Here is a 72,089-nt window from a genome sequence, read left to right on the forward strand (position 1 = left end):
CTCCCCCTCCTCCTCTCCCTTCTCCCTCCCTTGTCCTCCTCCTCCTCTTCTCCTCCTCTTCCTCCCCCTCCTCCCCTTCTTCCTTCTCCTCCCCCTCCCTCTTCCTCTTCCTCCCCCCTCTCTTCCTTCTCCTCCCCCTCCTCCTCTCCCTCCTCCCTCCCTCGTGGTCAGCCTCCATGTTTCAGTTGAAATCCAAGAGCTGTGTCTGCGAGGAGCTGGGGAGCTGGGGTGGGTGGGGGGCGCTGGAGGGGTGGGTCCAGCTGTTGGATTTCTTGCTGACTAAAGGCAGAGGGTCGACTCTGCCACGACTTTCCTATGCTCAGGCTCCTTTGAATGATTCTCACGTAACTCACTTGTGAGCTATACCTTCAGAGGGGATCCGTGGGTGCAATGCACCTCCGCAGAGCCGCCTCTTCTACTACCACACACCTTCCCACGAATGCCATGATCATCAGCACAGTGAGGCAGACTGCTGCGGGGCTGTCAATGAGGCTCTCCCCGTCAGAACGCGAGCCACAAGAAGCCCTTCTCCGGAGCTCCTCCCTACCTTTCTTATTTTATCCCGAGTTCTGAAGTGTCCTCAGTATTAGTGAGGACGGACCACTAGGTGGACAGCAATCGGAAACGTTCATGATAATGATGTTTATACTTACAGTACGTACCTTTTATTTCTTATGTCTTATTTATATGTGCCTTCCTGTGTATATATGTGTATACACCTTACACGCTGTTCATGGATTCACATTTGCTCTTGCTGTTGTTACTCTTCTGGGGAGGGAAGGAGGAGGCAGGGGACTGACTCCCTAGGTTTATTCACTTCGTGGTAGCTAGAGGCTCAAGGCTGACGGCCATCCTCAGTGTCAGACACAGCCCAGGCGAGCCGACGGGCTGGGCTTTCAGGGTCAGGTTTAGGATCCAGGTCTCTTCTGTATGGTTTACCTGATTTCTTTTTTGGTGTGGTGAGAAGAAAGAATTTACTTTACTTCTGTGTATGCAAAGCTAGATTTGCCAGTATCATTTATTGAAGACATTGAGTTTTCTCCACAATGTGTTCTTGGCATCTTGTTAAAAAAATCAGTTGGCTCTTAAACATGAATTTCTGAGTTCTTTACTTGTCCTGTTGGTCTATGTGTCCCTTTTTATGTCAGCACCAACCATGCTGGTTTAGTACTGACAGTTTGTAGTGTGTTCTGAAAACACAGCCTGGCTTTTTAATTTTTTTTCTGTGTCTGTTTATGACTTTGTTCAAATAATGTGAGTCTTTTGTGATTCTACGTTTTAGTATTTTTTTTGTTTCAGTGGAAAAATTCATTGGAGTTTTGATGGAATTACATAAATTTTAGAATACTTTGCATAGTATGGTCATTTTAGCAGTATTGACCTTTAGGCTCTATACATAAGGTATCTTTCCATTTTCATATAATCTACTATGTCTTTCATCAATGTTTAAAGTTTCCATTGTACAGATCTTTGAGTTCTGCAGTTATGCTTATTTGTAAATATTTTTGGTAGCTATCATGAATGAAGTTGCTTTCTAAAATATGTCAACATGTTGATTTTGTGTCCTGCTAATTTACTGAATTTGTTTATAAGTTCTAACAATGTTTGGTAGCGTATTTAGACTTTTCTATGTATAAAACCATGCCATCAACAAATACGGATACATTCACATCATCATTTCTAATATGCTTGCCTTCTTATTTTTCTTGTTTCTTCTCTTTTTTTATTTCTTTTCCAGTATTATAAATGAGGCCCTGTTCACGGCACATAGCACCCGCACACCAAATGCAAACCCTGTGTTCAAACCTAGTACCACCACTACCTACAAAAAAGTAACTTTATAAAAAAAATAGAAAATAAGCACAAGTCATGAAGTGAATTTGATAGAAGCACAGTATTTGCACATAGGTAAATTTCATAGAGAAATACTGGTATATAATTAACATACACTGAAAGAGTAGGTTGGTGGAATGAGCACCCCCAAATTCTTCACATTGATGGTTGAATTCTAACGTGCTCTGGATTTCAGGTGAGGACTGCTCTCTACAGGGCTCAATGTAGGTTGATTGACTTGTGACAATTGTGCCACCTGGAGGGCAAGGTTGGTACTGGAGGAAGGCTGTGACAGGAGGGAGGTAGAAGACACAGAAAACTCTAGTTCCTATTTGATTTTACGGTGCAACTTAAAGCCGCCATAAGAAAGACTCCAATATTCCATCCTAAAAAAAAAAAAAAAAAAGAAAGAAAGGAAAGCAATCAACAAGTTAGTATTCCAAAGAAACATGTCTGGTTCCTACACTGTGATCAGATCCTGGCAGACATCCACGAGTGGACAGCATTAATCCAGTCAGCATTTATGCGTGGATTCCTTTGTTCTTTTCCTTTTGGAGATTCTGGGATTGGTCAATCTGAATCCAAGTGGTGAAAATTTGGATGAGAATGGCAGAGCAGTAAACAGCATGGCCTGACAGGTACTCTGAGGAACGTTGGCACAGAGACCTCTTTTAATTTTTTTCTGTTTGTTAATGTCTGTATGCACACACCACCCAGCTTGAAGGCACTGAAGTGAACCTGTGCATTATTTGCTTTGCTTTCTCTCCAATGCTACACCTGTGACTGCTCATCATCAGATTGACTCATGTGGGCCACCGGGGAAGCTGAACTGGCTCTTCCTGGGCTTTCCTGACAGGGTACCTGAGGGCTAACCCCAGATCTTGAGGATCAGACTCTGGTGTGGCCAGAGCCCTGGTTCAGCTGTGTTTATCAAGAGAAGGTCTCCATGGGAGCTTTGTGCTCTGCAACCTTCTCTTTGCACACTTCATTTTTGACGCCACTTGGGGTTATTAATGCATTGATTGCGTTTGCTCTAATCCGTCGTGTAAGACACCGTGTGTCGGATGGCAGGAAGTGGCTGTGCTCCACTGGTTTCTTTAGAGTAAATGAGAGAAGGAAACGGTGTAATCAGTCACTGGGACTTGCCAGACTTGCTGGCTTGGTGAGGACAGCAGGCTCTTGTGGGGGGGACGGGCTGCCTGTTGGGATTTGGGCCCGTGGATGGGCCGCTACTTCTATGGGGGCCTTTGCCTGCACTGTCGCCCTGCGGTCTGTCTGCGGAGGACAGCATTGTCCTCGAGTAGCTGTGTCCTCTCTCCGGTCCTGATGTGTGCAGATGGGAATCTGAGGGCAGTGGGAGGTCAAGGAAGGCACAGGGACGCTCATCTCATGGAGCTGCTTCGGGTCAGCTCAGCGCACACGCCCCAAGACTGGACTTGGCGCTGGACTTTGTGTGTGTGTGTGTGTGCGTGTGTGTGTGTGTGTGTGTGTCCTAATTATTATTTTTTATTTTTAAAAATGTTTATTTTCTCGTAAAGATGCTGCACAAAGAGGTACAGTTACATCAGTAATGAGTCCATTTCTTCCTTTTGATTGTTTTTAATTTGTTTTCTTCTGTTAGGTGCACCCAGGAAAAAGGATCCCTTCCTTAATGTCCCCTCTTGCACGGGGCCTTTCCCTAGAAGTCCCCTCCCAGCACCTGTGTAACCCAGATAATGGTGCACCTGGGGGCAGAGGGCCATCCCCCAGGCTCTGAGGTCATTGTCTCTTTCCCGCCCTCTCCCTACGTAGCCAATCTCCGTCATTAGTTCCGCCCCTTGCAGCCTTTCCCCCCCTCCTTCTTCCCGTTCCCTTCCCCTCCCCCCTGCAGCTCCTGTACACTTCATCTGGAGCAGGCCCGCAGTATGCTCTCCCCCAATTCATTCTTTTCTGCCTGCACCACACAACCATCTCCTTCCACCAAAACTGTCGTTGTGCACTGTTGTGGATGCTGTTGACCTGCCTGGGTTCACTTGCCACGAATGAACAGCCTGTATTGAAATCAGTTGCAAAGAGGATTAAACGCCCCACCAAATTCCAGGATTTCTGAATCCATGCTCCTGTTTATAAATCAAGGGTTAAATTCAGTCAGGAGGGTGATAATGTGTCTCCTCAGTAGTTAAGTCGATTAATTTGTGTAAACTTTTTTTATTCATTTAAACAAAATCTTTTTATTCATTTTAACAGAGGATGTGCTTTATTTAAACCTGTAGGATTAATTGTAGGGGAAAAGCAATGTTCCGTCCCACAGGGCCTGATCATAGACCTTCTGAATCACAAGCTTAAACAAGATGCAAAGAAAAATTGATAACGCCACATATTTCTTAAGTATAATGAGGATTTAAAAATATTGAGAAAGAAATTGAGGAGAAAAGACTCTTAGAAGAATAAAGACCCCAGGGCAGAAAGCTTGGTATTTCTGCTGTTATGACAGGCCTTTTGGTATTTAAGGAGCTCTAGACACTGGCCACACTGCTCAGAACTGTCTGCTGCGAATACAGTCATCACAGTCACTGTACATGGTGAAGATGGAGCCAGGTAACTTGAGGGGAGGGGTGCGGAGGGAGAGATGGAGAGACTCACACTGATCAAGAAGCATTGCACTCATCTCCTGGCATGTTTAACTGAAACTCTTTTGTACACCTACTTAAAGATGAAAACAATGGACTATCCAGTTCACACACACACATACACACACACACACACACACACACCCATGCCCATACATGCATGCATGCGCATTCACACAAGCACACATATATACATAATATACATATAAATATATACATTCATACACACACATATATACATATGCATACATATATACATACATACATATATACATGCATACATATATATATGTATGCTTGTGTGAATGTGCATGCATGCATGTATGGCATGCATGTATGGACATATATATGCATATATATGTATATATATATATACATAAAATTTTGTTGGTTCACATAAAAGCACAGCTTGGGCCTTTCCATTCTCATTTGGCTTCATTCTCATTTAATTAGCTACTTCCAGAGACAGGCTTTTGCCTCCATGTTAAAAGTATTGTTGATATTATACATTATAGCCCATGTTCATGATGTTCTCTTCAAGAGTCACGATATCTTCTGGTTGGTAGTGACTGAAATTATTCCCATCTACTTACAGTGGACTGGGATATGGAATTGGCTGATTGGTTAAGCCAACCAGAGTGTATTGGAGGAAGGCTATTCTTTTCTCCATTTTATGGAGGAGGAAATTGGAGTAGGGAGGGTTACAGCCTGCCAAGGTCACAGAGCTGGTGAGAGAAAGGCCTGGAATTTGGCACCTGATTTCAGAGCCTTCATTATTAACCACTTAACCATCTTAAACTTTCTGACTAAACTGACTTATGGTTTTTCCATGGTCTCTTTTTACTCATAAATGCTGCTTTCTTATAACGTCGGTCCACCTGTGGTCCTCATTTTTCTCCCACCATTTTGTATTTTGGTACCTGCTGCTAACTCCTTTATTTTTTTCACTTTCCTGTTTCTGATTCTTGCAGGAGAGAGTTGGTTGGCCCTCCTTGACATAACTTGAACAGATCCTTACCATTAGCCAGCCTTGTCTGCCCCTGATTGGACAACCTTCATCAGGAGAAGGCTGAGCCTCGGTGCACAGTCTCTCCTTCCTTTCCTCTCCTGCCATCCCATCCTCCCTCACCAACCACTCAACACATGGCTACTTAAACTTAGAAGCAGCGAGTAGCATGAATCTGTGTGCTGAGAAGCATGGAACCAGGGATATCCAATATGGGGACCTGAAGGAGGGAGAGAAGAAGCATCATTTGGCATGCTTTTCTAGACATGGCTGTGGTCTTGAAGATGAATAAGGAGAGTGAATTAAATGAGAACAAAAGGGTAGAGAGGAGGAGATAGGTTACCCAAGTAGGGCAATGAAGCTGAAAAATGTGTTTGCATCCTGTCCCGTGATTAATCGCTTCTTCATGCAGGAGAAACATATTGAAGAACTACACCATTCCTGAAATTACCCATGTAAGCCTAGGCTTCGGGAGCCATGGGCGTAGAAGTTTAGAAGGAGGGGGAGTCACTGTTTACAACCTCACGCTGACTCTGAAGATCTGCAAAAGAAGCTCAGCCCTTTAGAGCACAGTCTTTTATCTTCTCCAGGAGCTTAGGCTAGCCTGCCTCCCTGTCAGGGCAGGGTGGATCTGTGCTGGTCTGGCTCATTGGAGGAAGGGATGCACAGTGTAGATTCTACACGAGTGCCCCCTCTACATCAACCACTCCTCCCGTGCTGTAGCAGAAAGAAGAGCAAGACGGAGACAGACATTAGGCCAGGACAGAGGTTGACACCTGTGGAAGGAGAGAGGGAAGAAGGAGGAAAAAGCTCCAGACCAGAGATCCACCCCCAAGGCTGTGTTAGCCAGAGCCGTTGGCAGTGGGGCCCTGCAGGGATAGGCATGCCTAGGCTGGTACAGCCAAGGACACCATGACCTTTCAGAGAACTTAAGAGCGGATCCAAGGTGTAACACTGAAGGCTGTTCACTGACCTGATACCTGGGAGCAGATTCTCTTGTAAATGGACTGTTTATGGCTTTGGAGCCCAGTAATTATTTACCTGTTAGATGGTATGGGACGTTAAATAGTTAATATCATTTGTCACTTTTGAAGCTCTGTGTAATAATCGTTCTTATCTTTTATCTGCCGCATTGAACACATTGAGACAAAAGGGCATGCATTTATTCACATCTGAAATCTCATTGTCTAACAAATCATACAATAACTATGTACGATTCGGTCTCCATGCACGGAGGGGAGCCTGGATTTCACCCACAGTGATCTCATGATCCCAAGAAATATCCTGGAGCAACATCTGTAAGGAAAGGAACACAAGACACCCCCCCCCCCCCAACCCCCATCTGTGTTCTTTTGTTAGACTCTTCTGCCCTCTGCTGGTGGCTTCTAATATTTTCTACTTGAGTCATTACAAATGCCAAGAAGAGATCCTTTGATTTAGGTCACCTGAGTGGGAGCTAAATTACTTCATGTAACACTCATGATTTGTGTAATTCCTTTCCACTTGAGATTATTTTCAAGGCTATGTGGTGTACACATGCAGGTATACGTAGGTGAGTGACAGTCGCTCTTGATCTGTGTAATTCATGAATGCCCTAGATTATTCAAGGGCGCATGTGTGTGCACAGTTCATTGAGAACCTGTTTCCACGGTTGAGAACTCACTCCTGTGATAATGGCCTTCAGCCATTGCTAAGGGCACAGCTCTTATCTCTAACCACCTCTTCAGCGTCCACCTCTCCATACTGTTGCTCAGAGGATTAAATTTTTCATATATATATATGTATTACATATTTCTCACTATATAAAATATATTTCTGTATATATAGAGATATATTTCTAATAAGTATTTTAATATATATTATACATTGTATGTTATATAACATGTATATTAGAAATAAATTTATACCAGCATAACCTCATTATGGGTCTATGACTCTGCCACATGGTTGCAGAAAGACTCTAAAAGATAAAATTTTTATCCCAATATGTTCAGATGAAGAAATAGAATCTAAAAAGATGTTGACAGTCTCCTGGATAGAGAACAAGAAATGGGGGCAAATGTAAAAGTTGAGAGCCAACACTTTTGGAGTTTGAGCCACCACATTTGATTGGGGTCTTCAACTTTGCATTATTCACGACTTTTTAGGATCCATTGTGCACAGGAAAGCCTGAGTATTTTGTAGTGTTGGTTCAGTTAATTCAGTGGATGTAGAATGGAGCCCACATCTCTTCTTTTCTAACAGATTCCCAAGCGCTATTGTTGCTTCTGGCTTTCTGGACCATTCTTCAGTTGCAAGACTCCAGTGGCTTTGCACACGTAGCGTAGCAGTTGGAAATTTCCCTAAGTCAGAGAATGGATGTGGCAGTTAGTCGTCAGCCAAAGTCTTTGTGTTTCCTGTGGGGGAATAGAAAAAAATCTCTGCCTCCTTCTGAATCTAAACTTGTTTTAATTTAACGACTGCTCTCGCCTATCTCTGAGACTTTTTTTCTTTTATCTTTCACCTTCCTATGGATAAAAGACATTAGCTCCAGGAGAGGAAGTGCTGCTCTTTTAAGTCAGAGTATTTTGGAGGAAACATTGCCAAAGTGAGAACATATTGAATTGCTGAAGATCTGGATATTTCAAGATTTAGAAAATTGTCTCCCATGTTTGTTCACTTGCTTTCTTCCATTCTTCTCTATCTTTTTAAAAATTTCTTTATAACAAAAACAAAAATGACTTGAGATCCCTGAGACTGTGTGATGTGTGCTGTCTTTTTAATTTCTGTCTCTGTTTGTGAAGCACATGGATACAGGGTCTTTGTGCCGAAGACAGCCGCTAGCGGGAAAGATGCCAGACGGTCAGTCCTTCAACGTATCCCACCCAAACCTCAAAGGCAGAGAGATTATTTTGGAAGCAACTCTGGCCATCTCCCCATTGCCGCTTGCGGCGTCCACTCTTCCACTATTTCAGGACTGCAAATTGAGTCCTCAGATCAGCAAAACGGGGAGGAGACGATGCTTGGGCAAGAGACTGAACGAGCATTTTATGACCCTCAGGTCAGTGCCCCCCAGCTTGCCCGCTCAGCCGCTTGTGGTACATGGCTTGCAGTCAATGAGATCATCCCACCGCTGAGCCCAGCATTACTTGAAGCTCAGCTCATCATTCTCCGGGAAAAACAGGAAAGTGCTGGAGGAGAGGAGGGCCGTGGGGTCAGAAGTGACAGCGGATGTTTAGCCCAATTCTCAACACTCTTTCTGACATTTGAATTTTCTAGCTGGGAAGTTAAGAAACCGTCTCCATGGCTTGTGGAAGGGATTTCTCCCTGAATTCACATGTTAAATGGAATACAGGTATAAATTATAATAAATGTACTTAACATATTGATATGCAATAATCTCTCGCTATCTATCGTGTGTGTGTGTGTGTGTGTGTGTGTGTGTGTGTGTGTGTGTGTGTGTGTGTGTGTGTGTGTGTGTGTGTGTGTGTGCTGGTCTGGGGGCTGGAAGTCAGAGCTGGGGCGCTGTCCCTCAGCTTTTCTGCCCCAGGCTGCACAGGATTCTTGCTCCACCACTTGAGCCACAGCTCCACTTCCAGCTTTTTTTGGGGTAGTTCATTGGAAATATGAATTTCGCGAACTTTCCTTCCTGGCTTGGCTTCACACTGCAATCCTCACATCTGAGCCTCCTGAGTAGCTAAGAGTATAGGCACGAGCCACCATGTACCTGCATGTATAGTTTTAATAATGGGTTTAATTAAGCTTGCATTCTGGTTGAGCCAAAGTCGAGAGAGGGGGCAACTGCATCATCCCAGTTCACATCAACATGGCAGCTACTTAAAATAACCAGACAGGCTGCGTGAGCACTCCAAAAGGCACTGAGAATTTTCCAACTAATGACTAACAAAAGGGGCTGGGAAGGTGGCTCAGTGGTAGAGCACTTGCCTTGCATGCATGAGGCCCTGGGCTCGATTCCTCAGCACCACATAAGCAAAACGAAAAAAGCTGGAAGTGGCGCTGTGGCTTAAGTGGTAGAGCGCTAGCCTTGAGCTGAAGAGCTGAGGGACAGCGCCCAGGCCCAGAGTTCAGGCCCCATGACCGGACACCCACCCCCAAAAAAAGACTAATAAAACTATTTTAACTCTACATTAACAAATATCATAGGATATAGTATCATATATAATATACTGCTACCAATAACATAATTATTGTTCAAAAACTGATAAAACCCTAACAATACAGATGTATTCGGAAAAGAAAAATAGAAATCATTTTCTATGCCACTACTTTTATGTAACTAAAGGTAGCTTTGGGTTGTTGTTTCTTCCAGTCTTTTCACTGTAGACCTCACACTTTGTAGTTTTACTTATACCAACTGCCATTTTATCTTCTGATTTGTTTCACTTCATCTATAGTGTTAACATAGTTAATAGGCTACAGATGATTTGCTTGGACAAACCTCACTTAAAATTTCCAGCCTTCCCTGACATCTCTGTGCACTTCCGTGTGAAGCCAGTTTTTGGTAATCTCTACAAAGTCAAGGTAGCAAAACCTCCACCCTCCATATCTGCTTAAGTTCATCATTCTCCAAGCCCACCCACCTAAGGGACGGCTGCTACCGTGGCTGCTACAAGAATCACTTGAATTCACTGCTCAGTTATTTTCAAGAGATCATTTTTATAATGTGAATTCTCCATTTTATAATGTGAATTTTTATAATGTGAATTTTTCCTGAATGATCTTTCTGACACTTAGGATGTGTTAGCTTTGAATGAGGTCATCTTTGCTAGAGTGCTGGATACCGAATAACTGATGTCATTTGATTAGATTCTATCCTTCAGTATGACCTAGTAAACCTACAGCAGGCACTTGATGACAGATGCTTTATAAATGAAGCAGGCAGACACCCAGTATGAAAACCTATTTCATGTCTAGAAATTTTCCCAGCGCAGATAGGTAGGTATCAGTAAGGCAGTGATTCCTCGTGGGAAGGTAGGAATCTGTTGAGTAAAAGTTCTGAGCTAGATCACTTCCTGTCCTATGACATTTTGCAGGGCTTACATCTTCTTTCAGCCTAATCCCTGCTAACCTCAAACTAGAATGCAAGGGGCATCTCAATGTACAAGACACTATGTTGAAAATGAACTTTACAACTTTGGGGGGGATGGAGAGTTAGGAAACTGGGGAGGAAAGGGATGGTAGGGGAAAAACAAAGGAGGGGGTAACAATGCTCAATAGGAAATGTATTCATTACCTTACTCATGTAACTATAACCTCTCTGTACAGTATTGTTCCAATAAAAATATATATAAAATTTTTTGAAGTTATCATGAACAGAGAAAGGGTGGGAATCTCAAGAGGTCACTGTGAAAAAAATAACAGCACAGAAACCACTTGATGCCTCATCACACAAACTAAATGATTTTATCCATAAATAATTGATTTACTTACAATAAATAAGGGAGATAAGGGAGAGTCCCCCAGTTCAGATGCCACAGGACCACCAGATGGCACCATTGAGTCAATATAGTCCATTTTTCTGGACTAGGAGCAAAATGTGTTAATTCTTGAAGTCATGAAAACGGCTGCTTATCCAGGGTGATCTCAGAAAGACACTCGGTCAAGGCTGTGCGATCTGGCTTATATAATCAGCCACTTTGTACCCGCATTGTCTCATTTTTATTGCTTTCTTATATTTGAGAGCTGAGCAGCCTTGACTCCCTTGTTATTATTATTGTTATTTTTAATGAAACACAGCAAGTGAGGACTTTTCTTTGTAGTATAGAGACACGTTTCAGAGAGTTGTCAAGCTTTTCCCAGTGGTAGTGGGAAGATCCAGTTCTTTCTCTGGAGGGCATGTAAACCCAGCCAGTGTAGAAGGAAGGATTCTCCCTGAAAGTTGACTCCACAGTGCCCAGAGGAAGAACCCTCCTCCACCGCCAGAAACTCGAGGAACCTCCAAGGAGCAGACATAACGGTTCTCCTTCTTCAACTTCACACCCGTAACTAGGGACTATTTGAACTACCTCTATCTTCTCGGCCCCTGGCCCCAATTCTCCCTGTGTAACCCAGGGCCAATGTCTGCACCCCTGATGATGGCTGGAGAAATACTGAAGTGATGTCTTCCTGTGTCTGCTGTGTAATAAATCTTTCTCTGCCCTTTACCATGTCTCTTTGGCCTAGAGAGGTGTGTGGTCAGAGCTGACGCACACAGGCCCAGAATGATGCCTGGGGCCGAGAACTCAGGCTTCCTGTGCATCACTTACATTTAACAACTGCTATTGCTTCCTATTTCATTCAGTATTTTTTAAAAAATTTTATTAACAGCACTACAGAAAGCTAAGATTTCCATCCTCAAATCTATTTCCTCTCTTCATCCCCAGAGGTTACCATTACTTGGGTATCTGGCAGTCCATGTGGTTATTCTTTGATTGCTTATTTTATGATGGCTTTGTAGGTAATGCTAAGCCATTTGCACACTTCTTCCCCATGCTTTGGAAATGTAAAGACTAAGGCCGACAGAAATACCATCATATAGTTGCCACGTTCCCTTCTTCTCTCTCTTTGCCCAGACACCCATGTCTCCGTTAGCTGACCCTGTCTTTCTTCTACATCCTCATTTTGAAGGATGCTGGCATGGAGAGAAAGCAAGCTACGGAAGCTTCCAGGACCTGGGAATGGAGTCCCTGCTTGGCAGTAAGTGAGCTGGAGAACCTTGGGCAAATGACATCATTTGTCTCAGCTACATCATGTTGCCAATGTAAAATGTCTGATATAATTGCATTTCCATCAGGCTCATTAATTACATGTCATAGATGCTCATTGCAATCGGAGATTGCACATGTCTAGTGCTTGGCTCTGGAATTGGAGGCCCAAAGAAGAGTGCACATCTCCTTCTCGAGTGGAAAACAGCTGCATTGTATACAATTGCCATCCACAGTGATTAATATGATAATTAAAGTGTTTATAAACTACTGTCACAGTCCAGGAAAGGAAAAATGCTCATTTTGCCCTTGAGTGTCAAAGGGAACTTGGTTGTTTGTGTGATTTGCTTTTACTTCCTCTTTTAAAGTGACAATTTGGGAGATGAACTATACAAATATAATGGGGGAGAAGATGGGGGAATTAATCATTTTTGACAGTCGCTAAGTGTTGGCATTAAACCCACCCAGGCCTGCTTCCATTCCCACTTGTCTTATTCATATATTTTTCTTAATTCTTAGCAGTTATAATGTGCCTATATTAAGAGATAATCTGTTTTCCTAGTAACCTTTGTTGAAGATGCTGCCTTTCCTTTTCTGCATTGTATACTTTTGGCTTTTTTTTTAACATCAAAATCAGATAGTTGTGATTGTATGGTTTTATGTTTTGGTCTTTTCTTTTCAGTTGGTCTTTCTGTTTTGTGCTAGTAAAAGCTGTTTTTGTTCTTATGGCTCTGTAGCCTAATTTCAAGCCAATGTTTGTGATATCTCTGCCACTAGTCTTTTAAATCAGGATGGCTTTTGATATTTGCTTTTACCTCCATATGAATCTTTGGACTGAGTTTCTGTTTCTACAAAGAATGGCATTAGGAGTTGAGTGGGTATTGCATGAACTCTATAGATTGCTTTTGGTATATGGCCATTTTCATGACATTGATGCTGCCAGTCCTTGAGCACGGAACTGCTTCCCGTCTCCTGATGGCTTCTTCAGTGTCATTCTTTCAGGGCTTAACGTTTTTATTGTAGAAGTCTTTCACCTACTTAATTGTTTGTACCTAAGTATTTATTTTTCTTAAGGCTATTGTAAATGGTCATTCTTTAAATATTATACACGCACATGTGAAATGGGGCTGAATCCCTTTGGCACTCACTATTAATGTAAGCTAAAATAAAGAATGACTGGAATGCCAAACAGACCATGTCGCGGGGACGGGATGAGGGAGGGTGAATGAAGAGATTGGATGAATGTGACTGATGTGTAGAACCTGGGGCACATTTTGAAATTCTTCTTGGGAGGGGAGGAAGGGCTGATGGGGGTGAGATCCTTTGCAAGTGCCACAGAACAACTACCCTTGCACAATGAAAGGATAACATCAAACAAAGAGAGAATGATGTCTCTGCTTCCAGGTAAGGAAGCCAAGACAAAAACAAAACATTACAGGGCAAAGGGAAGACTGTATGGACAACAAACAGGTCCCCACATCCTCTCCTGGCTCTCCAAGAGTGGTCAGGACCCAGGGATGTGGAGAATGAAGTGTAGGAGGCCAGACAGAACCTCTACTCATTCCCTTCCCAGGCCAAAATGGCCCCATTTTATTGGCCATGTGAGGCCGTGTGAGATAGCACAGCCTCTTCCTCTTTAGGCCTTCAGCTTCCTTCCCAGGATTCCATAGCTCCCCGCCACCTTGTTGTTCTTGCCCATTCTTTCTTGGGTCTGCCTCGATGGATCTTCTCAGTTTCTTCAGAGATTGACATCTTGCAAGTCACACGTTCAGGATCTGTCCTTAATCGGTTGGTAGTTTTGCTCTGCTGTCTCATGGGCCCTGAAGCCTGTGTTCAGCTCCAGTGTGAAACTGTGATCCTATCTTCTGTGCCCAGCCCTCTGGCTCTCTCCGTTCCAAGTCCTTCGTCACAAAGTGTCCATCTCAGATCCGCCCACCTTTTATTCTTCCTAACGCGGATAGTCATTATACAACTGATGCGGCTATTTCCTTAGGATTGCTCTTCTTCTTCCACACTTTACGTTCTAGGAAGATGGGCTGGGCCATAACATAGTATTGCCATTGTCTAGTATGGAAACTGGACAACCTAAGTGCTTAAGAAGCCAATTCCTAGACATTCATCTTTGTTTAAAATCACCTTGGTGTTGAAAACCTTATGCACACGCGCCATGCCCCGTGTGCACGCAGACCCCGTGTGCACGCAGACCCCGTGTGCACGCAGACCCCGTGTGCACGCAGACCCCGTGTGCACGCAGACCCCGTGTGCACGCAGACCCCGTGTGCACGCAGACCCCGTGTGCACGGCCGCGCTGTGTGCATCAGACGCTGTGCCCCCGTGTTCTCTGAATGGTGACTCCCCTCGAAGCTCACACACCCTCGCTGACCTGCCCAGCAAATGCTTTGCAAAGCTCCTTCAACACCCCTCTGCTCGCATCAGTGCCGTTCTGCACAGCCTTCCTGTGCAACTATCTTATGTTGTTTTTGCTTCCCTAGCTTTCTACTTCCCTGTACCAAACTCACTACCTGGCTGCAGCCACCAGGTCTATAGCAACACTCCTGTGACCCTTCTCATTGAAAGGAACAGTTTCAATATTAGTATATAGATACTGATATTAAAAGTCAGAACTTAATTTCCTCCCAAAGCAGCATTTCACACACCACATGGACGTGTGCCAGATGCTCCAAGCACGGAGTTGTTCCTTCTTATGTTCTCCTTCTGTTACATAAGGACTGCCATTAGCTTATCCAATGGGATGTTATCTGTCCTTCACAAGGGACCATTAGAGAAATACCTGTGGCGAGTTTACAGAAGAGAAGGCTAGGATTACAGGCATGAGCCACCGGCGCTTGGTGCCTTGCCCTTTCTTACATAGCTCTTCTTCTTCAACACATGTGCCTTCGCCCCTCTGTCTAGGCCCTGTTCATGACAGCGCCCATCCTTTACCCCCAAGATGTCTTTAACCGTCTCCCCAAGAGGAGATGTCTTTGTGGCCATGGCCTGAGTACACTCCTCTCAAGCAAATCTAATCCAGGAAGAGATTTGCCATGACAAAGTTGGAATGTGCAATGTTTTCTTTCTGATGAAAAACTACACAAGAATAGAAACTCCTGCTTATCACTGTGCATTTCCCTATAAGCATTTGTTGAATTATTTACAAATCAATGGCATGTGTGACATTATCCTGCTAACTTGACCTAATTTAAAACTAGATGATTTTTGAAGGAACCTAATGGTTTTAGAGATAATATTAAATCTTCTTTTGCTTTACATTGGGGTGATTTTTCTAATGTAGAAAAGTAGAGTTGCTTAGGCCTCCCTCTCTTGTTTGCATCTTAAAGAAGCAGATTGGCTCCACTTTCCAAGAGCCATGCTGCTTCTCTCTGATGGTGGAGACAAGGCCAAGGAACAGCTTCTCCCCAGATCCCAACTCCTCTGCTCTTGGATCCATGCCCTATGCTCCATAAATCTTTTTAATTAGCCACTTGATAATCTCCACCTCTGTCCAAAAATACTATTTTGTTCTAGGGAGACAAGGACAATCACTTTTCTCCAAGAGATAAAGTTGGAGCCGCACTGCAAAATCAGATGGAAGTAGTAATTTATTTCAATTTATTGTGCACACTAAACTCTCTTTTCTTAACTGCAAAGAGCCTGCTGTTACCCATGGGCTCAGTGGGAGTCAGGGGATTTTTGCAATCCTTTGGATAGTTATTTAATCTCCCTTCTTCCTTCTAGTAGATGTACTTTTTCTATACTGGATGAAACGTTACCTAAACCTGGGGATTTACTAAATAGCTTTTCCTTGGTCAATTCCAATTACCACAGTGGTACACAGTTTCTTCATCTGAATGTGGGGATCAGGGAATAATTCTGTTTCTTGTATTTTTCATATGAGAAGTAGGCACTTATTTATTTTTAACCTATCATAATTTAAATCCAGTTCTTGCTGGATGGAAATTATTTAAAGTATTCTCTGTGAAGAGAGGGGTGAAGTTCCTCTTTAGACTCCCATTCTTTTATCCAAGAGGACTTCTCTCTCCCACCATCGACCCTACAATGTCAACCCTTCCTGTCTTTTGTGCCCCTGAGGTCACTACTTTTTAAAGGAGCAGGGAGGATTTCCTCATGGCGAACTTCATGGTGTTTTCACTTCACGGTGACTGCAGAGTTATTTGGCATTTTAGACAAAATATCTCCTTTGTTATTTCTCTTTTACCATAATTTTTAAATTCTAGTTTATGGTTTCTTTGGCAACGTAGGTGTTTTACAAATGTTACTGGCTCCTGTCACTGTATTTTCTTCTTCACTTTTGTGCTATTCCAAAGTCATGTTTCCACTGCCTGGTTTAGTTCTTTGCTTTTTTCTCTGTCTCGCATCTTCTATCTTCAAGCATGTTCTACCAGTATGTGGGAATCTTTGCTCAGGGAGGACGTTTTGTTCAGTGGAGAAGCCATCCTGGATCTTTCGCACAAAACCTTTTGACTTTCATCTTTTACCTTTCTAAGCCTGGGAAGAGTCGGCTTTCTCACCCAGTACAACTCTGGATTTTCTGGGTTTTGGCATTCTCTTACTGTTTTTTGCTTGCCAAGTAGCCAAATTCTTTCCAGAGCTAGTTTTAAAATTTAATGTTTGCCAGATACACCCAATAGCAACAAACACATACTAATAACATCTCCTTATGCCCTTCTCTTCAGCTCAGGAAGACTATGATTTGATCTCAGTTTGGACAATTTCTTCAAATTACTATAGAGCCTGCTTTACTAAACGCATTACTATAAAGCCTGGATCGCTCGCTAACCAACCAATCAAATCTCTTTGTTCTTTTGTTCTCTCTCTCAGTCTACTGCTAGGAGATAGGAATCTAAGCTGTTTACATTGCTTTGCTTTCGTTCTTAGTCTGTGTGTGTGTGTGTGTGTGTGTGTGTGTGTGTGTGTGTGTGTGTGTGTGTGTGTGTGTGTGTTTCAGCAGCACCCTACTTTAGAAGCAGCCCAGGCTTAGTATCCAGTGTTGACGTGAACTCTTCCCGAGAGGGCTAAGGACACACACCGGCTGGGAGGTCTTCTTTTGAAACCCCATGCTGCTCTTTCCTTTTTTTTTTTATTTTTAACTTCAGAAATGCCCTTGGGTTCCTTGTATGATGGAGTGGAGCAGGGCTTGAAGGAGCATGTGAAGAGGTCAGAGACAGCAAACGTGGCAGATTCGCTCACTCCATGGTGTAGCACAGGCCTGCAACTCACCCTCCCCTTCCTGTGGGACCAGGAGGAAGCATATTAAATGTGTGTGGTGGATGTAGAAGATTGTCTCAACAACAGTCCCTACGTGTCATCCTTTCTCTACTTTCCTGATAACAACATAATGTCATTATACTAATAATCAAACTAATAATAATGAATGAGCTGATAAACTAATAAATAATAATAAACACTAATAAACTAATGATCATCAAACTAATCAAATAATATTACTTAACCTCAGAAACAAAAGCTAAGCCATGGGCCTTCATGGATGACTCCCCTTTATATCTCCATAATGTTCACCTTTTTCTAACCTGACAATCACTGCCTCAGTTTAGTAATGGAAGCTGTGGAAGCTGTTATAGTCACTACTTGATCTGCCTCCACCTCTTAAGACTGCCTACAGCTCCTTAAAATGCTAGAATTATTTTAATAAAGTGAAAATAAGATCCACTTACTCCAGGAATTTAAATATTTCTATTACTTTCTGTAGTAGTTTTTCGTCTATCTATCTATCTATCTAGCTATCATAAATCTATCCATGCATCTGACATCTACTCTGAGTGATCAATCCTTACCCATTCAGACCTTTTTGCTTCTTTTCTTTATTCATTCTGCTCCAGTAACAAGCATGTTTCATAATCACTTATTTAAATCTTTGAAGATAAGTATAGATTTACATGTAATTGTAAAACAATAATTTCCCAACCAATTTAAGTCCTCAAATCCATCATGCATTTTTCTTGATTGACCCTTGGTCATAATTTGATCCTTGTTTAATGAGAATTCTTCCATCGGTGGGAAGCCTTCTTCCCTCATCTCTCTGTATCACTGTTTTTGTTGTTCTCTTTCTCTGCCATGCATGCGTCTTCTTTTTTTATTGTGAAAATACTGTACAGAGGGGTTACAATTACATGAGCAAGGTAATGAGTACATTTCTTAGCAAACATTGTTGCCTCCTCCTTTGTTTCCCCTTCCTATCCCTTCCCATCTCCTCACCCCTCCTCCCTTCCCACCCCCACCTCCCCAGGCAAAATTGTAAAGTTCATTTTTCGACATAACGACTTGTACATCTCATTGTTGCAATGGGTCCACCTGTATCCCTATTTAAACAATTTGTTTTTCCCTTTCCCCTCCACAAATTATACCAATATCAAATACAGTGAAAGCAGGTTATGCCGTGGGGGAGGGACATACAAAGCAACAAAGAAATATCTTATAAATATGTTAGAAACAATAGCAAGAAAGAAAAAACATTTGAGTCCTTATCTTGCCATAGTGATCAAAACAGCTTGGTACTGGCACCAAAACAGACCTCAGGACCAATGGAATAGAATTGAAAACCCAGAAATGAATCCACAGACCTATAGCCATCTAATCTTGATAAGGGAGCTAAAAAAAATAGAATGGAAGAAAGACAGCCTCTTCAATAAATGGTACTGGCAAAACTGGTTAATCACTTGTAGAAAACTAAAACTAGATCCTTATCTATCACCCTGCACTAGAATCAACTCCAAATGGATCCAAGACCTTGGATTCAAAGCAGACACTGAAAACATTACAGGATGTGCATGCATTTTGATATAGGTCTTGACATAGGTCTCAGCTCTTGTTTTTTTGGAATGCATTCAGCAAAGACTAGTTGTCTGCTTTGTAGAATCCACAGAGGCAAAGCATGTAGTGTCTGGATTCTAATTGTTTATTGTCCAGTAATAAGTTAATTCATCAGGTCTAGAGTATTCAAACCAAGCATTTCAAAGAAGGTACTGGCTCATAACAAGCTCCTGGAAGTTAAGCTCTAAGCTCATGGAAAATCCTAGCCTAGTAAGAGAGTATTTGACTACACTGGAGTCTTGGGCTATTCTCTACAAGTCCTGGTAACACCCTTTATGGTAGGGGCCTTAGAACAAGATCTAGTTTGATTGCAACATGGACTGGAGTTAAGTAAATAGGGCAGCCAGTCATTTCCCTATGACTAGTCATTTGAAAAACCTGGACACAAAGGCTCCAGTGAGCTTCCCCAGCCAGTATACTCCTCAGATGTTAGAAGACAAATGGATGGTTAAGCCTGTTTCTCCTGAGCTCCATCCCATGCTCTATTGCTGATTGTAATTGCTATATTTCTGACCAAATATATATGAGGATGACACTGAGAAATTTTGAGTTCTGGGACTCATAGCAAATCAACGTTTTAAGATGGCCTTGGGATGGGGGCAGGGAGGTATGGCTCCATTAGTTGAACACTAGCCAATGAGCGAAAGTATCAGATTCCATGTTAGAGTCCTGATATTGGACCTAAAAAAAGGAAGGAAAGGAAAGAAAAGAAAGGAGTAGAAAAGAATGGTCTTCAGGACCAGTATGGTAGTGGATATTTAAGGTTTCGAAACTAATTAGCAATGTAAGTTCAGAAAGACATAAGTTTAATAATATATGTGAGGATAACAGTAAATATATGTGATGATATAATAATAATAATCCAAATATCATGTGGAGCTATAAAAGGATAACATATGTGTAGAGTATTATGTTAAAATATGACATCATGATTTCTTAGCCACCTCTCTACTGAGGAACATTTCAGCCTTTTCTAATTATTTTCATCTCTGTAAATAACATCATACTGAGTCTACTGTAATTTCTATATTTAGAAAAAATTTAGCTTTCATTTAAATGAGAAGAGAAGATGAAAGAGGGAGATAGTCAAAATGCTTTATGTACATATATGAAAAGAATAAAGAAAGCTGTTAAAATTGGCTTGGGAAGAGAACAGGCAGAATAAGCAAGAGTGATTTGGGGGTAAGTCTGACCAAGCAACATCAGAAGCATATCTGGACATGCTAAAATGAATCCCCCTGGTACTAATCAATGCTAATAAAAATGTGAGAGGAAAAGGACATGTTTCAGAGATGAAATGTTTGTGTTAAGAAGATTAAACATTTCAAACTCTCTTGCTGGATATTAAGAGTTTGCATTCTAAACAACCACTAACAGTTGTTACTTTTAAGGTTTTGGCCACTTTCTTAGACCCTTAGGGCAGGGGAAATAAAATGGTCTTTTGGATCAAATGTTCTGAGTAACAGATCATGCTAATGTGGTCATAAATGTTCCTGAGAACAAACTGAAAAACAAACTTTTGCTCCCCTTGTTTTTTTTTTAATTTTAATTTTAATTTTTTTGTGAACATACTGTACAGAGGGGTTACAATTACATGGGCAAGATAATGCGTACATTTCTTATCAAGCATTGCAGCCTCCTCCTTTGTTTACCCTTCACATCCCTTCCCAGCCTCCCCCCCCCCTCCCCTTGGTTTTGAAAATAGAAGATCCGTATTGGAAAAGACAGCATTTGGTATATTCTCTTATTTGTGTGTCTGCAAATAGGGAGAGAATTTACCCAGTAAATGCATTGTTATGAACAAAAATAACTTCTATTGGTAAATTTGCATTTATTAGAGAGGATTCAGGAAAAGGAAAGCACTTTTCTTTGCTTTTGGTTTCACAGGATTTATTTCATTAGGCTAAATTATGTTAATCACATTCATAGCTAATGTGATTGTCTTATCATTAGTGTTTGCACAGATCTGGGTCAATATGAAAATTATCCCAAATTACACTTTCATTATTGCATTTTCCTTTCCTATACTACCGTGTAATAAGAGAGGGGGGACTGACAAAACAAAAGTTATAACAACACACTAAACTTTCATCCTTTTATCTTTATCTTGGAACTTCCTTAATGTTTCAGCTTACGCTGCCTACTACCCTGGATTAATGCCGTGTAGACAGACATCCAACCCCAGCGAATGGGAGAAGCTTGAATATCCTGTGGTCACAGAATGATACCTTGGTTATATGAAGGCTTTTCAGGCTTCTTCTCCCGCCATCTTTTCACTGAGTCATGGAAGTCATCTGCTGGCAGGCCTAAGAAGAGGCTATGAGGATGAAGCCTTCCAGGATGCAGGATAGAAGCTGTGGCTACCAAATAAATACATAAACTAGTGGGAACCTCTACTTAACAAACTAACCACCTACTTTCCCCTTCAATGTCCCATCCTCTGGCCTTGTAGTAAATCTTAACCTCAGTATCCAGGTTCAGACTGCTGAAGGAGGTCATGCTGCTCTCCTGTCTCCTATAGCCAAGCCCTGAAAAGCTTGCCAGCCTGTGCTGAAGTGTGACTTGCACTGTTGACACCTTTGACAATTTCTAGGTGCTCAGCCCACTCAGATGTGTGTATGGATTTCTTTGCTTGTTCAACCATTCTATACATGATTTGACTAATTAGAGAGATAAATTTTGCATGATTTGCCTTTGTGTATCCAAAAGGATTTGCACATAAGAACAGTTAAAGGCGATGTTGGATGAATAAATGAGCAAAAATAAATACTCAGACAAATCAAAGTCATCCTATAAATGTGGATGAAAAAAGAATTCTGGTTTGAGGGGGATTCCTATCTGGGTAATTAAATGAATATATTTGTTGACTATCTAGACTATTCCAAGCATAGCTAAAGCCTGGTTCTTCTTCTAGTATGTGGTGTGATTCATGACCTATAACTTCTTTGAGTCCCAATTTCCTCATCTACAGAGAGTAGACATAAAAGTTTCTAACTACTAGGGGTTTATGAGCAATCAAGGAAAGATGTTACAAAAAACAAAATCTCTCACACCACAAGATTTTCATGATTGCTATTTTCATTCTTCCTGATCTATCTGATCAAAAATGGAAAAAAAAAATCAAAGAGCACAATCCCTGGCATGGGCTACAGAATGTGTGCTTCAATTTAAAGAAAACCAACTGGGTGCTGGTGGTTCATGCTCGTGATCCTAGCTACTTAGGAGACTGAGAGTCCCCATGAGACTCTTATCTCCAATAAACTAGTCAAAAAACAAAACAAAACAAAACTGCAAGTGGTGCTATGGCTCAAGTGGTAGAGCACTAGCTTTGAGCACAAAGAGGCCCAAGGACAGTGCTCAGGCCCAGAGTTCAAGCCCCAGGATTGATGAAGTAAAACAAAAAAGAAAACCAGAAGTATAGACAGACCGACAGAAGATAGATAAATAGCTTTCTCAAAATTACTCTCATCTGGAATGAAAGGACTGGTTATTGAATTGCTTTTTGCAGCTCAAGAATATACAATGGTACATTTTTTTTTCCTTGGTATTTGATCCAACATCCTTGCATTGGAAGGAGATTAATCCTTTTTTTTTTTTTTTCTCGTGTGGAAACAGAGGCCCAGAGAAATTAAATGGCTGCGACACGGTGGTCCAGCAGGAAGTGCCACAGCTGCAAAGCGCACCCTCTCTTTTGGCACCTGAAAGAGCCATTTCCCACTTCTGCAAACTCCATGTGGGGAGGGCTGCTGCCTCCCACATTCCAGCGGATACTTTCCCATCCGCTGCCTTCTACCTGTGATTCCTCCAGTGGGTGCCATTTCCAGAAGGCCTCTCCTTTTCCCGCTCCTGGCCTCCCACAGGCCAGGCCTGCTAAATATGTCATCAAGGTCGTGTGTCATAAATCCATCAGCCTTGCCCAGCTCTGTCATGTCGCTCCCGCAGCCCTGCGAGCGAAGCCCAGGTAGGTGCGGGTGAGCTGGAATGGGAAAACAAATGAGCCCGCTTTCAATGAGCTGGAACCTTCTGCCTGAGCTAATGTTTCAGTGGGTTTGTTTGCTTCCTGCAGCTGGCTAAGCAGTTTTGGTGACTGTGACAACAGTTTCCATGGATTTGTTTTTTTTTTACTCCTCATCAGACTTGACGTGCAGCTGTTCTATTCTGCAAAAGCTTTGTGATGAGCTTTACATGGAGTGTCCAGACCAGGGTTCTGAGAAGGAGCCGAAGATACCCTAAATAGCTGCACAAAGGAGGAATTCAACAAACACGGATCCCTGTGTGCATCTGGGGGGGACAGTAACCTATGCAGACCCCCAGAAAAATCTCTTCTAAGGCAGCAATGAACTGAATACACTTTTTTTCTTGAGAAAACTTGGGGAATTGAGCTTTAATTCCTCTTTGGCTAGGATGCTACTTAGATAAACACAGAGAATTTATCGGATGGACACTAGATTTCTACCTAAAACCAGATTTATCCCACCCTAAGAATCACTTGGGACAACTTGAAACATAAAATGTGGATTCTTTAGCTGAGCATAGGTTATTGAGTTATAATTACTGATGGGTAATCCTCTGACCCTATATTCCCAAGAAGTACTTGAGGTGCTATTTCCAATTAGACATATTTGGAAAAATCCAGGGTGTTCACATCCCCTGCCATCTAACAGCTAACAATGTATGGAAAAGCTCTGGGCTTATGTGGTCCATATTTCACTTATTTCAGGTTACCTAGAGAGTTTGCAAAATATTCAAATTCACAAGCTGTATTGAAGCCTGAATGCGCTGTGCTGATGCAGAATGTGAATTCTTGGGCACTTTTAGAACAGGCCTTCCAAGTGATTTTGATCCACATCAGAATCTGAGATTCACTAATAGAATTTCTTTCTACAACATACCACGTTTGGAGCTGTCATCAGTGTTATAAAGTAGTTGTAAGGTTACAGGAGATGAAGTATCTAGCATAGCTCCTATGGTGGGGAAGTCCTTGGTACAGGTTAGCTGCATGTGCAATAATGAGCAGAGCATGTTCCTGGGACAGGACTCCAGGCTTCCTCTTCTGGTTTACATAGTACTAGGATAAGGCAAAACACCTGGTCAATGTGTTCTTATTGATCAAAGCTGCTTTTCTGCTTCAAGCTTTGTATTCTCTGTTCTCCTTGCTTATATCTGTTTTGATACTGGAAGAATCCCACCAGAATGTGAATGCTATTCTTGTCACCATAAAATGTTACATTTGGCATGGATACAGCAGTGTCTGCAGATACTGGCAAGGCTGGTTATTATTAATCTCACTTCATGTAGGAAAAATAACAGAACCTGAGAGGAAAGGTGAGCTTGTATGAAGCTACTCCATCGGCTGATTACAGAACAGCTGGGACTAGCCCAGCTCTTCTTCACAACACAGCTTATGTCAGATTATGATTATAGGACCTTCACCATTATCAACCTTTCAGCTCTCCCCTGGTCTTTGGTCTCTGCAGGGATCCAACCTTTGCACTTTGACCTTATCAGCATCCTGAGACTGGCCCTACATCTCACTTAGGACCTTGGTCCAGGTGGTCAGACACACAGTCACAGTGGACAGTGTGACGGGACTGGCACAATTTCAGTGCAGTTTAATGTTTCTTGACATAGCCTTCTCTGAGACAATATTTCTATTTGGCATTTGACAATCATATTTAATTTGTCCTTCACATTTAACTTCATAGGCAAATTCCCATTCAATTACAATTAGCATTCAGATTAATTAAAATGCATTCATTACTTTCTGTAACCTACTCTTAATTAATTTTCTCACTAAGCTTTGAGGGAATACTTTCAACTCTACCCCTCTTATTTTTGTCTCAAGGTTTTGAAGGGAAGTTACCATCTCTGTTGTGCAGAGTGACATGCTGAAAATCAACCAGACAGTAAATATGCAAATTCATATCCTTTTAACACACAGAGACATGGAGACTGCAGGTGGCAAGTTTCGCTTGATTTTACCTCTTCCACTTCCCTTTGAACACATGCATGTGGTCCCCATGCTGTGCTATCTGGAGCAATCAGTGCCATTTTAAAGCCGATCTTTTCAATCAATGTTATTTTATCTCCCGTCCCACAGTACCCACTATTGTGATCTCTCATTCTGCATGTAGACTTACCTACAGCCAGGAGCAAAAGTACTAATTTTTGGTAAAAATCCTAAAGTCATTTGTATCTGCATGAACGCTGACCGTTCTTGGGATGCGGTTAGAATCTTGGATGATTTAGAGGAATGTTCTAAGGAATGCTCTAGTGCTGTGTCTTCATTTTGTGGTGGAAAACTCTGGCTTTGGAGGGCCCAGTAGATCTTCAGCGAAAGACGAGCCTGGCATAGTGATTCAGGGTCAGCAAGGGAACTGTTCTGCATAGCACAGATCACTGCACCGTCCAGTGCTGCATATCAGTCATCGGCACCTGCTGCCTGTGGGCAGCTCTTTCAAACTTGTATGTCTTCTTTTAAGTTCCAAACACTGGTCTCAAAAAAACGGAAATCACTACCTTACTTATGTAACTGTAACCCCTCTGTGCATCACCTTGACAATACAATTTTTTTTAAAAAATAATAAAAACAGATAAAAATCTTACTATGTCCTAATATGCTAAAATAAAATGTCATAGACGAGGAACTTGAGCAGCAGGTATTTATTTCTTGTGGATGTTAGGTCAGAGAAATTGAAGAACAAGGTATGATGGGATGTATAGGCAGTTGGGTACATTGTCATTATGAGAGCATATGGGTTTTTCTGCATGTCTATGTGGATAGAGGTGGGGAGATGTCTCTCATTCCCTAATCTTAGAGAAAACACAATCAACATCGAAGCCTTGCTCTGATAACTTAATCTAAACAAAATCATTTCCCAAAGACCCTCCCTTTGAATAGCAAAAGCGTTTTGACATATGAATTGTAGGTCCAGGAAACACTTGATTTATGATGTTGAATAAGAAATAGGAAGTTCCACTCTACTCACAATGTAGGAGAAATACAATTTATTCTGTAAATTAAAAAAAAATGTACATATGAAACAAAATAAAGCAGAAAACACCTGCTTTGTGTTCTCAGTGATGAACAAGAAAATGTGAACTTTGAAACATAATATTCAAAACTGCATGGAAAACTCCCACTGAATTCAACTAAAAGGTAGCTGAGAAACAGACTGGACTGAAATGGATCTGAGCAGAAGGGAGCTTGGAATGAAAAACTCAAGATCCAAATTTGCGTGATAATACTAATAATGCAGTATTAAAAATAATCATTAATAATTTTTTTGTCGGTTGTGGGGCTTGAACTCTGAGCCTGGGCGCTGTCCCGCAGCTCTTCAGCTCAAGGCGAGAGCTCTACCACTTGAGCCATAGCACACTTCCAGTTTTCTGAGTGGTTTATTGGAGATAAGAGTTTCATGGACTTTCCTGGCTGGCTTTGAACCATGATCCTCAGATCTCAGCCTCCTGAGTAGCGAAATTACAGGCATGAGCCACTGGCGCCTGTCTAATAATCATTTTTGGGTAACAAAAATGGCCCTAGGGAAATGGTTTAGGTCATGAAAATCTTGATGGAGAAGGCAATAGGGAAGATGAACAACCAAGCGGCTCGATAGCTTTCCTAAATTTGGTCTGATGTGTCTTTTCAACATTTAGCTCTTCTTGTGGATGTATGGTCAGTCAGGGAGGATGATCAAGCCTTGCTGGAGGTTGGTCTCCAACAACAAAAACTTCTTTGGCCTCAGTTGAGCCAGCTGGAAAGGCTGGAGAGGAAGTCTAAAGCAGTCTGTGGTGAGTAGATAAGGGTAAGACTCACTTTGGGGGAGTGGCTATCCAATGGTTCCAGTGCTGTTTGCTATTTTTTTCTTTTAATGAATTGGATGCCCACATCGAATATCAACATTCCTTTTTATATATTTGGATCTGCTTCTGGCTTCTCTACCATTGTACATGATACCTCACCATCCCCCCCTCTTTCTCATCTCTCTTCCTCTATCATTGCTTTTCTTTCTTGGCAGTAGTAGGGTTTGGACTCAGTGCCTCCAGTTTGCTATGCAAGTGTTTTATCACCTGAGCCATGACCCTAGCCCTTTTGGCTTCTAGATATTTTTCAGATCTGGCTTTCCATAGGCCCAGCCTGGGACCCCAATCCTCCAACCTGCACTGTCCACACAGTGGGGGCTATAGGCATGCACCTCTGTGCATTTCCAGTATGGTCATTAAAAATGCAGCCTTAAAGAATACAGTAATTGTGTTGAATCTGTAGATGAATTTTTGAAGGATAGTCTATCGAAATAATCATGGAACATTACTCCATTTCTTTGATTTCCCCCAAAACAATGTTATATAGTTCTGAGTTATAATACCTTGCATGACTTTCAGTATATGTATTCCTAAATGTCTTGCACAAGCATTTCATTTTACATGTCCTACTGGTAGCATCTTAATAGATAATTACATTTTGGGTAGCTGCATTGTATCTTGAAGTTTTTTGCTATAATTTATTGCTTAGTTCTAACAATTCTTTGGAGGTTTCCTTAACATTTCCTACATTAATCATTCATCATCTGCAAGCACCAAGGGATTTTTAAAAATCATTATGCGTTTAAATGTACTTATGCTATTGCAATGACTTACAGCTTTAGTGCAATGCTGAATAAAGATGGTGTAGTGAATATGATCTCTTATTCCCTCACCTTAGAAAGTTTCATCTCTAAATCTGATATTAGCTAAAGGTTTTTCACAAATACTTGTTCTTAGCTTAAATACATTCTATTCCAAATAGATGATGAAGGTTTTATAAACTTTGTAAGTGTTCACTAATTTTGTCAGCCATCATTGCTTACCCATGTGAGTAATGACATGGCATTTCTTTTTTCCTTTGTTATGCTGGTACAATGACTAATTTTCAGGCATTAGGTAAAAATTTGCATTATTCTAATAAACTGCTTAGACATAATGTATTACTATGGTGGTGAATTTGATTTGAAAAATTGAGTTAAATATTCTTATGGCTGTATTCATAAAGGATATTAATCTGAAGTTTTATTTCCTTGCAGTGTTTTTATTTGGCTTGTAGTTCAGGCCAAGTAGTCTATAAAGTGAATTGGAAAAAGTTACCACTGTCTATTTCTTGAGATGATTTGTGTAAAATTGCTTTTACTTCTCTTTAAAATTTATTAGGATTGAAAAATGAAATCACCTGGGAATGGATATTTTTGTGGGAAAGGTTTTGTTTATAAGTTCATGTTTCTAAAAAGAATTGATGTTCGGATTATTTTTGTTAGGTTTTGTTTCAGTTTGACAGGTTGTATTTTCCAGGCAATGGTGAAGTTCATCTCAGTCCTTGCAGTGAATTCTCTTAGTTTTATGTTGTCTTGACATCTACTTTGAATGTGACTGGGCTTTCTCACAGCAGAACTGGAGCTATGTCACCCCTGGCAAACTTTACAGTTCTCTACCTCTCTTCCAGTTCCTGCAGGTGAACCCTCCAGATCTCTGCCACGTGGAATGACTTCATGATGATGTGATCAGGTTACTAACTCTAATGCCCTGTAAATGCAATAGCAGCCACTTTCTGATCACGGCTAATGCCAGGGGGCTCACGCTTGTCGGCTCCAAATCCATCAGTTAGAACTCCCCATGGAAATCTTTCTTGGTGACACCCTGAACCCCAATAAAACTTTAGACACAGAAGACCTGTCTGAGTCTCTCTTTCTCCTCACCCGTTGATGGACTTGAGCACCCTCCTTGGCCTTCCCTTTCTGTTGACTCAGGGAGGCTTGCTGCCCTCATCTCTTTGGGATCTGTAAGTAACAATAACTCTGTCACTTCCTGGGTCTTGTTGTCCATCTTCCTCTGTGTCTCACCTGAGCAGCATACCTAGACTTACCTGTCCTTCTGATCAGGGCTGATATGGACAGTGCCTAACACAGAAGGAATAAACTGGACATAAGTCAAACAAGAGCTACAGAGCCCTTGTTGGTGTAAGTAAGTGTCCTTGTTAGGTATAAGGTTACCTAATTAAGTTATCTAGGATGATGTGGTACCTGGTGAAAGGAACACTGACAATGCCCCAAACCACCTACCCTGAGAACCTATCTGTAAAGTTCTAGAATGCATAGCTATTTGCCACATGGAGAGCTCAAGACCAAATTAGAGAAACATGTGATAGCAATAAATTTGTTCTTATGGTAACAACATAATACCATATGACTATTATATTTAACAACAAAATTTCAAACTAATATTATATTATGTAATATATTTACCTTCCATTGCTTTGGTGGAATAAATACTAAAGATCCATTAATTTTTCATAAATATCTTCATTGACCTTCATTGTTTCTCATATTTTAAGATCATTTTATTCTTTTCCTGGTTTCTTTTCTTTTTTTTAATTTCTTTTTGCAGTCCTGGGACTTGAACTCAGGGCTTGGTCACTGTTCCTGAGTTTCTTTTTTCTAACACTACCACTTCAGCCATAGCACTACTTCTAGCTTTTCTGTGTATGTGGTACTAAGGAATCAAACCCAGGGCTGCACGTATGCTAGGCAAGCGCTCTCCACTAAGCCACATTCCCAGCTATGAAAAATCTCATCTCTTTTTCCTACAGAGGTATTTAAAATTATGCAATATAAAAGATTGATATGCATGTGTTTAAGATGATAAAAATACCAGTATAATCTGTCAGTTCATAACTTAGAATTAACTTTAAATCACTTTGTACTCTAACTTCACATTATAGTAATAATGCTTAGGTTGGATTCACGAGGTAATTTCATTAAGGCTATTGTTTTAGACCACTAAAAATTAAGGAGTATTTTAAGGCTTAGAGTATCCACTAGTAGAAGTAAAGAAAAAAAATAGCTGTGTTCTTTTTAAATCACTTTAAAAGCCAACAAAAGGCAGAAGAAAATATAGATTCTATAAAACTCAGGAAAGTTTACCATAATCATTATAAAATGTTGGGAAAGAGTCATGTGAGGTTTTTATGCTCCCTGTATCTAATAATATTTTTCCATATTCTTAGCACCAAACATATATTGCATTAATAATTGGATAAAAGTGGAAGAAGTGCTGTTGAAAACACCTATAAAAAAACTCTGAATAAAAGAATTCTCATTTGAACAAATTCTACATTGTGATTAAATTCACTTTCCAGCTAAACAAAGCTTTTCCCTGAAATTATTTCACTTAATGAGGAGGAAAAAAATCTACATATCACCATCGCCTCTGAAGAATTCAGTGGAGGGTCCCTTTGGCATTTTTTCTGAATTTCCGTAGATTGCATTTTTATAGAATAAGCAATGTACCTAATGGATACTAAAGCCAGACCATATTCTGAACTGTTTAGGAAACCATAAATTTTGTCAGCATGAAAAGAAATCCTCTATTGCATATAACTGCTTCAACAATTTAAGAAATTATGTGCGTGTGTGTGTGTGTGTGTGTGTGTGTGTGTGTGTGTGTGTATGTGTGTATTCACAATTCAAACAAATACAGTTGGAATCAGCTCTAAATGAATAGTGATTTTCAGGCTAAGTTTGAAGGGCAACTTGTGAAAACTGTTTGTCATGAGAAGCAAAATGAACCCATGTCAGCAGTGTGACATGTCTTCTGTGGACTCCTCTTATGCTGTGCTTACAATTGTCGACTATTTTCAAGAATGTCTTAGTACTGACTCTTCTTTGCAAGGGGGAGGACTGCTGAAAATTTAGGTAGACCAGCATGGAAAGGATAGGACAGCCATTTTGGAAGAGGAGATTGTCCAGAAACAAAAGGGATGGCTTAAGGACAATACATCTAGCAAGTGTTGTTCTGGTTTCCCAGCCTTGTCTCTAAATCAAAGCTAGGAAAGAATGTGATGAAAAATAGATGTCGGACCTCCAGGCTTCCTAAGCCATTGGAGAGCAAAAGTTAAGACTGTTTGGATGACATAAACAGTGAAAGGAATGTGAAGAGCATGGATCTGCTCTTGTGGATGGCCTTTGCAACTCAGTAGACATTGCAATGTGAAACTTGACATTGCACCAATAGGTCAATGAGATGATTCTGAAAGAGCAGACCAGGTGGCCGAGGGTTTTCAGATGGGGTAAACTGCTTTTGCAATACAGGAGGTAGACTGTGGAAGGGAGCAGGGGAGACACTGTGGGAATATCCTCTAATAGCTGGAAAGCACTGGTAGGAAAACAAGGTTGAAAACTCCATCTTTTAGCTGAACATAAATGGCAAAAGCTACAGTCACCTCGCATTCCTTTAGAACGGAATCTCACACCATCCCTCTGCCCTACATCCAAGGTCTTTGAAAGGAGTTCATTTCTCTATGTTCAGCAAGAAAGGGGAGTACAAGATCTGATAAGCAATTGGATTTACCTCAATAAAGTTCAGCAATTGTGGGGAAAAGGCCATCTCCCCAGATCCCTGGCCTCCTGGGTCAGTCTGTAGTGAGAATCGTGGATGTCTGCACATTCTTCTTTTCTTGCTTATCCTTGGATTTTCTTTCTCTGTTCATTATCCTTCGTGGTTTTTTTGGCTTTTAGGGTCTGTGAAGCTTTGCAATCTTTTACTGACAAAGACATAAATACAGTGGAATTGTCCATTTCAAGGTTTTTGAAGATGGGAACTGAAACTATCCCTTTGTATTTATATTCAAGATTTGTCCTCTGATGATGGGACTCAAAAACTGTTTGACCAGGATTAGGTACTTGTTCATCCATAACAAGCTGGAGACTTCACTACAATTTTTGAGGGGAATAGAGGTGAGCTGAGTCAGTTCCCAGCTCAAACTTTCAAAAGCAGTGCTATGACAGACACTGGGATTCTTTTCCTTAAACATAGCTTCTAATTTAAGTTTGGCACAGGTGCTGACTCGCGGGCTTGGGTGGCTCATCATGTTTTGCAATTTGAGAAGGTCAAACAGTTCACAAAACCATACTTATGGCAACAGTAGTTGAATATCAACTACATAGTTGTGAGCACTTATTGACTTGATGTCTTAAATGGCATCTAATCTTCTGTGAATTGCTTCTTTAAAATGTTTCTCTGAAGTGAACTTTCTTGTCCTCTGTCTTTGTCTGGCATGGCTGCATCTGACAGGTGACAAGTCAGCAAGAATCCTTCTATACAATCTTCTCACAAGAGTGCTGTAAAACAAAAGACACTTCTATGTGTGTGAAGAAATGGTGTTGCTGTGAGTCCAGAAGCCACCTGTGACCATATATACCTTGCTACACAGAAAGCCAGTATATAGAATATGGAGTCTCTATGCCCCTCACAAGCAATGGACAAGTAGTAAAAAAAAGGGGGGAGCTTGATGTTTTTGCAGGTTGGGGATCACAAGTCTTTTCAAGCTCTGATTGGTGGAAGTTCTGTTCTTCTGTTCATTTGAGTATATTCTTGTGTTCATTTACTAAACCCCTTTCTAAGTTTAACTGTGTTGCTGTTTCTTGCAGCCACAAGTTCTCTTTGATATATCAGGTGCTTGCATTACTTCTGCATTTGTAATATCCGAGGTAGATATGAAGCAGCAGAGCGCGCAAGGGCTCTGGTTGCCAGGGCCATAGGGAAAGAGTACATCCCATGGCTACTTGAAAAGCCCAGCGCCTTTGTCGGCCAACAACATCTGCTTTTATGGATACCATTTTGTTATTTAGACAAAGATGCTAATAAAATTCCAGGGGCCAAACAAACTGGAGCCACATCTCAATAACTTGGAAGTGTACCCAGCAAGCCTTCGGCCAGCGTGGGGAGGTGCAGGGGATGTGGATGATGACCTTTGATGACCCTCCTGCTCCATAATGCCAGGGTCTCAAGTTGAGACTACTCACTCTAGATGAGGAGCATGTGCCTACACATCAGAAGATGTGCATGTATAGACGCCCATCTATTACAGTTGACTTGTCCATCAGGGTTCACACCGCATGAAAGACCATCTGAACTCAACCCAATGACGCCATCTGCCTTTCTTGATTTTCTCACAATGATCAGAGACTGTTCTTCTCGCTGTTTCAACCCTTCCTCCCCAGCCTTCCCTGACACATTACACTTTGCATCTTGCCTGAATTCTTCACCTGCCACCAGATATAAGCACTGAGGTGGATACCCAAGCTGACAGCTCAGTTACATATTTAGATGCTATTTACATGTAAACAAAAAGAGTTGAGCTGTATTCTCTCTTCACCCACCTACCTCTATTACCTTTTGTGCATACTGGATTCTAGACCCTCGCACTGAATTGCCTCCACCGGAGTCTCTCATGCTCTGTGTCTTTGCACATGCTGCTCTCCTCTCTTAGGAAGTACCCTCGGCATACTTCTTCATATTGACTGACACTCCATGTCTGATGAGATGATCTTTTTGACTTTTGAATGTAGTAAAACTCTCCTGTGTGATCTTCAAGGGAGTTGATAATATCTATTTTTGCTATATGAGTTCAAAATGTAAACTCTAATGTCTTCTTTTAAGTTGTTTTATTTTTTTAAAAAATTCAGGCAACCATGCGTGGAATGGCTCCTACCAAATACCAAAGCAGAATTTGCCTTCTCTCCTCTTTTTTTTTGTTGTTGATAGCTTAAAATCAAGTCTGGTGGATAAATTCACATAAATGAAATCTTCAAACACTGCAAATCAGCTATTTTTACTCTCCCATAGAGCAATCGCATCTGATGTACTACTGATATAAGGGAGAATCATAAAAGTCATCAATTGTATTTTGAAAAAAAAAACAACAGATGAACGTTTCCAATAGTGGGTCAGATCTCCTAACAGCCTCCCCAGAATTAAGCAAAATAACCCATCTGCAAATAGGGCTTGGTAACCATATCTACTCCTAAAGAGTCTCTAGGTTTTCTAGAAAGATTTTCAAAAGCAAACAAGAGAAAACAATCTCTTTCTGTGTAAAGACCTTTCCCAGGTGTTTTTCTCCATCTGGAAAACCAGTTAGAACTGTTCATGAGGACCGAAGACCAGATGCCAGGCTACCAGGATCCTGAGCAAATGTCTATTTCCTCCTGTGGAAGAACCCATGAGAGGGAAAATTTCTCTCTCTGTTTCCTCTCCAGACCAGCCTGCATTCCCTGAAAACATAAAACTCACTGCACTCATTTATTTACCTACATGTTTGTTGTTTTTTCTGATTGGACTGCCATTTTCTTGAAATAGGCATATTTGCATCTTAGGAATCAAAGAGAGTTCCAGGAAGACAACTGCTCAATTCTTGTTAAGTAAAGGTGAAAGGTTGAACACCAATTGACTAATGAAAATGTGGGTCTCAACTTGAGCCCTCGGGTCATGGAAAGTTGGATGGACCAACAAATTTCTTCTCCCTTTAGTGTTACTTTCTTGCATGAACCCTTACATTTTATTAGTGTTCCCTTTCTTCAATGAACCATTTAAAATATAAAACCCCTCCTTATGTGACTCTGAATTTGTTATTATTTGACATTAACCATACAGGTGACTGGGATATTTGACAAGAGAAACTAGAAATATAAAGGGTTTCAAAAGATTCCATGATGCCAAAAACAGAGTTTGCTACAGACTGTAACAATGAAGGCTCACTGATATAGTAACCAAAGGAAGGGGCTTGGACCAAGGGGCTGGGTGTGTTACAGTTAGTTTGTAATTGTGGCTTTCAGCAACATCAGGGAGATTTTTGCCCACATTTCTACCTAACGTTTACTGAATCAGAATCTTTGTGATGGGTACCGGGAATCAGCCTTAAGAGATGCTGCCACACTTGGGGTGGAATCCAAGTATACGCGAGTGTGTTAACCAAAATATGGTAGATTCAGGGGAAAACTCAAATGATGTCATTCCTCAGAAAGACCAACTCACAGTTGAGCAAAATAAACAGAAGAAATCACGTGCTTTAAAATGGGGGGAGGGTGAGCTCAAGGGGAGAGAGCAGATGAGTAATAAGAGGAATGGGGAATGCAGTTGCAAACTTCAATTCTAAAAAATTAAGAGAACTGAGGGAATGGGTGGGGTTGGAGCAGAATGATAACGATCAAGACTGATGATAGTCATATACTCCTCTGCTGAGTGGCAACTCCTTCATACAACTACTTGAAGATGAAATTAAATTAAAAAAACTAAAAAGAGATACTACCCAACTGATTTACATTCGCGGGCAGTTGGAAGAAACTTTAAAACTTTTACTCCTTCATTTGAATCCTCTCTATTGAATCTGCCAATGTTTCAAATTACTCATTTCAATATTAAAAGAATTGAGCTGTGCAATTAAGAATTTTAATCCCTATACATTTAAAGCCAGGCATTCATTTTCAGCTCATATATCTACCCCTTCCCCCACTTGGAACGTGACCTTTATTTTATTACAGATGAAATTTAGGAAGCATGGCTCATGTCTCTGATTTACTATAACATAGCTAAATTCATTTTGGAAGTGATTAGACTGTAGCTTCATATTAAATCCTTAATATATACACACAAGTGAGGCTATTGGTTCTCTTAAGCCACCCAAGTGAAAATACAGTTGGTGGAAATGAAATCTCCAGTCAAGTTTTTTTTCCCCACCTTTTGTGACTCAGTAGAGCTTTTTATCACCACCATTCACAATGCAGACACAGACAAGGGGAACTGACAAACAATTGAAGGCCAGGTCTCCGTTGAACTGGGTCATTTATTAGATAGCTGATGGTGATGATGGCAGCCGGAGAGGTTTCCTGTCTGCAGAGATTGGTTGTCTTGGCACAGTAGAGTTGCAACCCCAGGCTACCCAAAGTGAGTGGCCGATTCCAGGATACGCTTTGGCCCAAAGTTTATTTTTCCTTGTTCCATATCACTTGCCAACATGGTAAGCTGTGAAATTCAGTGGAGAAATTAGGAAGGCAAATAGCACATCCAAATGCCAGAACATCTCTTGGGGTCAATTTCAAATCCATAAAGTGGCTGTTAATATTTTCCGATATTGACTCAAAAATATGTTAGCAATCACTATCGTGTTTCTGAGCCATCTCAAAGATATAGAAGAATTCAGAAGCAAGACGTGGTATAGAGATATATACTTTCTTCTAGAACAATGGGGCGCAGATACTTAGTCTCAAGGAGACAGAAGGAAGGGAATAGTTATGCAAATCACAACTTCAATCTTACACTAGGACTTTTGGTTTAGTCCTTGAATTTATTCTTCATAAAACATTTCTAGAAAACTACTATGCCTCTTGTTTGGCAGAGAAGGAAACTGGTTTACTGGTCTTCAGAAACTAATCATAGTAAGAAATTTAGAAGATTACAAGGCTGTGGCTCACTACTGTATCACAAGACTCTGAAGAGGCACTCAACCAGAATTCTTGCTCAAATACAGTTAGTTGTTCTGTATATTTTTGTTTAACCTCAATAATAATCTTTATAATCAAGAAGGTTAACTATTGTCAGGAAAGAGGATAGAAGCTCTTTTCTATTATAATCTACTTAAATAATTCTACATCTATTTCTATTACTCCATGCTTATGCAATTCAGATGAGTGTTTTATGTGTCTGATTAGCATATCCCATTGCTTCTGTCTACAAAATTAGGAGTGAGGAGGTTAAATAAAGGTGCAAATTTGAGTCCTGTCTCCTGTTAGTTGTTTTATGCAGTTGCTTCTCAATGAGATTCACCATTGCTGGAACTCTGGCCCACGTGCCTGCAGAGAACACATTTTGGGTCAGGCCAACACTGGCTGTGGGACAGAGGGACGAAGATGAGGACAATAGTGTTGACTGAATTCTAAGCTCAGGTATGGAACAAGGCACAAAGGACATAGGTCTGGTTGAGGCTGTGAAAGAGCGGAGTCCCAGCAAGTGCTGTGTCCTCTGAGTCTCTTTTTCTGAGGCAATGATTGTCTGGACACACCTTTGGCCTTACCTTTCTTCACACCCACCACGCTGCTCCATCCATCACTCCCATTGATGAAGCCATACTGCTGTCTGCAAACAAGAAGAATTTGGCGCCACATTTCCCTTTATACCTGGGTGTGGATTTGGGCTTTAGACTCTTACCAAATAAAAACATGAAGAAGAAAAGGAGGAGGAAGAGTAGGAAGGGGAGGAGGCGGGGGAAGAAAAGGAGGAGAAGAAGGAAGTCTGGTGATGTCCTATTACCTTGGGAATATTTTGAAACAAATATTAAATTCAAACAAGTAACAGATTCCTTTCAGTGGCTAATTTCAGAAGGATTATGCTTAGTGATTTATGAGCCAGAGCTCCTAGTTAGCCATTTATGATATGATAATTTATTACAATTTATCTTTAGGCTATGTTATCACATATTCCTTTTTGGTGAAAAGAACTAAAATGCATTAGAAGCCTGGGACTATGTTTGGCATTGTGCTCAAGGCGTTGTATTAGAGAGATAGCCAGAAGTAGCCGCCATAGATAAAGTGTTCGAAACAATAGGAATTTATTTTCTCTGCATTCTGTGATCCAGGATTTCTTGTGAGTCTTCTCCTGGGCTCTCCAGACAGGCCTCTTCCCATTCTGTCATGCAGTCATGCAGACTCTTCTTCTGAAGACAATGGTTATGATGGTTTAGGGCTCACCTGCATGGCCTCACAGAACACGATTAGCTCTTCAGAGGCACTGTTTCCAAAATAGTCATATTTATAGATCTTGGGGACTGGGACTTCATCTCGTAAATGTTAAAGGAACAGGATTCATCCCATAACAAGTGTTGTATATGGATTCCTTTATACTATTTTGCATATTTATTTATACCTTAGGATAAGGGGTGAATGCCAAAAACTGTCCTTTTAAAAGTCACATCCATTCATTTCCTGAGGAGCATCTGGGTTGGTTCCATATCTTAGCTATGGTAAATAATACTGCAATAAACATGGTTGTGCTGGGAGTTTTAGTATGGTCTTGCTTGTGATCATTTGGGTAAATGCCCAAAAGTGGGATTGCTGGGTCATAGGGGAGCTCTATGTAGAGTCTTTGGAGGAACCTCCATACTGCTTTCCAAAGTAGTTGAACAAGTTTAAACTCCCACCAACAATGCAGTAAGGTTCCCTTCTGGCCACATCCCCTCCAGCATCTGTTGTTATTAGAGTTCTTGATTATAGCCATTCTAACTGGGGTGAGGTGGAATCTCAATGTTGTTTTGATTTGCATTTCTTTTATGGCTAGAGAGGTTGAACATTTCTTCATATGTCTATTGGTCATTATTTAAAAAAAAATAAAGTCACAGAGTTAGCAAAAGGTACAATCAGGACTTCGAGGAGGTTCTGAGAAACTGGAAAGCTCAGAATAGCCATTGTAGTGCCTTCTCTGCCCTCTGCTGTATCTCCCTGCTAGAGGGTCTCTGAAATGTGTTCACAGTGCCCTTCTGCACCAGCACCAGCTGGCTCACTGAAATGGGTGCTGATGCGTGATAATATCTGGCCCAAGTGCTGTTAACCCTGCTGGACACTGCACCTCTCCCTTAGGTCTCACTCTCTCACCGGCTTCACTAGTTGGGAGAAATGTCATGCAAGTGGAGGTTACAAATGGGTTGTGGTTGATTTCAGAGACTGGAATGTTTAAATGAGTCTGGTTGTGGATTGGCTCGTGCTTATTAATGGCTGGAATAACAGAACCACCCTCATCTGGGTGGTTATACACTTGAGCTTTACTTCTCAGCATTCTGCAGCCTGCAAAGTCTGAGGTTAAGGCTTACAGATGTGTGTCTTTATCCTCCTGCAGGCACTAATCCTAGAATCAGGGCTCCACTTTTATGGCTGTTCCTTCCCCCTGGCCTGGTTTCCACATACCATTGCATTACAATCGAGAGGAGTTTGCCCACATTCAGCTCATAGTAGCACATAAAGAAGGAACGTGTTTGAGTGTGGCCACAATTTTCCCCTTGGGTGTCCTTATCTCACATTATCACCAGTATGATTAGCACTCACTTCTTTCTCTTTATTGCATTCCGTGACTACGGTCACTTTACAGGATCTCTCTTCACATGCTTATCAGTGCACTGGCCATAGCAAGTGGACAGTTGGCTAGAAAACTGAGAAAGAGAGATTGCTAAGCTTCAAAGAGCTCATAATGGGTAGGTAGATTGCTAGTGAAAGAGGTCATTAAAAATGCAAAGAACAAGAAAAAGAAAGGAGAATTGGCTGCAAAACTTATGGAAGATGAAATTCCAAAACTGCCCTTTTAGTATTAAAAATGGTGTCTTTGACTACATGCTAGGCACATCTCACTCTGTGAACTATTGAAAGTATTCAGAAGTCATAAGCCTTGACTTGGGAGGGAGCTCTAATAGGCAAGACAGATGTGTTCACAATAGCCACACAACAACAAGCAACCAAACCATCATCAATGTTTACCTTGTTTCCTGTAGTTGAGTTTTATCTGGGTTCTGTTTCTGCAAGGAAAGCAGGCGTGAGTTCCATCAATGATCAGTTGTAACAACATGAATCTGACTGAGTGGTAAATGAATTGAAGAGGGAGGATGGGGATTGCACAGCTGCAATATGGACAGACTTGCAGGTATGCCACCAGCTAGAAAGCGGGAAACCATAGAAGAGAAAGAACAAGTCAACCATTAGCAAGTGCAGAGGTCCATACAAAGGCTTTGATACCAATTTATTAGGGAATGAGGGAGGGGCTCCTTGGCAGATTAAGAGATTTCGGCATTCTTCAGAGAGCAATGAGGGGGTTGTCTTTTGCCCTTTACAACTCAGTTGCCTTTTTTTTTTTTCCTGGAAAAAGTCTACATGATTGTGGAATAAAATCAATAACTCTCATTCACCACTCATGTTTTCATAGCAGAATTTGTTCTGCAGTGATTGACAAGTTTGGTATTCAAAAGGAAACAAAGACTTTCTGCAACTTATTAAAATTTGTCTTAACCATATAAACACACATCTATAGAATTAAACTGAAACAAAAAGCTAAAATACATATAACAATGATCATCACCATGACTGTATTGTGATATGTTAGAGGAATAGTTAAGTAAATTAAGATATGGCTATAGAAAGTATAGAATGCAATGCATTTATTTATAAAGTTTATGATGATAGCTGCAAAATCAGAAAGACTTATAACAAAACAGAACAAAATTTTCTTCAAGGATAAGACTCTGGGAAAATATAGAAAAAAAGGATTCTGGAGTGATTTTAAAATTATATATATTATACAATATATATATATATATATATATATATATATATATACATATATATTTTTGTTGTTGTTGTTGTTGGTCATGGGGCCTGAACTCTGGGCCTGGGCACTGTCCCTCAGATCTTCAGCTCAAGGCTAGTGCTCTACCACTTGAACCACAGCACCACTTCCAGCTTTTTCTGCTTCTGTGGTGCTGAGGTATCGAACCCAGAGCCTCATGAATGGGAGGCAAGCACTCTACCACCAAGCCGCCTTCTCAGCCCACAATATACATAGATAATATATAATTATACATATTCTAGCTTTTGGGTGGTTAACTGAGTCTCACACACTTTCCTGCTCAGGCTAACTTCAAACTGCAATCCTTAGATCACAGCCCCTTGGGTAGCTAGGATTACAGGTGTGAGCTACCAGCATCTGTTAATGCTTATGTTTTTAAAAGTAAAAATTATGTAAGGTATGCATGTCACATATTGATAGAATAAATGATCTATAAACTGTACCCTAAGCAGTCGCCAGTAATGAGCCAAAGAATTCCTTATGCATCTGAACACCTGAGTTCCAGTCCTTCAATCTGTGTTTGGCTAGTTTTCTCTCCAAATCCCTGCCTAAAAGAAAAAAAAAAAGGAAAGAATGAAAAGAATAGGAAAACCTCTTCAGGTCTGTAGCTCAATTCTTGCCTGGTACAAGGGTCACCTACTGACCTCCAGTAAGAGTGCTGTGGCTCATATCTTAGACATCTAGGCATTTCTGATGATTGCATTAAAGGCTTAGTTGAAAGATTTGCTCTTCTCACACATACTGTACAGTTTATCTTGGGATCATACTCATATTTTCCTCAGAGGCTTACCCATATTATGCATCATTGTATTTATTTATGTCATGTAGGGGTTTTGCTGAAGTTTCCATTGAGAAAGATGGGTCACAGCTATTTTCATAACAAGTGAATTATCTTTTTTTTCATTTTCTTAGATGGTTGAGTTTAATGTTAAACTAAAATTTAAATGTGGAAATGCTAGTATTAGAAAAACCAGAGATAGAAATAAAGACTACTTATACTTTGAGTTGGTTGTTTCTTGTTTTTAATTGTCAGATCATTTTAATAGCCTAAAGTATTTTAAAATACATTATAATTATATGATAATATAATATTCTAAATATGCACTAAAGGGTTTATATATCTTTAACAGTAAGTAGGAAATTGTACAAACATAATTCAGAAGTTGTCAGTGACTATGACAGAAAGTTCATAAAATAAATACAAATGATTAATGAGCATGAAAATATTTAAATATGACTAACCAAAAAATACAAATTAAGCAGAATGCTGTTTTTCCTATTCATGTATTGGAGATCAGAGTCTCACAGACTTCCTGCCCAGCCTGGCTTTGAAGTGCGATCCTCCTATCTCAGATCTCAGCCTCCTGAGTAACTAGGATTATAAGTGTGAGCCACCGACACCCAGGGTAAGTTTATCTAAAGGGGGAGCAGAGAAATGGTGGGACAAAGGGTGAACAAAAGGAGCAGTGACACTCACAAGACACGGTGCTGAAAATGAACTCTACACATTGTGGGGGTAGCAGGAGGGAAAAACTGGAGGAAAGCAAGGGAAGGGGTTTCACTGTTGGATTGTTTCTTGGTAAATACAATCGAATGAAACTACATTGAAGAAGATAGGGGCCTGTAGGAAAGGGACTTCTAAAGCAGTAGTGAAGGGATGATGAAGACCCGACTATAGAAGGAAATGTCATAGATAAGAAAAAATCCATTCCTCCCACCTGCCTCTCAAGCATCTCAGCACAGTGAGAAATAACTCATTAGCTTCAAGGGGCAGTTGTAATCTCAAGTCTGAAGGAGCTAGTTTGGCATTGTATAATTTATAATTGGTCCAAAAATTGTCAGGAATACACAGTGAATTCTTGAGAAGCATACCCAGTGATTTCTTTTGACATGTTCTTCCATCTTCTCATCCTCCTTGTCAAAAATGCTTTCGAGGAAAGAAAAACAAAATTTAAGGGACAGATGCCTCAAGGTTACAGATCAGGAGGTAATATCAAGACATCAGTTCCAACAGTGTGGTGTAGACAAGGAGACCTTCACCCACCTGCTCCTTTAGTCAAACTCTAGATGCTATAGAAATTCTACAGTCATTGCCATCTAGTGGACAGAGCAAAAGCTTTGGAAGAGGGACTCAAGTTCTGTAACGATTCATTCTCTTCATCTGGAAATTGTGATTGATTATATATATATATATATATATATATATATATATATATATATTTGAATATATATATATATATATATATATATATTTGAAAGGAAAGTGGTAGGCTTTCAATGCTATTCACTTAAATGAATTCCATGTATACATATTAAGTCACAGAGTTCCATATATTTCACAACCTTCACCTTACAGATGAGAAAACAGGTTTAAGGGGATGACACAAGTTACTTGATTTTACGTGGGAGAATGGCTGCCAGGTCTGGAGGACATTCCAACATGGAGAGCACACTGTTTACTCCAAGAGTCACACATGTGTGACTGTCACACATGAAGGGAGCATGGAGCTCATGTTCCAGAGCTGAGACTGGAGTTGGGCGCTGATGCTTTGCCAGCTGTGAGATGCAGACCTTGCATAATTCATTTGATTCCTGCCATCTTTGACATTCTTATCCCTAAGTGAATAGTGGGTCTGCACGTGCATGCATGTTAAGTACTTTATGAATGCTAAAGATGGTAGTTGGTAATAACTGGGATCATCTTGGTGCGTGCTCTGTACAAACACAAGTAAAAACACAACAGTGAAAGAGAGGGTGAATGAGGGAACTAACAGGAAAGGGTAGACTTTACATACAGTTTACCTTTTTGACTTTTTACTTCAGAGCCCCTTTTGAGAAACCTAGACACTTCATACATATTCATTGGGTGTTTTCTATCCTCGCCAACCCTAAAAAAGGTACTTTTCTGACCACTATTGAGAATCTAGGACTACTTTTTATATATTAAATACATACTAGGTACTAGGTGCCTTACGTATTTTGTTTCTTTAAAGAGATGTTTAGAAGATTTAAATATCCATCAGATATATTTCTTGCTTCTTCTCTATGGGCCACATCACTTTGAATAACAGTTTTTGACTAAACAAAAATGTACTTCAGATCCAAGGCTATGCAAATTACCTCTATAGACATTGATTTGGTTTATTTATTTGTTATCTCTCTGAGGCTTTCTGGAAGCAATTGTTTTAGTTCTTTGGTTATTGTTCTTTTATTTCTGTTTCACCAGAAGTAATTTTTCCCCATTGTTTCTGGTTCATGGGTAGTTGTGTACCTTGTAAAAATGGGAATTTACTTAAGCATGAGGGAATTTCATTGGTAGTTTATTTTTTAATTTCATGTTGCCATCTTTAGAGCTGTAGATTTATGATTGTGTCTAAACTTTTCTTCCTCATTGAGAGCTAAATCTCTTCTAAGTCACTTTCGCTTTGTTTCACTCATCAACAATCAGTCCTTTTCAAAGTACTTCAGTTCTCAGCAGATCAGTATTTGGCTGTATGTTGATTTTACTCATGTGGTACAGACTAGAGATACTCAATTTTATGCAACTGGGAGCCAAGTTTAGTGTGTGTGTGTGGGTGTGTGTGTGTGTGTGTGTGTGTGTGTGTGTGTGTGTGTGTGTGTGTGTGTGTAGCTGACACAAGGTCTGCCACCATTGACCTTTGAACTACGTGTACCCTAAAGGTAGAGCTTAAGCCAAACCAAGATAGAGATATAAAGGATTCTGGAGATCACTATCTTCCACCCTTCCATTCTTTGAAGGGGGGTGATAATGCATAAATCAAAGATTACACAAGGATAATAACAGGTGATGGTAGTGGTGATATTTACTGAATTCTTGGTATATCCCAAACAGCATATTCAGTTGTTAAAGTGATGACCTCTGAAGTCTCATCTTAACTCTCTGAGATGGGCAACAGTAACTTCATTTCACAGATTAAGAGGCAGATGCTTGAATAAAATAATTTACCCATGGTTATACTTCGTAAACAGCACTGGGGTTCCTAAGGACCTCACACATAGTGACAATGATCTTGCCAGCTGCTACCCCAAAACTTGGAGACTCAGATATGCTAATAACCCATTGAAGAACAAGAAGATCACTTGGAGCCAGAACACATTGGGATTTTTTTTTATAAACAACCTCATTCCTCATTCAAAACCACTCAACCTCTGAACTTTAGTTTCATCATCTACTGGCCAATGATCACAAATCACATTTAAACTTTCTGAAATAACAAAAGATGGCAAAATGACTATAATACTTAGTGTTGTATCTACAGTAAAAATTAATAAAGTTTGATGAAATGCCACATGATATATAAAATAGTATCATCATTTGGTACTCAACTGTTATACATGTCTTTACCTAACTGTCTCTGCTCAGAGGAAGCTTCTTTGGAAAACATTTAATACAGAACCTTGCCTTTTCCTGTCCCACTAGATTTTTCTCCATAAAAAAATCTATGTTAGTGTCCACCAAGCCATATACTCACTCATCTCTCTGTACTGTGCTTGCTAATCAACATTTTTTTCTTCTTTGATTTTCACTTCTCAGTGTCTAGAAATGTGCTTAATAAATGTCTCAAATTGACTCCTAGTACTAGTGCTATTTTTCTTATCCAAGAAAAAGTCACATCTCCTCAAAGGTTATGATGATGAGCAGGATAGTGCCATCTCACAGTGCAGATATCCTGACCACCAGTACTTGAGAATGTGCTGGTATTAAAAGATATAATCAAGGTTGTCCTTTCCCTTTCTCCCATTAGGCCCCAATTTGATCTTCATTATGTAAATATAGATTGCATGGCTTAAACAACAAAAATGTATTTCCTACAGTCTCTGAAGCTGGGAAATCTGAGACCCAGGTGGAAGGCAGAAACTATATCTGTGGAGGGTCCGATTTCTAGTTCCTGTGTTGTGACCATCTCCTTGAAGTGTCCTTACCTGAAGGAGGAGGGGCGAGAGAGAGAGAGAGAGAGAGAGAGAGAGAGAGAGAGAGAGAGAGAGAGAGAGAGAGAGAGAGAGAGAGAGAGAGAGAGAGAGATCATGTTTTGTTCATGCAAACCTACTAATCTCATTTCTGAGAGCTTCAACAATGTTTATCTGAGCATCTTTCAGAAGGTCTACCTCCTAATATCACAACAATTGTGAGAATTTCAGTGTACGAATTTAATCCATCGCATGAAACCATTAGGGCAATCCCTAAACCAATAAGCTCACTATCCTCATAGGAACAGAGGTGCTGGACATAATCATCAATATCCCAAGGGTTAAGTACGACCTCTCACCCAACACTGCAGGAATCAACTACTTGGCCCAAGAATGACTTAATGGGAAAATACAAATAAAATTAAAATGATTCCCAGAAACCCGCAAGCCTGTGTGTTTGCAAGTATCACCCTGTCTGGAGAGATTGGTGAAAGAAACTTTCTATGTTGAATATTCTTTGGTGTAGATGGGACAAAATTAGCCCCCTTTAAATCTTGAACTGGGTGAGCAGTTGAGAAGCCACATACACATCTGAAGGAAATAATAAACAGAACTTGGTAAGTGAATAAAATCCCAGGGCTAAGAAGTAATTTATTCCAACCCATCAATGGTCACCCACTATACAGGATAATGTATGAAAGCAGGAAAAAATTCTAAGCAAGTATACTTGTTAAGGTTATACAGGTAGGTCACTAAGCAAATAAATGATTAAACAAACAACTTCCTGAGTGGGAGCGAAATCAATATGCAACACTGCTATGACAATTATTTCTCAGATTCTAAAGCTCTCCTTGTAAAATTAAAGCTTGTAAAGTAAATTGCCACTGACTTAAGCAGATGGACAACATTCCACACAACTTGAAAGCAGTTCCTGAACTTCTGAATCATATTGCACTGTAGTCCTAACAACAACTCCACTTTTTGATACAGGTTTCTAACAAAACATGATGTATTCAAATTATAGAGAAAAAGTACATTTTTGGTTCACAGTTTTCAGAATTTTGAGTCCTTGATCACTTGACCCTATAGTTTTAGGCTTATGATAGCTCCATAATTTATGACAAAAATTCATGGTGGAGGAAATCTGTTCATTTCATGGAAGCCTTGACGGAAAGAAAACAAAGAGTTCTTTTCTCTTTGGAGAGAAGCACTCCTGGTTCCCCAATCTCCTTCCTCTTTCTCCCACTAGTCCTAACATCATAAATAGCCTCACAGTCTGGAAACCAGGCCGTTAGCTGCTGGGCCTCTGGGAACATTGAATATCTAAACTACAACTCAGAGTTTCAGTTATTCCTCCTCAGATTGATAGTCTCCTATTCGGTCACCCTACTTCTGTCTAAACGTAGTTCAGAGCAGAGAAGAAAGATGGCCCTTGGACTGACCATTATCAAGAAGAAGCCTTGCGGAACCCCGAGGGTGAGGATGTTGGAGTACAGTGCTTTGAGACTCTGGATGAGTAGTTAGGTACTGTATATCCCTACTCCCCAGCTGTGTGACCACAGTATTCAATGTCCTCATCAGAGCAAGGCTCTTGTATTGGGGAAATTGGTTTTATTGATTCACTCTTTTTTTAAAAAACTATTTTAAAGTAGTTGTAAAGTAGAGTTTTTATTTCATAAAAGCTGTTTATGAATACAATGCCTCTCGATCATGGCACACTCTTCAATGCTCTCCCCATTGCTCCTAACCCACCCCTTCCCTCACTCTTGTTAATTTTTAGGATATGCATTGAATTCCAGACTGCATTCTTCCCTCTTATCTTCATTCATCTCCCCCTTTCCTTCTGACCCCACTCTACCCCTTGAGTCACGAGGTCCTGGCATTTGTTTTGCTGAACTTGGACTTTGCCTTACAAAGGAAATAAAACTGTGAGAATTAAAGCTCAAGTGTATAACCACCCAGACCAGGGTTGTTCTGTTATTCCAGCCATTAGTAAGCCAGACTCATTTAAACATTCCAGTCTCTGAAATCAACCGCAACCCATTTGTAACCTCCACTTTCATGACATTTCTCCCAACTAGTGAAGCCGGTGACAGAGTGAGACCTAAGGGAGAGGTGCAGTGTCCAGCAGGGTTAACAGCACTTGGGCCAGATATTATCACGCCTCGGCACCCATTTCAGTGAGCCAGCTGGTGCTGGTGCAGAAGGGCACTGTGAACACATTTCAGAGACCCTCTAGCAGGGAGATACAGCAGAGGGCAGAGAAGGCACTACAATGGCTATTCTGAGCTTTCCAGTTTCTCAGAACCTCTCGAAGTCCTGATTGTACCTTTTGCTAACTCTGTGACTTTATTTTTTTTAAAATAATGACCAATAGACATATGAAGAAATGTTCAACCTCTCTAGCCATAAAAGAAATGCAAATCAAAACAACATTGAGATTCCACCTCACCCGTTAGAATGACTATAATCAAGAACTCTAATAACAACAGATGCTGGAAGGAATATGGCCAGAAGGGAACCTTACTGTATTGTTGGTGGGAGTGTAAACTTGTTCAACCACTTGGAAAGCAGTATGGAGGCTCCTCAAAAGACTCCACATAGAGCTCCTCTATGATCCAGCAATCCCACTTTTGGGCATTTACCTAAATGTTTACAAACAAGACCATACTAAAACTACTAGTACAACTATGTTTATTGCAGCATTATTTACCATAGCTAAGATATGGAACCAACCCAGATGCCCCTCAGTAGATGAATGGATCAAGAAAATGTGGTATATATACACAATGGAATTCTATGCCTCCATCAGAAAGAATGACATTGACCCATTTGTTAGGAAATGGAATGACTTGGAAATATTATATTAAGTGAAGTAAGCCAGGCCCCAAGAAACATAGGTCCCATGGTTTCCCTAATTTGCAGTAACTAGTATATATCTGGGACAAGTAGAAAAGGTCAAGAGCTATGTACATATGACCAGATAAGATGAAGCTAACTGAAATGAACCCCAAGATAGGGACACAAGTGGTTTTTTCTTTCTTGCTATTGTTTCTAATGTATTTATAAGGTACCATGTGATTTTTTTTTGGGTGTCCGGTTGTGGGGCCTGAACTCTGGGCCTGGGCACTGTTCCTCAGCTTTTCAGCTCAAGGCTAGCACTCTACTACTTGAGCCACAGCGCCACTTCCGGCTTTTTTTCTTTTTGCTTATGTGGTGCTGAAGAGTCGAACTCAGGGCCTCAGGCATGCAAGTCAAGTGCTCTACCACTGAGCCACCTTCCCAGCCCACCATGTGATTTTTTTTTTATTGCTTTGTATGTTCTTCCCCCATGGTATAACTCCTGTTTTCACTGTATTTGATGTCGGTATAATTTGGGGAAGGGAAGGAAAAAACAAAATGTTTAAATAGTTGATAAAGGTTGACCCATTGTAACAATGAGATGTACAAGACACTATGTGGAAAATGAACTTTACAATTTAGGCAGAGGGGGTGGGGAGAGTGTGGTTTTGGAGGTGGAGGGAAGGAATGGAAAGGGAAAAACAAAGGAGGAGACAACAATGCTTGATAAGAAATGTACTCATTACCTTGCTCATGTGATTGTAACTCTTCTGTACAGTATTTTCATGATTAAAAACTTATTTACAAAAACAATAATTTTTGAAAGAAGGTGAAAAAAACAATTAACATTCTTGCATTGTCCCTTGAATCTACCGTATTTCAGTTAATAAATTTTCATACACTTGCAGAGCACCCAATATATTTACTTATGAGTTAATCAGCTGAATCTCCTTCCATGTAGAAGGAAACTCGTGCATCGTTTGTCTCTCTAGACCTGACTTACTTCACATTGCATTTATTTTTCCAGGTCTTTCTTTAGAAATGATACTATACCATTCTTTCTAATGGATGAGTTTTATTTCTAAAGCACCATGTTGGGTTTCCTGAAGCCTTCCAATGAATACTATGCTCTGAGAATTTCAAACTGCTTACGAGAGAACAAAAGCAGATCGGAAGCCGGATTTCATATGCGCCATGAGTCCCAGGTGTCGGAAACGTTTAGGCAACTTATAAAACTTCCTGATGAGGTTTCCTTCCGTTAGCATTACAGGTAGTTCAGTCTGTGTTTACGCAAATGAGAAAACAAATCCGTAGTTAATAGGAACACCGCTGTGCAGGCGCATTCACTTTCACTGGATAATCAGATGATGCCATTGACACAGGCTACCGCAGTAGGGAGTCTGCCAGGCAGGGGAGTGTACAGACTTGGCCCCCTTTGGGATGCCAAAAGTAGATCCATCTTGGTCCACTCAAATCAGCAAAAAGTGGAGTGGATTTGTACATGTGGAAGGAATCCTGGTTCTAGATGATTGAGCAGAGTTGTGTTTAAGTAATAACAATTCTGCCCTGTGTATTTAATTCTCAGGGCTACTATAACAAATGACCATGAATGGGATAACTTAACACAACATGAATTTGTTCAACCATTGTACAGGGAGTCTGAAGTGTGAATTCAAGCGAGTTTCGGAGAGAGGAAGCATCTTTCGTCTCTTTCCTGGTTTCTGTTGGTTACCTGCCATCCTGACACGTGAGTGGCACATCTGCTATCTCTGCTTCCAGTTGTACCTGGTTGCATCCCTTTGGTTTGTGTCCGATCTCTGTGTTAGTTTAAGGACACCAGTCATTGGATTATGGCTTGCCTGGATTCAGTTTCATTTTGTTAACTGGAAGTACTGAAGGGAGAGAGATAAGTACCAAATGGCATGTAAGTTTTCATGACTAAAAGCTAATGAATATCCATCAGGACAATACTGCAGATAAAAGAGCCCAGTGGTTATCAAACCCATAAAAGAAATTCCAGTTCAAACCACTTCAAATGTACCAGTGTAACTGAGAGTTGACTTCTAGTCATTAGCCTATCATTTTAATCTTGGTAATTGTAACATCTATGATGGTCTTGATTCCAATTAGGTTGTTATGGGTAGAACAGACATGGAGGATGAATCTGGAAATTTAATGAAATCTAAGTATGAATTTAGATCAAGAAGAGGTGGTGCTTCGCTAGGAACCTCTAAGACCTTCTCCTTAAACCATAACAAAACTAAAACACAAAGGAATTTGTGATTGACTTTCATTCCAAGAGAACATGCTCTCTTCTAAAGTAGCACATTCTCACTTCATATAACTATTCTGAAGAAACGTTGCTATTATTTTGATTAAAGTTTTGCATCTTCTCCCTAAAGAACTCAAGAACCAAGACCCTCCATGAAACCTTTCAGCAATCCTCTCATGCTGAGGTGATTATATTGGTATGGTCCTATTTCCAGTTATGATCATCTTTATACGTGCTTGGAATAAAATTCCAATATAGCATTCAGAGACTTATGATTCAATCTATAATCTGTTCATTTAAGGATCTGATTGACCTGAGGATTGGAAATGGGAGACTCCACAGTCTTGGATCTAATGAAGTAGTCCTTGAAGTCCTTGAAGCATGGAGAAAGCCCCTGGGCCCTTCTTGAGTTCTAAAGAAAGGAACATCTCAAGGAACTCTTGAGTTCCTTGGTGAAATTCAAAACACATAGTGAGTTTTCTGCTGAAGGCTGGTTCCGAGGTTCTGTTGTCAGTCAATAAATATGTATTACATTTCACCATGCGTCGAACACTTTGGTGCATACTGATGACAGAGTAATGGACGGAATATGTATTTTCTCTGGCCCTGAGTGGTATAAATAGAGAGAGCATGATCATTCTTGTAATATCAATTTCTTTCTGGACAATTTCCAAGTAGGGCCTTACTTGAGACTTCCAAATAGTGAGTAGAATGAAACCAGCAATTGCCACACACACACTTTATAATATAAGGAGCAGAAAGCAGTCATTCTCTTGTAGATCACCAAAGGCCAGAGAGCGTTTCAAACATTTTAGTTTAAACCCAAACATGAGTGAATCACATTCTGATTCTTCTTCTTAGGACATGAACATAGGCAGCATCTAGGCTAGCAGGGAACCATATTCTCTTACTTCCTGATTGCTGCTCTAACACATTTCCACAAACAACGGCTTAAAGCAACAGAAATCTATGGCAATAAACTCCAGGTACAACTGTTTTTGTTGGATGCTCTATAAGAGAATCTTTTCCTTGGATTTTTTCCCCTAACTTCTGGGTGCTACTCACATTTGTTTTACTCTGATCTCTGCTTCTGTGGTTACAGATCTTTCTCTAGAATCTTCTACAACCAATTTTCACTTATCAGAAGTCTTACATTTCTCTGGGAATTCCAGCATTGCGTTTCCACTTAGATATTCTTAATCACATACCCATGTATTCAGGAATCAAAGCCTGGTCACTTTTGGAAGGTCATTATTCTACTGATCACAGGGACACGCAGTTGTTCTTATTTGAAATCTAGGCTTCATAGGACCATACACAATGAAGTGTATCAACACGAACTCCAAGATATGGGAAAAGAGGTCCTTACTATGTCCTATATATAGTTTTTCTTTTTCTTTTCTCTTAGTTTTCTGTACCTGTGTCTCGTATATAAGTTTATTCGATCTGTGGAAGGGAAAGGGAATCACAGAAACAGCAGGACAAAGGATGAGCTAATGCAACATTATCACTATATTGGATATGAACCTTACAACTTGTGGAGGAGAGGAGTAGGGAGGGGTAAATGGGAGAAAATGAGGGATGGGGTAATGGTATTTAACATCGAATGTGCTCATTATCTTACTTTAACTGTAATCCCTCTGATCATCACCATTTCAATTAAAAAAAAAAGAAATCTAGCTCCAGAGGCCCTGGCAGGACACGTTGGATAAGATCACCTGCTGTTTCCCCAGGAACGGTGCTGGACATTGCTCTTATTTATCTTGGGAAGCCCTTCCCCATTACATATAAATAAATACTATCCGTTGGTGCTATACATGTCTATGCATAGGAGTACCTTGCTATTATATTTTTATTTCTTCCCTTCAGCAATATGTAGCTCCTATGTTGACAGTATTATTAATTATTGTTATTTGTATAAACAACCTGTCCCAACTCAAGTACAGTTTGCCAATATGACACATGTATAAAGGGTATCAATATTTGACATGCAGAAGGGGTAACTATAAGTTTTACCACCACTGGATTTTTTAAATGAATAAATTAGTCAACAGAGCAATGGTCATCTCAACAGCTAGAAGCAATGGCCAGGTGTTAATCACGGTGGGACTACTGAACTTCTCCACAACATGCTAATAGACATCTATGATTTAGGAACCCTACTTGCATCTCTGATACTTTTGAGGAAGAGGAACTTGACCATTTGAAGTGAAGTTCCCAGTCAAATCTAATATCCAGTTATTGTTTTATATTACCTTCAGTAAAAAAAAAAATACAGGTATTTGGGCACAAGTGCTTCTAAATTGCCATTTAGAATTTTGACTGGCTCAGACCATGCAATGTTTGTTGAGATCTCCTTTTCCTGACATAAGGCAATAGCTCTCTCCCTGGATTTTGGTTAAACATTCCTCAGAACAAAATACTGAAGTATAGCAGTGAAATATTTTGACATTTATGAGAAGGTGCTAGAAGGAGTCACAATGACTGGGGCTTGGCTAGGAAAGCATAGACAGTAGTCTACGTATGACAGGGCCATGTCTCCAAAGGAACCACAGCACCCAAGGGTCATTAATGCATGGGTAGCAGCTTTCACCGGGATACTTTTCACGTTAGGAACTATTCTAAAATTTTAGATATGTGAATTTATTTTACACTCCAGAGCTTAATCTATTAACCTAATTTCTCATACTCAGGAATTAGAAGAGTTAGTTTCAGTAAAGAATTCAAGGTTTTATCCCTACCACGTGTCTTGCTATGATTCACATGCAAACATAGACTTCATATTAATTATAGCAACATTCACTAGTCAATATTCATGATGGTATGGAGGAAACGAGGTAATTTTACATTAAGGGAAATAGTTTGGGAGGAAGAAAGTATGCAGTATCTTAACCTTATTTCCATCTACTTTAGTTTATTTGTGATTTTTAAATGTACATGCTAAAGTTTCTGTACAAGTTAGCCCTCCACAAACAGGTATTTAGGTTTTCTAAATTTTAAAGGTATGAATAGGTAACGTTGAGAAATGTAAAAACACAAAATCATTGAGCTCATTTTTTTACATAGTCTTTTTCTTTTTGAAAATGTTTAGTGGGTCATGGTAATTGTATCTATGCTCGATACATTTTTTTTCGATTCTTTGGTTCAGGCAAAATAAAGTTGCCTAATTATGAGTCTTTTTCTGACACCTAGAAAAGGATAAAGAAAGATTGCAGAAAAGAATGGTATATCTTAAAGGCAATGTTTGTTTGAGGTGATCTTCCTTGACCAAGTTTGTAACATAGCTAAGCTTTCCATGATGTGGTGAGAATGTTTTTCTCTTTTACAAGAGGGCACCGAGGAGACCTTGTATAGTTGGAAAATACAGAAATCAGTAAATATTTCAAGCAAACATTATAATCTTTTACACATAGAAATTTAGCAACAAAACTGCCTCTCAACCCCATAACACTTCCAACTATAGTGTTTATTTTTCTGTACAATAGATGACAAAAGATAATGGTGACTTTTGAAAACAACCATTACTATTGCATAGCCGTGAGGATTGCTTTACCTTTGCTGCCCTGAGATTTCTTACGTTATTTCCCACTTCCCATTTCACAATGCAGAAATTGAATCTCAACATAAAGACCATTATTATCCCTGAACAAATAATATGATGTCAAATATAACGTCGACCCGTAAGTCTATGTTGATCTATTTGCTAGAGGTTTTCCGTCGCTCTCTTTTCGGATACACCCATGAGAAACATTTGCCTTTAAAATATCCCGATTCACACAGTAATGAATTCATACCAGTTTACTCAAACTGGATATTATACTCAATCTCACTTGCTGTCACTTAGGACTGCACCCGGAGTGGAAGTAGAATAACTTTAAGAATGTCTTACCCATTTTCCTTTTCTCACCCCTGCCAACAAGGTACTATTTACATAAGCCCTGCTATTGACTTAGGATTTAGCCCTCTTTATCCAGCTTGAACATGACAAAATCCTTAAGAGAAAATGGATGGATATTTTCCCAGCCTTTAAATCATTATTCTTTTTCTCCATGGGAGTCTGTCCAAATCTTAGCTCTGGGTCTGGCCCTAAATATCTGAAGGCATTTTCACATTCTAGTCCTTTTGTGGTCTCTTCCTGGATTTATCCCAGCTTCCTATGTGCAAGTCAAGAATTGAAAAAAAGTAAGAGAGAGAAAGAATTAGTTTTATTCATTCTACTCCTTCTTCTTCTCAGTATTTTAAATATGCATAGATTACAACCAGACCTTCTTTTTCTTGTCCCTTGGCCAGGATCTGAAATGCCTTTGAAATGTATTATCTTTGAACTTTTCCTATCTGTCTTCTTGCTCACCTGAACTTTTACTGGAGTTATTTGTAGAATTGTTTCAGCACACAAAGTTTAACAAATCATTATAGTATGTTACCTTGAAGGGTCAAAAAAGGAAAGGAGAATTTCATATGGAAATATAGTTCATCCTTGGCAAGAATATGAAGATGAAGATACTCTAGTGCTTGTATTAATTCATCAGGGTTCTCTAGAGAAATGAAACCTGTGCTGTGTGGATGTAAATATTGAAGACAGACCTATTGTAGAATTGGCCCACAGGATGATGGGAATTCCCATGATTGGCCATATGAAAAGTGGAGAGCTAGAAGTACTACTGGTGTATTTCAGTCTGGATGCACATTTCTGAGAGCCTAGAATTCTGCTCTCTGAGGGAAGGAAAAATTAGAAAACCCAATTTAGAAAAGAGAACAAATTGACCTTTTTCTCATCTCAACAGATGGGTTGGTTCTTGCTGATATTGTCAACAGTAGATATGGATTCAAATGCCAGCACCTTTCAGAAGGGCCTTACTGCAGTACACGGGTCACTTGCTCTCTGATGATTTCTTCCTCCATTGAGTGGACACATAAAATTAGCTACAGCTAGTCTTGAGACAAAATGGATGGGCCATGGCTTCTTGAAGATTCTCCTCTTTCTTTCATTTAGGTATATTTTCATTGCTCATGGACTTTAGGAAAATCATACTCTACCGTAATAAAAGTGAGACTGAACCCTGACTTGCTAGGCTTGACCTTCTTGCTCCAGAACTTGCTGCGTAACTTATGTAGTTGCTCCAGACTCAGAGTTTTCATTTCTATATGAACAGAGACGTAGAAATACTTATAATCCACACTATTGCCTCCTATTTTGTCATTTTCTTATTATTGTGCACTCACTGTAAAAAAATAATATTTCACCATGATATTTTCATGCATAATGTTCTTTATGTATCTATTCAATAGGAGAAAGAATTTCACATGTTGCTTAACACATTTCTTATTAAATACTAGATGTTATTCATACTAACTTGGCTTGAGTGACTGAGCATTGCCTTTCTCCCTATTCTGTCACAGGCTTCTGGACGCTATCACTTCATTGCTTTTACAAATGAATTACCTTAAATACCATGCTGGAAAGTATGTCTGTCCTATTCTACACACCATCTCATGTTCTCAAGATCTCAGTAAGAGGGCAGACATCATTTCTCTCAGATACAGAAGGTGTTCTCTAACAGGCCAGCAGATTGGTAAAGATTTACGTTAGCATTTTATTTTAGATCTCTTTTGTTTGTTGAACCTTGATGGCATTTACATACCATGAAGTCTTTTAACGTGGAACTTCCTTTTCATGTGGCGAGAAACCCATTAGTGTGACCTTCCTGTCCTACAGCCCATTTCCACACCCTGCATCCATTGTCTGCCACTGATAGAAGGAACTTAGAGAAATTCCCCCTCGCCCTCTTTCCTCCCCTCCTTCGGAAACTTGTCCATCAGTACAGAATGTGTAGCTTCCTGTGCCAGAAACCCTGCTGTAATTCGGATGAGGCAAGATATGCTTGTGTTGGTTTGGACAAGGCTGCTGAATACTGAGTGGAACTTTAGGAAAACCACTGCTCCTGTACAATTAGCCACATCCACCTACACAGCTCTTAACAGTAGCAGAGAAAATATTTTCATTTCCCTTGACCTTATTTCTAACTCTATCTCAGTTGTGTTAAAAACAGAAAAACATACGTTTTATGGAATCCTCTCCAAACTGGTTGTCAAACGAATGGCTGCTTAAAATGATGCTCAAAGGGATGCATGTTCGGTTGCCTATTTGGAACGTGAAGTAATTATTGAATGAGGTTTTGAGATGCAAAGCTCATAATGCTGTGTTAGGCTTGCCCTTTTTGACCCAGTACTCAGTGCTGGAGCTTGGTCAGGCAGGGCTGGATTCTCACTTACCTTCCATATCTGAGACTAGAAAATAAGCTAGGGAAAATTCTCAGTGTCTTCTGATCACTCTCAAAGTAAGTGCTTGTCAAAGTTTTGGTGACAAAGATCACTTTTATAATCAATTAAAAACAGCATTTTTTTTCTTGTTCCAAAGGAAGCCAACTATGTGAAAGCAAACATTTTCCCCATAGTGTATGTCTTTTATTCGGCTTTTATTTATGTATTTGTCTACCTTTTCTCTGTTAAATCCCCATTCTACGACTAGGGCTTAACTGGCATTGGTGATCTAAGGTGAGCAGGGATAAAAGGATTCTGATGCTTGGAGATCTCAGGTAGGAAATCTGTTTAGTACTGAAAATCTCTCTCTATATATATCACTTGATTTTGAGTCATACAATCTGACCCAGCTTAAGCAGAGAAGAAAAGTATATGAAAAGATTTTCAAGTCTCTGTCAGAACAGAGATTTCAAGAATATGGAAAGAAAGAAAAACTCTGGAGATTCGGACTGTTGGACCAGCAGGAGTACTTGGTTCTCCTTACTTGGGAGTATCCTATTGATGTGACTCAGCTGTGATGGATTTCAGGCTCTGTATTTTCTGATTTGCTTTGGATATTTGGAAGGATAAGATGCTCACACCTGGTGACCACGAGTACAATGGCTGTATACATACATAAATGATGACGTGGTCACTGCCCTGGGAAAGCTACTGGTAGAGAATATTTGGGTTTTGTAATCGAATTAGCTGTTGCAAGGCAGCATACAATTTTAAAAAGAGTTCTTGTTGGCCTAAATGGATTAATACTACACATTTTATATTGCACATTTTGGCTCCTAAAACATATTTGATCTCTTCCCTTTTTTCTCATATTTAAAGATATTACCACTTAGAATGTACCACTCCACATGTAACCCTCAGCTTCTTACAGGAATCCTAATCAGCCAGTTTCACACAAAACCCCGTTCCCATTTCTCACAGGGTAATGAGAAGAGGAAATGCATGGAAGATTGGCTTTAGCTGCTGAGTGGGAGTTTTGAGCAGGCATCTTGGTTGAATATAATGGCTTAAATAATTTTTCCTGTGTAATGGAGACTTTAACCAGCATTAAAAAAATTACCCGCTGTTTGCCAGCAAGAGAGAGGTCTCTAGACACATGAGACTCAAAGTCCAGAGATTGAGTGTACGTACAGCATGACCACAGAGATGAACCCTAATAGATGATACCCCAGACCCCAATGCAAAATCTGTGTTACCTATCTAGATCTACCTCTGTGCCTAGCTGCAAAGGATGATATGATCCTCGTACCTGTGTCCCGTTCTACTTCTCTTACCTGTATCTCTAGGGTATCCCATAGACTCTGCGTGCCTATTGCTATTGCTGCTGCTGCTGCACAAACTAGCTGGACCATGAAGACACTGGGAGGGGTGTTTCTGTCATCCAGGTCTGTGAGGCCGACTGCATACAAAGTGCAAGCCCCTGTCCCTTTTGGTGGTGGGTACCCATGTCTCTGGTTTTGGGGAAGCAGCTTTGTAACTCTGGCTATGCTACTCTCTCCGTGCCCAGTTGATAACTGTTGAGAGCCACACTCTTTCTATATCCCACACCCGTCCAGTTCCTGAGCCCCATCGGAGGAAGGCACGTGTTGTGTTCTTCCTCAGTTGTTTGGCCATTGTTATACCCAGGGTCCATCCATCCTGTAAAGTTAGAGGTCACTGGAGGCGTGCCCTGGTAAAAATGGTGCAGTGATCATGGGGAGCAATTTGCTTCACCATGTCCTCCCCACCATGAGGCGGTGCTTTGCTACCAGCCCCGGGGCCCTGGGACCTACTGATCGAGAAATAAGACCTCTGAAACTCTTAATCAAAATAAGCCTTTCCTCCTCTAAGTTCATCCTCTCGGGCGTCATGGTGAGGGACAGCTGATGAACGCAGCGGCCCTGACCCAGGGAGGGTGTTACGTTCTGTCTAGAATTCGAGACTTGAAGGCCAGGGCTTAGTTGGTCTCGTGCTTGTTGTCAGAAAGTGCAGCGTGAAGCTTCTGTGGTTCTTACATCTAAAATCACATGACACTGTGAATCGTAGAAGTTAAAAACTGATAGAAATGAAGAAACCAAGAATTTATTAACCAAACAATCTTCCGGATCCAAAGCCCCATTGACATATATCACACGTGTTAAGTAATGAATGCCAAGTATCTATTCCCCGAATAACCCACGTGTGAAGCAGGCTAAGTACTCTAGACTTCTGGGTAATCTATGATAGTCATACAGTGATGAAATCACCTAATGGATCAAGTCTCGGAGCATATCTCTGTCACTGAGAGAGATGCAACTGTATTTCATTAGGCCTCTATCCGTCCTGGAAGAGTTAAGTCTATTACCCCATTTTACGGAGTGGTGCATTGAACACCTCCCCCTCTTTTGGAAGGCAGCAAATCCACATATAACTTGCTTGGCACAGACAGTTTAAATGGAGGAGACACTTGAGGCTCTTTACTCTGCAGACACCAGGCCATTCTAAATGAAAACATCTGTTACTTGAAATAAGATCATCCCTTGGAATCTCATGGAAACCTTATAGGTTGGCTCATCTTATCACAATGTATGAATCTGGAAGAGCCAGAGAAATGCAGTGATTCATGTAAGGTCCTCAACTTGCCACTAAAGGGACCGTATTCTTTTAAGATTCTCTTCTATGTAGATTAGCATTGTTGTCTTTTTACTTTGCCTTGTTCGTCTTTGTTGACCACGGTGGCATCTTTACATTGACTTGTGTAGTCACCCTCAGCTGCAAGATAAACAGATCAGGCAAACAAGCAAATAAGTTGGACCAGCTATTTGAACTAATGACCTGTCACGTGAGAAGATGGAAGGCTACCTCCCTGGTCAGGTGGTGCTGAGGATGAAACAAGTCTAGTCTGTGCTGTGCTGGCTCGCGCAGGCTCACAAATGCAAGCTCTTTTCTCTTCACAGTCTTTACAAAGACAGAATGTCTTTTATCAAGGTATGCCTACCTTCACATTTGTTTTGAGCCTACCTGCTCAAAGGGCTTCTGTCCAACCCTATGCACACGTGACTCCTGAGATTGAAAAGGATGTTTGAGAACACACCATACAATCTCGGCTCTGGACAAAAGACATCTGCTGAGTTCAGTAGAATCTTCCAAAGGAAGATTTACCTAGGGGTAAACTGAGTCTTGAACAACCCAGGGAAACTGCTCATTAGGGCCTAAGCGGATAGAGCAGCAGCAGAACTGAAAATGAGTTTGCTTGATAATGAGGCTGTGGGCTGCTCTTTGTTAGATGAGTCTTTTGTTCCTTTCTCCACTTCCTCACTGCCTTTTTTCTTCCTTGCAGATGGCATGTGTTATTTCCTGGGGCAGCGGGAAGGAGCTCTAGGCGGTGACATCACTGAGCGGCTCCCATGTGTCCCTTTGCTAGAAGCCAAAGCTCCCGGCAGGCAGGCCTCGGTTTAATGAGGCCAGCTCAGCGCTCCCTACACTATTGTTTGCGAATTTAGCCCAACTTTGTGAAATCTGCCAGAAAAGGAAAAGAGTCTAGAAAAATGACTCAGAATTCAAGAGACTGCATGAAAGCAAGCTGTCAGGGCCTCTTTCTGGGGCAAATTGAGAAAGTCAAGGAGAAGCACGCTCAGGAGGTCAAGAAACCATTAGCCTGAACCCTGCGCTGTCCCCAGAGCCCTGGGTCCCAGGGCATCACCGAAAACCCCTGTCACCTGTAAAATCCCCTCGAAAGACATCCTTGTGACTATCACCCCGGAAAATAGTATCTCTGCGGGGTAAAGATTAGCGCCGGATTTCAATAATAAGCAAAAACAATTCCTAACTTCTGCTCTTGCCAGATATATTGTAGGTTACAATGCAAAGAAGGAAGGAAGGAAGGAAGGAAGGAAGGAAGGAAGGAAGGAAGGGAGGAAGGAAGGGAGGGAGGGAGGGAGGGAGGGAGGGAGGGAGGGAGGGAAGGGAAGAAGGGAAGGGAGGGAGGGAGGGAAGGAGGGAGGGAAGGAAGGGAAGGAAGGAAGGGAGGGGAGGAAGGGAGGGGAGGAAGGGAGGGAAGGAGGGAGGGAGGAAAGTAAGGAGGAAGGGAGGAAAGTAAGGAGGAAGGGAGGGAGAGAAGGATGGAAAGGGGTAAGGAGGCAAAGGAAAGTGAGGAAAGAACAGAAAGAAGGGAAGGAAGGAAAGAAAAAGGAAGCAAGAAAGAAATAAGGAGAGAGGGAGGTCGGAAGGGAAGAGAGGAGGGAAAAGAAGAAAGGGAAAAAGGAGGAAAAGAAGAAAGGGAAAAAGGAGGAAAAGGAAGCATCAACAATAAGCAAAGGGTCCTGTGTGGTTTCCCTTTCTAACCTCAGTGATGGGAGGAGCACTCACGGGCACAGGAGAGGCTCAGTGGTTTCCCGATTCCCTTCTCTCTTACCTCTAATGAGACTTCGGCCTCATCCACTCCTATTCTCAGCTCTAACGCTGGTCTTAGCCTGCGTAGTTCTGCGCTTTAGAGGACGCAGTTGCAGAGGTAGGGAAGGAAGAACCCCTGTGCTCTTGCCATTTTGTTTCACCTAATGTGAGTAATGGATGGAATGAAAGAAAGTATAGAAGAAGGCAAACATGCAACTATTTAGATTTAGGAAGAAGATTTCAAACAGAGCTTATAAATGAGGCGTTCCATGTTCAGTGTAGGCATGGACAGGGCGATTGGTGGAATTCTTCTTCCTTGTCTTTGCGTTACTTTGCTTTCAAATACTCTTCAAAATACCTCCTCACTTTGAGTTCTGATTTAAACAACAAACTAAGCCAGAAGTGTCTGTGATCTGTGTCTCTACTATTGATGGACTGGAACAGATTCTTTGCCCAACTCCTAGTTATCTATTCAACGTGGTGAATGGTTAGAAACATGGATTGCATGAGACCACACACTGTGAAGTGTGAATTGTTCTTTGGGCAACAGGGAAGTAAATTAAACTCAGGACTCATCATCCTAAGGCATTTCCAGTCCTAATATAATTCTCCATAGCCATTTAAGAAACAAAGGTTCTCAAGACAATACTGTCCCAAGGAGAATCACCACCCCACCCCCCAAATCAGGTGAGTCCTTCTTTACGTATTGTGAATAGTTCATCTGTGGCTGGTACCAGACTACCAAGATGGCGCTACTTAGCATGAAATTGGTTCTTTCTAAGAAGGAGCTGTTCCCAGGGCACTGTTGTTCCTCCTGCAACGTGATCTCACCGTAAGAACCTGTCTAAGGCTCACTGCGACAATACACCAAGTGGGTATATCAGTAAAGATGGCCTACGATTATTGGGCTGGCAGGGTAGATGAAGTGTGACAAGTCATAACAATGCCAGGCACAGTGCGTGGCTTACGGTGTTTGGAACATAACGAATACGCAGTCCCTTCCTTTCCAAGTTAATGAGGTTTCAAATCCAAGCTACGTCTCAAGATTGTATTACTAGGTAGGAACTGAGAAGAGAATCCAGGTCCTTTGGGAGAAACGATCTTAATATTAATTTGCTAGTTTCTTTATCGCGGTCTTATCTGCGCATTTTCCTTGCTTCTCATTTCAGCGGACTGGTGCCGCGCCATCAATCTCAGGAAGAACAGAACGAACGTGAAGTAATGACCCTGGCCTCAGCGCCACACTTACTTTATAAATAAAATGAATCTTTCAGAACACTGTGTCTGATGAAATGACAAAGCACAGGCCCTCAGGACAACTTTACAAGATCCTAAATATATGGATTTAAGGATTTTAATAAAAGCATTAACCCTTGCTTCATCATAAATGCTGCAAACACAAATATAAAACAGATTGTATACACATACAGCCATATATGTGTTGCTGCATAGATATGTGTGTGTGTGTGTGTGTGTGTGTGCAAACCCATATATGGAGTTGTAGAAGCTCAACTCTATGCACACTGGACTCCAACACATACCTTTCCAGGAAATAATGAAGAATAGAACCCAGATTTAATGAATTTGTTGTTTCTTTTGATTATTCATTTGTGAATGCTCTCAAGCATCCATGCATCCATTTTTGTGGAATATCTACCACATAACAGACACTGTGCTAGGCAAGAGGGCACAGAGAAATTCTGTGGGCATCCTGCACCCTAGAGAGCAAGAGAGTATGTGTGACATGAGAGGAAAAACAGAGACAGTATGACAGAAAGAAAAGATTTGGTGAAGAATTTTGATTGAGTGAGGTAAATGTGTTCTAGACAGTAGGGTGAAAGGCACGGTCCTGCGTTGATTAGTCTAATTACTTGTTTACATGCTCACATTGCACAGTTAGCCTAGTGTAGGGATGTCTCTGATTCTATCACCATCTTTCTTAAGCTCTGCATTCAGGGACCTGACAATACAGATCATAGCCTGTAGATGGCAGTCACCGTCCACTCTTGGATGGACTGCTAATTGGCTTGTGGCTGCTCCACGGAGCCGAGCTATGTGTTAATTTTCTGGGTTCATCTTAAAAACTTGTGATGCAATACATTTTTCATGTCAGGGAATTTTAATGTTCTTGAACATTTTGTGAACACAACTCATAAAGGTGTGTGTAGGAATAACTTCAACTGGAAGGTCTTTGAGAACCCACTAAAATGAAGAATTAACAAGTCAATTGATACTGGAGAAATGTCAGGTAAATTCAAAATGGAAGTCAGTAACCCTAAACATAAACGTGCTGTGGCCACATCTCAGCACCTCTCTGCTCTTCAAAGGATGACATTCTTTTAAACATCTTGGCCCCTGGGGCTGGAGTTATTTCAATGAAGAAGGCACTTAGTAGCTTTCTACTATGTACAAGATACACTGGATGAGAAGGGGACATAGATAGCAGAACATGTAGAGCCTGGTGCTTGAAATACACGATCCAGAAGAGAATAACAGCGGGAGAAGTCTTACATTAGAAATTCAACTTGTTTAAATAGGGATACGGGTTGACCCATGGCGACAATGAGATGTACAAGATGCTATGTCGAAAAACGAACTTTACAATTTAGGCGGGGAGAGGGGGAGCGTAGTTGTGGAGGTGGGAGGGAAGGAATGTAGGGGGAAAGCAAAGGAGGAGGCAACAATGCTTGATAGGAAATGTACTCATTACCTTGCTCATGTGATCGTAACTCCTCTGTACGGTATTTTCACAATTAAAAACTTATTACAAAAAGAAATTCAAGCTTGGTGGTATGGAGGAGGAAGAATATTATGCTCGATAATGGAATCTTTACCAAGAGAGTGTAGTTAGAGTCGGCATTGGGATTGCACAGAGAAACTCCACAGGCTGTTATTGGAGAAGATACTCCAAACAGTTTAGATAAATTTGGGGAAAGAGAACAACTATATATTACAAGCTCTTTGGAGGCAGAAATTTCCTTCTTATCCCATTTTTTATAACACACAAAAATGCATGTGATATTCAATGGAATTGAATCTTAGATTCCACAGCCCCAAAGCCATAGAAGCTCCAAATAAATGAATCAATATTTTCCATGAAATTTACTCTCTACCTTGAAATAATTGTGTATTTATACCACATTGCATGTTGTCTTTGATATCTTCATGATAAGATGTGCTTATTATAAAATAATTATGAACTTTAAAAAATAATTAATAAAGAAAATAACATGGAATTCCATTTTTTCTGATAACATTATTCATAATATTTCAACATGAAATAAAACCTTAATGGTTATACAGCCATTCTAATATCGTGATATCTTTATTAAATAAGTACTAAGACTGGCTCAAATTATTGACTCATAAAGCGAGTTATGAGCAGGGTGACATTTTCTTGCCTTGTTAAAAAATGATATGCAATCAATGAAAATGATTTCCATTTTGAAACAAGGAAACCGAGTAGGTTCTGATTTGGGCATTGTAACTTAACAGATTGCATTGAAGTCAAAGCTAAAATGACGGATTGAACATCTGCTTCTGTCTTGGAGACGTTTCCTTTCGTCTAGACGGGGAGGACAGGCCCTGCTCTCTCTAGGAGCTCTTTAGAGCCTCCAAGTGCTGGGCCTGGCACGTGCTGAGTGCAGCAGGAGGGACTTCCCCTGGACTCTGATTTTCAGGGATCCCCTTGATTTCTTGCCCTCTGAGAATCTCCAAGAAGACTGAAAACAACTCCCAGTCCAGCACTGCCCATCCTCTCAGCTACTGGCCTTTGGGGTATGGTCCATCTTTGCCACGCACACATGGGATGCTATACTCTGTTCTTCTGCAGCCCCAGTTCTCTACTTAAGATTTTTGTTGTGGTTGTTGTTGGTTGTGGGACTTGACCTGGGTGCTGTCCCTGAGCTCTTCAGCTCAAGGCAAGCTCTCTATCGCTCTGTTTGTCTGGTGGTTTATTGGAGATAGAGGTGTCATGGACTTTCCTGCCTGGGCTGGCTTTGAACCGCGATCCTAGGATCTCAGCCCCCTGAGTAGCTGGGATTAGAGGCATGAAGCCACCAGCACCCAGCTTCTACTTAAGATTTATCAGTGACAACTCACACAGGGGTGGCAAGCAAAGATGGCAAACATTGTCCCAAGTTCCTTAGGAGGCCAGTCCCAATTTTTTTTTCACATATATTTTTTTACAGTCCCAAGTTTGAATGACCACAGGTGCTGGGGACATGTGTGCTCAGTTGATGTGGATAGAAGACACGTCTCTTGGAAGGGTGCAGGCTGCACAGACGGCGCTGGTGGAGAGCCCTTGCGGGCCTTCCTTGGGTCTGCGGAGCAGCAAGGCTGCTGCCCTTCATCGTTCATTCCTGCAGCGAGTCTCCCCTAAGTCCTAGGATTGTCCAGACATAGCAGTTTGGGCCTTGGCATCTTCTGCACAAAACGATCATCCGTCTGTGACCACCTCTGTGCCTTGGGGTCCATTGTCATCTGTGTGCGAATGCTTCGCCAGCCACATCTCGCCTCCCAATGTCGAGATGGCTCCATGCTTTCCAGCAGCCTGGCCTTTGCTGGCACTTTGTGGAAACCCAAGATACAAGGTCAAGCTCCTGGTGTGTTTTCTGGCTTGAAGCCATCTGATGGAGTTCCTGGAATCTGTTCAACTTTGAAGTCATCTTAGTGTCTGGGTCCCTGACTGCAACCTCCCTGCCTTCACAGACTGACGGGCGAGACTGTAGATGTAGTTCTTAGAGGAAAGACGCGATGGTTTGGATCTGGTTGTGATGTGTATCACTAAGGGACAGTGGCAGTGAAGGAACATTTAGATTTGAGTTTAATCATCCTAACCACAGATGTCTTCTACTCTTGTCTTTCACCTCACCCCCAGTTCTCTAAAATGACAGATAACCTAGCCAGTGTCTCCCTGTTTTAGTGCTTTTGTGCCACCAAATTCCATGAGGTATTCTTGAATATAAAATTCAATTCAAGCAAAACTAAATAAAGCACTTGCTCTGCTTTACATTGACCTATGGAATCACCATCAACCAAAGGGGTGTGTGTGTGTGTTTGTGTGTATGTGTGTTACTTGAGATTTTTCAAAGAGAAGAATCTCCAGCATGTAGTTTATTTGAAGTGTAAATATAAAGAATAGAATGAGGAGAGAGAAAAATGAATTAAATGAGGGAGAAATGGAAGAAAATTGGGATTTGAGTCAAGTCATGACTAACTTGAGCCATGTGGAATGCTCCTCAGATAAACACAGGAGAGCGGTAGGAAGAGCTGAATGTTTAAACTCCTACCGGTCCAGAGTGCATCTTAAAGAATTAACTCCATGTTAATTCCATCCTCCACCACAAGCTGTTAGCCACTCCTGGGGATCACACAGTAGCTCTTGCAGTCAGCTAGCAACTATAGGGGAAGTAAGTACCCCAGCTTACACCCGCCTCCCTCATTTAAAACATTTTAACAGGGGGGGGATGTGAGGCAGGCCATAAACACTTTCTCTTACATCAGATACGACCAAATTCCTTCAGGTGGCAAGATCAGAGACCAGCCTTTAAGAAGCGCATTAGGTTACCAGTGCAAGAACTCACATACTAATAATAATAATAAAAAAAGATGCCCGGAAGTTACTGTGTAGCTAGAGCAAGTGTCGATTCACATGGAAAGCAATGACTTGTGAAAATTTATTGTCCTGATCAAGTCGGCCTTACAGAAGAAAGCTAAAAATCTCAAGATGGCCTGCAAGGTGCCTATCTTTGTTCAAGAGACCCTGACAGACAATAAATCTATTGTAATGCTTTGAATCCTTCTCTTGTCCATGACTCTCAGACGGAGGAGTATTCTTCCTCCTTCCAGGGCAGTGGAGTGACCTGACCTCTCTCTGTTATGAGGTTATGTGATGAGGAGAGAAAAGTGATATGAGTTTGACCTTTTCAAATGGACACTTTTATATCACTTACAATCCCGAAACAATTACACCACATGGATCATCGTGTTTGTGTCCAGACTCAAACTAAAAGGATCCAAATCCTACTTATGAACTCTTTGGGGAAGAGCTTCATAGAGCAATGTCAGGGTCAACACTGAGCTTTTTCTGCTGCATAGGGAAATTCAGAAGATGAATTCACTGTTCATCAGTATGAAAATATTTTCTTTTATATTAGCTGCAGTGTAAACTCAGGACCTCTAACCCTGATCCTCAAGAGCTCTGCCTCTTTTGAGTCTATAAATTATAGCCATGAGCCACCATACCTGGCCTAATAGAGAGTATTTCTTTTTTAATTTTGGCTTTTCTCCCTGGGTCTCTGAAACTTCAAATGTAGGTCAGCATTTAATATTATCTCCCAATTCTCTGTGTAAACCTGGGCTAGATATGCTTTTTAAAATCATTTTGTATTGAGTAGTTCTGTAGCTCTGTGTGTGTGTGTGTGTGTGTGTGTGTGTGTGTGTGTGTGTGTGTGTGCACCTGCCCACATGCGCGTGAATGTTTGGGGATGGGGGTAGAAGAATATGGATGTTTCAGGGTATTATGGACTAAAGAAGAAATACGTGTTTTAGGTTGCATTCTCCCAGTATGAAAGTATGACATAAATATTTGAGGGTAAGAAGTTTCTTGGAAAATCTCAGGAAACATGGAGGGGGGGGAGGGGAGAGGGAGGGAGGGAGAAATAGAAGTCAAATCACAATTAAACGTATAAAGATTGAATTAGGTGGGACTGTGTGTAAAAAAATGGGGAGGAACTTGAGCGGTTCTGTGTGTTATCCTTTTTGGTGGTGGTCTCGCTCTCAGTGAAGGAGGGGAGAGAGGGGCAGTTGGGTGTAAGCATCTCAGATGGCTGAGGAAATCGTGTTGAGATGATGCCCTTGCATAGCCTGAGCCACTGCAGAGATGCTGCTTGCTCTCTTGTAGCTCAGACACTGTCTGCAACTGGCTGGATCAGCTCCTAGGAAGTGAGGTCTTGGTGCAAAGATGATGCTTGATTTCACAACAAAGCAGCCAGCATTTCTTGTCCATGAGTTCTCTACAGTCAGGAATCTGGCCAGTCATTCTCAAAGCCGTAGCTGGAGCCAATGCAAAGTATATGAAAAGATGCACTATTACCATGACCACGGGAGCCCTCAGCTTGCTCAGGATTTCTAGGGGCAGTGGGAACAGACCACAGAGCTAAACTGCCTCAAAGAAGAGAGAGCTGAGTTACTCATCCATGAGAGGCATGGAGGTTGCTCTTGTGAGCAACAATTACCTGCTATCTCTGGCCCGCCCCTTCTCAGCCAGAGAAAGCTGGGCCGAGAGGCACAGATGTGTGCGGCAGGAGGCAATTGGCATCTACAGGATGCTAAGTTCCAAAGAGAGATGGGCAGCGCACCAACAGAATCTGTTGAGATGAGTTAAGGAGAAGGAAGCAAATTTCCCCGAGTGCTAATTATTTCTTCTTCTTCTTCAGCTTCTATAGGTTTCCAAAGATTTGGGAGTAGTCAAGTAGCATTTTCTTTCTGTTTGTGATTTCCCTCTGAGACTACCTTTGCTTTAGGCAAATGTATTCATGTGAAGACACATTTTTTTTTCTCCAGTGTGAGCCTATATAATAAATGTGAAACTTTTTTTTTGCAACTGAAGCTAATACTTCAGACCTATTATTATTGAACTGAAATTACATATGTTAAAACCCTGGTCAGTGCATTTCAAAGGACATCTAAGATGGTTCTGGATAGGCAGTAAATCTCTCCACTTCTTTGGCTCTGAGCCTCTTTGTGCAAAATAAAGGTTTTTTTCCCACTTGTTTTTCTGTTTCTTCTTCTGAGTTCTTAGATGAAACAAATACTGAAAATGTAATTTCTGGCATTATTAATCCCTCTCAAGTCGATCAGCCTTTGCATAACCCCTGCTAAAAACCAGGCACTCAGGAAACAAAGTCTAAAGTCCTTAAAGACTTTAGTACTATTGTTCTAAGCTCTTTAACAAATAATTCTTACATTTTCATGGGAAGCTTAGGCTCTTGAGCAGAAAGTAAACTTGGGCAAAAATCAGAGAGAATGCTTCATTTTCCAGGTAGAGAAAAGTGAATCCCAGAGAAAGAACACAGCTTCCCCAAAGCTGTATGTCGTTAGTGGCAGAGCTAAGACTAGATCAAATATTGTCTGAAACCCATTCTCATAATAGCAACAGTCTTTAGTGATAAATTTAATAATACCATAATCAAAGGTGGTATTTATTATGCCATAATCTCTGGCACAGAGAAATTGTATTCATTATCTCATTTAAGAAAATGTGTCATGAAGGCAGGGCGCCGGTGGCTCACGCCTGTAATCCTAGCTACTCAGGAGGCTGAGATCTGAGAATTGCGGTTCAAAGCCAGCCTGGGCAGGAGAGACCGTGAGACTCCTATCTCCAATAAACCACTAGAAAACCGGAAGTGGCGCTGTAGCTCAAGTGGTAGAGTGCTAACCTTGAGCTGAAGAGCTGAGGGACAGCGCCCAGGCCCAGAGTTCAAGCCCCATGACCGACAAAAAAAAAACCAAAAAAAAAAAAAAAGAAAAGAAAATGTGTCATGAGAGGATACGTTGCTTAGAGAGCAGAATAATAATAGGGCTGGGAAGGTGGCTCAGTGGTAGAGTACTTGCCTTGCTTGCATGAGGCTCTGGGTTCGATTCCTCAGAGTTCAGGCTCCACGACCGACAAAACAAAGCAGGATAATAGACTTCTTATCAGCAATGGGTCAGTGGAATCTGAGTGCCTTGCTGAAAATTTGATCTCCATCGTGTCTGACTTTTATTACCCTGAGTGAGCTTTCTGTGATTCCTTTCTCTTCCTGGTAAGAAAAATTCCTTTGTCAGTATTTTGAAAAGAGTTCAGGAGATAATCTCATTAGATTCTCCAGGTTCTGCCACAGAGTGTGACGCCATCTTCACTTTGGCTCTTTAGAGTGGGTTTCTTTATCCTCACGGTATGAATGTGGAAACAGAAATTGTCACAAGTGGGAAAGCTATGCCCAAGGATAGGGTGTTTCACCTAAAGCTCTAGGCAACCCGTTGTCACCCCATGGCTTCCATTCGTAAGGGCAGATATTCCGGCAATAGTAGTCCATATTAAACATTTAGCTTCAAGTGTGTTGCTCATTCCATGTGGCAAATCATATCATTCATTTTCTTAAGTGCAGTGTCTTTTTCACCCTGGGTTTTACAAGTTTCTTGTAAGTTGCCAGTGAGTGCTGTTCTTTGCCACATCTTTCTTCATGGATTAGCTCTGTCTGTGGATCAAGGCTCAGATTAATCTTTTACAGAAAAAAAATGTATGTGCAATTTCTCAGATTTTAATTTTGTTTTTGGTCCGGTTGTGGGGCCTGAATGCTGGGCCTGGGCACTGTCCCTCAGCTCTTCAGCTCAAGGCTAGCGCTCTACCACTTGAGCTACAGCACCACTTCTGGCTTTTTTTTCTTTTTTTGCTTATGTGGTGCTGAGGAATCGAACCCAGGGCCTCATGCATGCAAGGCAAGAGCTCTATCATTGAGCTACCTTCCCAGACCTCAGATTTTAATCTTACAGCACAAGTGCTTAGAAATAATGTTTTGTTTTATGTTTGTGTATGTGTGTGTGTATGTGTGTGTGTTCTTTTTACTTCTGTAAGAAGTAGCCACTATGGCCTATATATTTATGCCTTGCTTTATAGAGTTTAGATAACTTCTTTTTAGAACAGTTCTTAATTGACTTTGGATTTCAAAATCAATAAGAAAATACTGAGGGCATATACAGATACCTCTCATGAGACAAGCATAACAGGACAGGAAAAGAAAAAGGCTGATATATAAACTATAGGATATGAGATAATAAAATGGTACTTGGACAATTTATTTACTTAAAACGAGTTTTTAAAATAAGAGGTAGAAATTGTGGAGTATCGATGCTATGTTTCAGCCAAAGTATGTAGATGGCCTAAAAACTGGTAACAGAGAGAATTAAGCTATAAAACCATGCACAGAAAGATACAACATACAAATTCAACATGACGATTACCTCCAGTAAAATAGCTATTGTCAAAGCGCTAAATAACAACAAATATTGGTAAAGGCACAAAATAACAAGACCTGTATATAATTTTGTTTAGGAAGTAATTAGTGCAGCTACTCTGGAAATCTGTGTAGAGGCTCTAAAAATAGAAGTATCATATATTTCTGCTATAGCATTTCTGGGTACATACATGAAAGAATGTAAGTCAACACAGAATACAATAGAAATATCTGGACACTCTTATTTTATTTTATTTTTTGCCAGTCCTGGGGCTTGAACTCAGGGTCTGGGTTCTGTCCCTGAGCCTTTCTGTGCTCAAGGCTAGCACTCTACCACTTGAGCCTTAGCACCACTTCTGGCTTTTTCTGTTTATGTGGTACTGAGGAATCGAACCCAGGGCTTCGTGCATACTAAGCAAGCACTTTACCACTAAGCCACATTCCCAGCCCCCTCTTTTTAAAATAGTACTGTTCACAGTAGCCAAGTTATGGAATCATCCTAGCTTCCAATCAACTGATGAATGGACAAGGAAAATATGGCACATATGGACAACAAAGTATTAGTTGGCCATGAAGAAAATGAAATCATGCCATTTGTAGAAAAATGAATGTAACTGTAGATACTCAGAATTATTTGTGGTCTGGATATGGTGCTGTATGACTATAATCCCAGCTACAGAGAAGCAAAGACTGAAAGAGTTCTAGTACAACTAGCCTTCAAAGTAACACTTATGAATGTATTCATAGACTTAAAAGTATGGTATCTATGGGGTTGGAAACACCTAATGGCATTGAAATATAAGAATAAGAGTTTGTTATCCATTTTTATGAAAATGTTAGCAATGGTTTATCAGAGGCATACTAGACTAATTGCCTTGACTGTAAGATTATTGTAACAGTTCTTTTTCCTGTGCTCATCATGGGACATTGAAAGAATGTTATACTGATAACAAAGACTGTGATGTTTTTCCCTTCTTAGTAATGATTCCTCTTAGTTGTTAACAGTGTCTATTTGTGGTTTGTCCCCCTGTTCATATTTATAGAGAAGAAAATAATTCAAGAATATCTTGGAACATCTCTGGACAATAAGATTATTATGTTCTCACTGTCAGTCGATAAAATGATGAGGGAAAACACATGAGTCATTCTTGTGGTGCCTCAGTGCATCTGAGTGGCCCTAACTCAGAGTTGGAGACCTACCACATTTGATGTGTCTTA

The sequence above is a fragment of the Dipodomys merriami genome, unplaced genomic scaffold (genome assembly GCF_024711535.1).
Source record: "Dipodomys merriami isolate MVZ:Mamm:240054 unplaced genomic scaffold, mDipMer1.0.p SCAF_9, whole genome shotgun sequence".
NCBI classification, from domain to species: Eukaryota; Metazoa; Chordata; class Mammalia; order Rodentia; family Heteromyidae; genus Dipodomys; species Dipodomys merriami.